At 51.6% G+C, this 64527-nt stretch overlaps 1 protein-coding gene across 1 annotated transcript; it reads left to right on the forward strand.

Moving 5' to 3' along the window:
- The first annotated feature begins 21243 nt into the window (after positions 1 to 21243).
- NFKBIE (NFKB inhibitor epsilon) lies at positions 21244 to 50051 on the forward strand. The gene is made up of 6 exons (XM_029586876.1): positions 21244 to 21266; positions 30270 to 30372; positions 43623 to 43842; positions 44152 to 44240; positions 46898 to 47146; positions 49714 to 50051. Exons 1-6 carry the CDS (start codon positions 21244 to 21246, stop codon positions 49822 to 49824), a joined length of 795 nt encoding a protein of 264 aa, XP_029442736.1. The 3' UTR covers positions 49825 to 50051.
- The last annotated feature ends 14476 nt before the right edge of the window (positions 50052 to 64527 follow it).

Below are 64527 nucleotides of genomic sequence, written 5' to 3' on the forward strand. Positions count from 1 at the left end.
CCTTAGCTGTGAGGGATGAGGGGTAAAGCCTGGGATAAGCACAGAGGATCCTTAGCTGTGGAGTGAGGGTAAGCCTGGATAAGCACAGAGGATCCTTAGGCTGTGAGGGAGTGAGGGGTAAAGCCTGGATAAGCACAGAGGATCCTTAGCTGTGGGAGGATGGGTAAAGCCTGGGATAAGCCAGCAGAGGATCCTTAGCTGTGGGGGAGTGAGAGTAAAGCCTGGGATAAGCACAGAGGATCCTTAGCTGTGGGGATGAGAGGTAAAGCCTGGGATAAGCACAGAGATATCTCTTAGCTGTGGGAGTGAGGGTAAAGCCTGGGATAAGCACAGAGGATCCTTAGCTGTGGGGGAGTGAGGGTAAAGCCTGGGATAAGCACAGAGGATCCTTAGCTGTGAGGAGTGAGGGTAAAGCCTGGGATAAGCCAGATTATCCTTAGCTGTGGGGGAGTGAGGGGTAAGCCTGGGATAAGCACAGAGGATCCTTAGCTGTGAGGGAGTGAGGGGTAAAGCCTGGGATAAGCACTGAGGATCCTTAGCTGTGAGGGTGAGGGTAAAGCCTGGGATAAGCACAGATGATCCTTAGCTGTGGGGGAGTGAGGGGTAAAGCCTGGTGATAAGCACAGAGGATCCTTAGCTGTGAGGGGTGAGGGGTAAGCCTGGGATAAGCACAGAGGATCCTTAGCGATGGGGGAGGGATAAAGCCTGGATAAGCACAAGGATCCTTAGCTGTGGGGAGTGAGGGGTAAGCCTGGGATAAGCACAGAGGATCCTTAGCTGTGGGGGAGTGAGGGGTAAGCCTGGGATAAGCACAGAGGATCCTTACTGTGAGGGAGGGGAGGGATAGAGCCTGGGATAAGCACAGAGGATCCTTAGCTGTGGGGGGAGTGAGGAGTAAAGCCTGGGATAAGCAACAAGGATCCTTAGCTGTGAGGGGAGTGAGGGTTAAAGCCTGGATAGAGCACAGAGGATCCTTAGCTAGGGAGGGATTAGGGGTAAAGCCTGGGATAAGCACAGAGGATCCTTAGCTGTTGGGGGAGTGAGGGTTAAGCCTGGGATAAGCACAGAGGATCCTTAGCTGTGAGGGGAGTGAGAGGTAAAGCCTGGGATAAGCACAGAGGATCCTTAGCTGTGAGGGAGTGAGGGGTAAAGCCTGGGATAAGCACAGAGGATCCTAGCTGTAGGGGAGGGAGGGGTAAAGCCTGGGATAAGCACAGAGGATCCTTAGCTGTGAGGGAGTGAGGGGTAAAGCCTGGGGTAAGCACAGAGGATCCTTAGCTGAAGGAGGGAGTGAGGGGTAAAGCCTGGGATAAGCACAGAGGATCCTTAGCTGTGAGGGAGGGAGGGAAGCACAGAGGATCCTTAGCTGTGGGGGAGTGAGAGGGTAAAGCCTGGGAATAAGCACAGAGGATCCTTAGCTGTGAGGGAGTGAGGGGTAAAGCCTGGGATAAGCCACAAGAGGATCCTTAGCTGTGAGGGAGTGAGGGGTAAAGCCTGGGATAAGCACAGAGGATCCTTAGCTGTGGGGGAGTGAGGGTTAAAGCCTGGGATAGCACAGAGGATCCTTAGCTGTGGGGAGTGAGGGGTAAAGCCTGGGATAAGCACAGAGGATCCTTAGCTGTGGGGGAGTGGAGGTAAAGCCTGGGATAAGCACAGAGGATCCTTAGCTGTGAGGGGAAGGAAAGCCTGGGATAGCACAGAGGATCCTTAGCTGTGGGGAGTGAGGGGTAAGCTGGGATAGCACAGAGGATCCTTAGCTGTGGGGGGAGTGAGGGTAAAGCCTGGGATAAGCACAGAGATCCTTAGCTGGTGGGGGGAGTGAAGGGGTAAAGCCCCTGGGGGATAAGCACAGAGATCCTTAGCTGAGGGAGGTGAGGGTAAAGCTGGGATAAGCACAGAGGATCCTTAGCTGTGGGGGAGTGAGGGGTAAAGCCTGGGATACAGCACAGAGGATCCTTAGCTGTGGGGGAGTGAGGGGTTCAAGCCTGGGATAAGCACAGAGGATCCTTACTGTGAGGGAGTGAGAGGTAAGCCTGGATAAGCCAGAGGATCCTTAGCTGTGTGGGGAGTGAGGGGTAAAGCCTGGGATAAGCACAGAGGAGCCTTAGCTGTGGGGGAGTGAGGGGTAAAGCCTGGGATAAGCACAGAGGATCCTTAGCTGTGGGGGAGTGAGAAGTAAGCCTGGGATAAGCACAGAGGATCCTTAGCTGTGGGGAGTGAGGGGGTAAAAGCCTGGGATAAGCACAGAGGATCCTTAGCTGTGGGGGAGAGAGGGGTAAAGCCTGGATAAGCACAGAGGAATCCTTAGCTGTGGGGGGAGTGAGGGGTAAAGCCCTGGGATAGCACAGAGGATCCTTAGCTGTGGGGGAGGTGAGGGGTAAAGACTTGGATAAGCACAGAGGGATCCTTAGCTGTGGGGGGAGTGAGGGGTAAAGCAGGGATAAGCACAGAGGATCCTTAGCTGTGGGGGGAGAGAGGGGTAAAGCCTGGGATAGATCACAGAGGATCCTTAGCTGTGGGGGGGAGTGAGGGGGTAAAGCCTGGGATAAGCACAGAGAGATCCTTAGCTGTGGGGGGAGTGAGGGGTTAAAGCCTGGGATAAGCACAGAGGATCCTTAGCTGTGGGGGAGTGAGGGGTAAGACCTGGGATAAGCACAGAGGATCCTTAGCTGTGAGGAGTTAGGGGTAAAGCCTGGGATAAGCACAGAGGATCCTTAGCTGTGGGGGGAGTGAGGGGTAAGCCTGGGATAGAGCACAGAGGATCCTTAGCTGTGGGGGAGTGAGTGGTAAAGCCTGGGAAAAGCACAGAGGATCCTTAGCTGTGAGGGAGTGAGGGGTAAAGCCTGGGATAAGCACAGAGATCCTTAGCTTTGGGGGAGTAGAGGGGTAAAGCCTGGATAGCACAGAGGATCCTTAGCTTGTGAGGGGGGAGTGAGGGGTAAAGCCTGGGAATAAGCACAAGAGATCCCTTAGCTGTGGGGAGAGAGGGGTAAAGCCTGGGATAAGCACAGAGGATCCTTAGCTGTGGGGGGAGTGAGGGGTAAAGCCTGGGATAAGCACAGAGGATCCTTAGCTGTGGGGGAGTGAGGGGTAAAGCCTGGGATAATGCACAGAGGATCCTTAGGCTGTGGGGGAGTGAGGGGAAAAGCCTGGGATAAGCCAGAGGATCCTTAGCTGTGAGTGGGTAAAGCCTGGGATAGCACCGAGGATCCTTAGCTGTGGGGGAGTGAGGGGTAACAGCCTGGGATAAGCACAGAGGATCCTTAGCTGTGAGGGAAGTGAGGGGTAAAGCCTGGGATAAGCACAGAGGATCCTTAGCTGTGAGGGAGTGAGGGGTAAAGCCTGGGATAAGCACAGAGGATCCTTAGCTGTGGGGGGAGTGAGGGGTAAAGCCTGGGATAAGCACAGAGGATCCTAGCAGTGGGAGGAGTGAGAGGTAAAGCCTGGGATAAGCACAGAGGATCCTTAGCTGTGGGGGGGTGGGGAGGAAAAGCCTGGGATAAGCACAGAGGATCCTTAGCTGTGGGGGAGTGAGAGGTAAAGCCTGGGATAAGCACAGAGGATCCTTAGCTGTGGGGGAGTGAGAGGTAAAGCCTGGGATAAGCACAGAGGATCCTTAGCTGTGAGGGAGTGAGGGGGAAAGCCTGGGATAGCCACAGAGGATCCTTAGCTGTGGGGGAGTGAGAGGTAAAGCCTGGGATAAGCACAGAGGGATCCTTAGCTGTGGGGGAGTGAGAGGTAAAGCCTGGGATAAGCACAGAGGATCCTTAGCTGGTGGGGGAGTGAGAGGTAAAGCCTGGGATAAGCACAGAGGATCCTTAGCTGTGAGGGAGTGAGGGGTAAAGCCTGGGATAACCACAGAGGATCCTTAGCTGTGAGGGAGTGAGGGTAAAGCCTGGGATAAGCACAGAGGATCCTTAGCTGTGGGGGAGTGAGAGGTAAAGCCTGGGATAAGTACAGAGAGATCCTTAGCTGTGGGGGAGTGAGGGGTAAAGCCTGGGATAAGCACAGAGGATCCTTAGCTGTGAGGGAGTGAGGGGTAAAGCCTGGGATAAGCACAGAGGATCCTTAGCTGTGAGGGAGTGAGAGGGGTAAAGCCTGGGATAAGCACAGAGGATCCTTAGCTGTGGAGGGAGTGAGGGGTAAAGCCTGGGATAAGCACAGAGGATCCTTAGCTTGTGAGGGAGTGAGAGGTAAAGCCTGGGATAAGCACAGAGGATCCTTAGCTGTGAGGGAGTGAGAGGGTAAAGCCTGGATAAGCACAGAGGATCCTTAGCTGTGGGGGAGTGAGGGGTAAAGCCTGGGATAAGCACAGAGGATCCTTAGCTGTAGGGGAGTGAGGGGTAAAGCCTGGGATAAGCACAGAGGATCCTTGCTGTGAGGGAGTGAGAGGGTAAAGCCTGGGATAAGCACAGAGGATCCTTAGCTGTGAGGGGAGTGAGGGGTAAAGCCTGGATAAGCACAGAGGGATCCTTAGCTGTGAGGGAGTGAGGGGTAAAGCCTGGGATAAGCACAGAGGATCCTTAGCTGTGAGGGAGTGAGGGGTAAGCCTGGGATAAGCACAGAGGATCCTTAGCTGTGGGGAGTGAGGGTAAAGCCTGGATAAGCACAGAGGATCCTTAGCTGTGAGGGAGTGAGAGTAAAGCGGGATAAGCACAGAGGATCCTTAGCTGTGGGGGAGTGAGGGGTAAAGCCTGGGATAAGCACAGAGGATCCTTAGCTGTGGGGGAGTGAGGGGTAAAGCCTGGGATGAGCACAGATGATCCTTAGCTGTGGGGGAGTGAGGGGTAAAGCCTGGGATAAGCACAGAGGATCCTTAGCTGTGAGGGAGTGAGGGGTAAAGCCTGGGATGAGCACAGATGATCCTTAGCTGTGGGGGAGTGAGGGGTAAAGCCTGGGATAAGCAGACGGGATCCTTAGCTGTGGAAGGGGGGAGTGAAGGGAAAGCCAGAGATGGACTGGTGTCTGTGGCATTACATCAGGCTGTAAGCTGGGTACATAAGAAATTGCCATGCTGGGTCAGACCAAGGGTCCATCAAGCCCAGCATCTTGTTTCCAACAGAGGCCAAAACTAGGCCACAAGAACCTGGCAATTACCCAAACACTAAGAAGATCCCATGCTACTGATGCAATTAATAGCAGTGGCTATTCCCTAAGTAAAATTGATTAATAGCCTTTAATGGACTTCTCCTCCAAGAACTTATCCAAACCTTTTTTGAACCCAGCTACACTAACTGCACTAACCACATCCTCTGGCAACAAATTCCAGAGCTTTATTGTGCATTGAGTGAAAAAGAATTTTCTCCGATTAGTCTTAAATGGTAGGCTAGCTGGTCCTGTGCTTGCCCTTCCTTGGCTGTACCCCTGTGCTGAGAGGCAGGTGTGTGCTGTTTCTGACTCCCATTTGTCCGATCGGGATCCTGACTCCCTGGGTTTGACTCCTGCCTCTGTTGTTTGCCTGCTGGAAGAGAGTGACAGGGGGTTTCCCAGCTTACTCTGCCTGCCACTTATCTGATAGATCGGTTCCTGATCTTTAGCTCAGGGCTCTGTCACAGGGGCAGCGAGGCTGATGGTACTTAAGGAAGTCACTGGCTTTGGGTTCTGGGCCTGCGTGGTTAGGAAGGGGAGGGTAACCTTTTGCCCCTGCTCTCTGGGATCTCTCTCTGTGCCACTTGCCTGAATCAGGGTCTTGCTGTTTGCTCTTCCTCCTCCCTACGCACGCCTCAACCCTTATAAAAACTCTGCACCTGCTCTTCTCGGTTTGCTAAGAAATAAAAAGGAAGTGCCTACAGAGAGAGGAGACTTGTGACCATGAGGCGTTCTCAGTTATTTCTTTAATCAGTCCTGATTTCCCGCATTGCCCAGAAACCACAAAAACATAACAGCAAATGCATTCAGCATAAAACCCACCCAGCCACATTCCCCCCACCACCGTAAGCCCAGACCCAACTAAAACATGAGCTGCAGTACCGGAACCACTTCTAACAGACATAATACTGTCCCATCATCCCAGCACCCCCTACCTCCCCAATACTGCCCCATCATCCCAGCATCCCCTACCTCCCCAATACTGTCCCCACCGTTCCTGCACCATCCCAGCACCCCCTACCTCCCCAATACTGTCCCCACCGTTCCTGCACCATCCCCCCAATACTGTCCCCACCGTTCCTGCGCTATCCCAGTACCCCCTACCTCCCCAGTACTGTCCCCACCGTTCCTGCACCATCCCAGCACCCCCTACCTCCCCAATACTGTCCCCACCGTTCCTGCACCATCCCCCCAATACTGTCCCCACCGTTCCTGCGCTATCCCAGTACCCCCTACCTCCCCAGTACTGTTCCCACCGTTCCTGCACCATCCCAGCAGCCCACCCAAATAGTACCCGTACTATTCATATCAAATTTGACTTAATAACTGGATGCTGGACTGCACTAAAGAAATATACTGCGACAGCATTTAACTTTCAAGAAAGTGACTGATAAAATAAGGAAAATGGTTAGGAAAAAACTTAAAGGAGCAACTGCAAAGGTTTAGCTCAGGCATGGATGTAGTTTAAAAATATCATCTTGGAAGTCCAGACCAAATGTATTCCACGCATTAGAAAAGGTTAAAGGATGGCTAAACGACTACCGGCATGATTAAAAAGAGAGGTGAGAGAGGCTATAATATCTTTCAAGAAATGGAAAAGGGCTCTGAATAAAGAGAACAGGAGACAACATAAACACTGGCAAGTCAGATGCAAAGCAAAGAGAGAATTTGAAAAGAAGCTTGCCATAGAAGCAAAAGCTTTTTCAGATGCAATTGAGGTAAAAAGCCTGTGAGGGAGCCAGTTGGACATTAGATGATCAAGGGGTAAAAGGAGCACTTAGGGATGACAGAGCCTTAGCAGAGAGACTAAATTAATTCTTTGCTTCAGTATTCACTGAGGAAGATTTAAGAGAGATACCCGTGCCAGAAATGATATTCAGAGGAACTGAAACAAATCTCAGTGAAGATGGAATAGGGCAAATTGACAAACTAAAGAGTAGCAAATCACCTGGACCAGCTGGTATAGATCCCAGAGTACTGAAAGAACTGGAAATGAAATTGCAGACCTGCTATTGGAAATTTGGAAATGTATAAACTATTAGTAACATCATCTATGGCACCTAAAGACTGAAGGGTTGTCTATGTAATGCAAATTTTTAAAAAGGGATCAAGGGGTGAACCAGTAATCTACAGACCAGCAAGTCTGACATCTGTGCCAGGCAAATTGGTATCTATCATAGTGGTTCCCAACCCTGTCCTGAGGACCCCCCCAGACAGTTGGGTTTTCAGGATATGCACAATGAATATGCATGAGAGAAAATTTGCATGTGCATTCAAATTGTTACAGGCCACAAGAACCTGGCAATTACCCAAACACTAAGAAGATCCCATGCTACTGATGCAATTAATAGCAGTGGCTATTCCCTAAGTAAACTTGATTAATAGCCATTAATGGACTTCTCCTCCAAGAACTTATCCAATCCTTTTTTGAAGATCCCTAACCTCTTTAGCCTTTCCTCATAGGGGAATTGCTCCACCCCCTTTATCATCTTGGTCGCCCTTCTCTGTACCTTTTCTAATTCTGCTATATCTTTCTTGAGATGTGGTGACCAGAACTGCACTCAGTGCTCAGGATAAGGTCGCACCATGGAGTGATACAGAGGCATTATGATATTCTCTGTTTTATTCTCCATCCCTTTCCTGATAATCCCCAGCTTTCTATTTGCTTTCCTGGCTGCTGCACTGAGCAGAAGGTGTCAATGTATTATCAATGATGACCCCTAGATCCTTTTCCTGAGTGGAGACTCCTAATGTGGAGCCTTACATTGTGCAGCTATAATTTGGGTTTCTCTTCCCTAAGTGCATCACTTTGTACTTCTCCACATTAAATTTCATTTGCCATTTGCATGCCTAATCTACCAATCTTGCAAGGACCTCTTGCAATTTCTCACAGTCCTCTTGTGATTTAACAGTTCTGTGTCATTGGCAAATTTGGTCACCTCACTTGTAGTTCCCATTGCCAGGTTGTTTATAAATATATTAAAAAGCATCGATCCCTGGGTCACTGCACTATTCACCTTTCTCCATTGGGAAAATTTACCATTTATCCCTGCTCTCTGCTTTCTATCCTTTAACCAGTCAGCAATCCTCAATCGGACACTGCCCCCTATCCCAGGACTTTCTAATTTCCTAAGAAGTCTCTCATGAAGGACTTTGTCAAATGCTGTCTGGAAACTTACTTATTTATTTTATGTAAAACTTTTATATACCGACATTCGTTTGCACATCACATTGGTTTACATAGAACGGGAATAAAATAACATTACAAGGTTACATAGAACAGGGAGTAAGAAACAACTCAAAGAGCCTTTACAGGGTGTAGCAACGTTAAAAAAAAAACATGAATAACTGGACATAGAGCGTAACTGTAAAATGGGAGAAGGGCGGGCCGGGGGGGGGGGGGAGTTGAAAAGATGACTTAGGGTTGATTCGGGGAGGGGGAATAGTAATGCACAGTGGGAGGGAGAAGGCATTATGTAAACGCCTGTTTGAATAGCCAGGTTTTTAGTTTTTTTCTTGAATGTTTGGTTACAGGGCTCTTGAGGAAATCCAGATACTCTGTACCAACTGGCTCACCCTTTATCCACACGTTTACTCACACCCTCAAAAAAAATGTAGCAGATTAATGAGGCAAGATGGTGGCTGTGTCCCATTAAACTATGCCTATCTACATGTTCAGCTATTTTGTTTTGTATGATAGTTCAGTGGTTCCCAACCCTGTCCTGGGGACCCCCCAGCCAGTCGGGTTTTCAGGAAACCCACACTGAATATGCATGTGGACAAGTGCAAGGTGATGCATATAGGGAAAAACAACTCATGCTATAGTTACACGATGTTAGGTTCCATATTAGGAGCTACCACCCAGGAAAAAGATCTAGGCGTCATAGTGGATAATACTTTAAAATCGTTGGCTCAGTGTGCAGCAGCAGTCAGAAAGCAAACAGAATGTTAGGAATTATTAGGGAGGGAATGGTGAATAAAATGGAAAATGTCATAATGCCTCTGTATCGCTCCATGGTGAGACCACACCTTGAATACTGTGTACAATTTATTTATTTATAAAATTTTATATTCCGTCATTTAGAAGGTTCCATCACAATGGTTTACATAGATCCAAGATAAAACAAATAAAATCAGTAATAAAAATAATAGGCTAATACATTATTCAGCAGTCTAAAATGCATCAAAACATTATAAGTAAAATTGAGCTTGCTATGTCATCTGGTTCCTCTCATCGTAGGCTTTGCAAAATAGCCAGGTTTTCAAATCTCTTTTAAAACTTTCCTGATTCTGTTGCATTCTTAAGGTTCTCAGGTAATGCATTCCAGATTTTCGCTCCCGCAAGAGAGATGGCCCTGTTTCTGCCCTGTCTTAGATGTGCTGATTTTACTGTCGGTATAGAAAGAAGACCCTTGTTGCTGGATCTAACGTTTCTTTGTGGAGTACGTAATCTTATAGATGCATTTAACCATTCTGTTCCTTCCCCAAAGATTGTCCTGTGTAGCATGCAGAGCGCTTTATATTCTACACGATATTTTATCGGGAGCCAGTGTAATGAAATCAAGACCGGTGTGATATGATGGTATTTTTTTGTGTTGGTCAATATCCGTGCTGCGGTCTTCTGAAGTACTTGTAAAGGTCGAATTGTCGATTGTGGAAGTCCTAGGAACAGTGCATTGGAATAATCCAGCCTTGAGAACAGTAAAACCTGAAGGACTGTTCTGAAGTTATTGTGGTCTAATAAGGGTTTTAAACGTTTCAGTGTTTGTAGTTTATTACAACCTTCTGTGAGTTTATTATTAATATGTTTATTTAAGCCAAGTTCAGAATCTGTTATCACGCAAGGTTTCCAATTACAAGACTGGTTTTGTTATCTTCTAGAGTCAGTCTCCGATCTAGTAATACGATTTCAGTTTTATCGGCATTTACAATCAGCTTCATATTTGTTAAAAGCTGTTTGATCGGGGATAAATTCATTGCTGTCAGCTTAAGTCTTTCATCTACTGAATTTTTAATCGGAATTAAAATTTGCACATCGTCAGCATAAACCCAGAGAGTGAGACAGAGTCCACTCAGAAAATGGCAGATGGGAATCATAGATGTTAAACAGGGTTGCTGATAATGAAGTTCCCTGTACGTACCAGGATCAGTCCAGAGACGGTGGGTTATGTCCCCCGTCCAGCAGATGGAGTCAGAGCAAACTTTGGAGGGTGCTAGCATATTAATCCGTGCACCCTCCCTACATCCTCAGTATCTCTCTGACTCCAGCAGATAGGAGTAGGGGAACCTGGTGCTTCCCTCACTGGTGGTTTCTTTCCACACTTAGTTTTTCTTTTCTTTTCCTAAGGATGGATCAAGGTGCTTAAAAAAAAAAAAAAAAAAAGAGGTTTTTCCGACTAATATCCCTGCGGGACTCCAGTATCAAGTTCAGTTTTATCCAGTATTGTGTTACTGATTTTTATTTGAAAAGATGATTTGTGATGTATGATTCGAATCACTTCAGAGTATTATCTGTCAGCCCAATTTCTCTATCTAAAAGGATGGAATGGTTGCCACATCTCAAAAAAGATATAATTGCGATGGAGAAGGTACAGAGAAGGGCAACCAAAATGATAAAGGGGATGGAACAGCTCCCCTATGAGGAAAGACTAAAGAGGTTAGGGCTGTTCAGCTTGGAGAAGAGACGACTGAGGGGGGATATCATAGAGGTTTATAAAATAATATGTGGAATGGAGTGAGTAAAAGCTAATCGGTTATTTACTCTTTTGAAAAGAACGAAGACCAGGGTACATACAATGAATTTAATAGGTAATACATTTAAAACTAATAAGAGAAAATACTTTTTTATTCAACACATAATTAAACTCTAGTATACATTGCTGGAGGATGTGATGAAAGCTGTTGGTGTAGCTGCGTTTAAAAAAAAAAAGATGGCACAAGTTCCTGGAGGAAAAGTCCATAAACCATTATTAAGGTGGAGTTGCAGAAATCCCCTGCTTATTCCTGGGATAAACAGCTTGGACTCTATCTGTCTCCTGGGATCCTGCCAGGTACTTGTGACCTGGATTGGCCACTGTTGGAGTCAGGATGCTGGGCTTGATGGACCTTTGGTTTGATCCAGTTTAGCAAGTGTTACATTTATCTAAAGTCCCTTACCCCAGAAATCCTGCACCCCTACCCTCCAATACTGTCCCCACTGTTCCTACCCATCATTAAGGCACCATCCCCCAATACTTGTATCCTTCCACCTTCTCTTATCCCTTCCCAGTCCTACACACATACACACACACAGCCCCCCCCCCATCCTTCTCTACCCTTCCCATGTCCTACAACACCATACACACACAAGCCCCCCCCCTCCTTCTACCCTCCCAGTCCTCCACACATACAAACACTAGCCCCCCCACCCCATCCTTCTACCTTCCCAGTCCTACACACATACACACACACCCCCCCCATCCTTCTACTCTTCCCAGTCCTACAGCACAGACACACACAGGCAGCCCCCCCCCATCCTTCTACTCTCCCAGGTCCTTACACAGCATACACACAACAGCCCCCCCCATCCTTCTACCTTCCCAGTCCTACACACATACACACACAGCCCCCCCATCCTTCTACCTTCCAGTCCTACACACATACACACACAGCCCCCCCCATCCTTCTACCTTCCCAGTCCTACACACATACACACACAGCCTCCCCCATCCTTCTACCTTCCCAGTCCTACACACATACACACACAGCCCCCCCCATCCTCCTACCTTCCCAGTCCTACACACATACACACACACAGCCCCCCCCCCATCCTTCTACCTTCCCAGTCCTACACACATACACACACAAGCCCCCCCCCATCCTTCTACCTTCCCAGTCCTACACACATACACACACAAGCCGCCCCCCCCATCCTTCTACCTTCCCAGTCCTACACACATACACACACAGCCCCCCCCCATCCTTCTACCTTCCCAGTCCTACACACATACACACACAGCCCCCCCCATCCTTCTACCTTCCCAGTCCTACACATACACACACAGCCCCCCCCATCCTTCTACCTTCCCAGTCCTACACACATTCACACACAGCCCCCCCCATCCTTCTACCTTCCCAGTCCTACACACATACACACACAGCCCCCCCATCCTTCTACCTTCCCAGTCCTACACACATACACACACAGCCCCCCTCATCCTTCTACCTTCCCAGTCCTACACACATACACACACAGCCCCCCCATCCTTCTACCTTCCCAGTCCTACACACATACACACACAGCCTTCCCAGTCCTACACACATACACACACAGCATCCCCATCCTTCTACCTTCCCAGTCCTACACACATACACACACAGCCCCCCCATCCTTCTACCTTCCCAGTCCTACACACATACACACACAGCATCCCCATCCTTCTACCTTCCCAGTCCTACACACATACACACACAGCCCCCCCCATCCTTCTACCTTCCCAGTCCTACACACATACACACACACACACACACACACACCCCATCCTTCTACCTTCCCAGTCCTACACACATCGCCCCCCCATCCTTCTACCTTCCCAGTCCTACACACAGAGCCCCCCCATCCTTCTACCTTCCCAGTCCTACACACATACACACACAGCCCCCCTCCCATCCTTCTACCTTCCCAGTCCTACGCACATACACACACAGCCCCCCTCCCATCCTTCTACCTTCCCAGTCCTACGCACATACACACACAGCCCCCCCATCCTTCTACCTTCCCAGTCCTACACACATACACACACAGCCCCCCCATCCTTCTACCTTCCCAATCCTACCCATATACACACACAGCCCCCCCATCCTTCTACCTTCCCAGTCCTACGCACATACACACACACACACACAGCCCCCCATCCTTCTACCTTCCCAATCCTACACATATACACACACAGCCCCCCATCCTTCTACCTTCCCAGTCCTACACACATACACACACAGCCCCCCCATCCTTTTACCTTCCCAGTCCTACACACATACACACACAGCCCCCCCATCCTTTTACCTTCCCAGTCCTACACACATACACACACAGCCCCCCCATCCTTTTACCTTCCCAGTCCTGCACACATACACACACAGCCCCCCCCATCCTTTTACCTTCCCAGTCCTGCACACATACACACACAGCCCCCCCATCCTTCTACCTTCCCAGTCCTACACACATACACACCCCATCCTTCTACCTTCCCAGTCCTACACACACACACACCCCATCCTTCTACTTTCCCAGTCCTACACACACACACACCCCATCCTTCTACTTTCCCAGTCCTACACACAGAGCCCCCCCATCCTTCTACCTTCCCAGTCCTACACACAGAGCCCCCCCATCCTTCTACCTTCCCAGTCCTACACACATACACACACAGCCCCCCTCCCATCCTTCTACCTTCCCAGTCCTACGCACATACACACAGAGCCCCCCCATCCTTCTACCTTCCCAGTCCTACGCACATACACACACAGCCCCCCCCCCATCCTTCTACCTTCCCAGTCCTACGCACATACACACACAGCATCCCCATCCTTCTACCTTCCCAGTCCTACACACATACACACACAGCCCCCCCCATCCTTCTACCTTCCCAGTCCTACACACATACACACACAGCCCCCCCCCATCCTTCTACCTTCCCAATCCTACACACATACACACACAGCCCCCCCCATCCTTCTACCTTCCCAGTCCTACACACATACACACACAGCCCCCCTCCCATCCTTCTACCTTCCCAGTCCTACACACATACACACACAGCCCCCCCCATCCTTCTACCTTCCCAGTCCTACACACATACACACACAGCCCCCCCATCATTCTACCTTCCCAGTCCTACACACATACACACACAGCCCCCCCCCATCCTTCTACCTTCCCAGTCCTACACACATACACACACAGCTCCCCTCCCATCCTTCTACCTTCCCAGTCCTACACACATACACACACAGCCCCCCCTCCCATCCTTCTACCTTCCCAGTCCTACACACATACACACACAGCCCCCCTCCCATCCTTCTACCTTCCCAGTCCTACACACATACACACACAGCCCCCCTCCCATCCTTCTACCTTTCCAGTCCTACGCACATACACACACAGCCCCCCCATCCTTCTACCTTCCCAGTCCTACGCACATACACACACAGCCCCCCCCATCCTTCTACCTTCCCAGTCCTACGCACATACACACACAGCCCCCCCCATCCTTCTACCTTCCCAGTCCTACGCACATACACACACAGCCCCCCCCATCCTTCTACCTTCCCAGTCCTACACACATACACACACAGCCCCCCCCATCCTTCTACCTTCCCAGTCCTACATACATACACACACAGCCCCCCCCATCCTTCTACCTTCCCAGTCCTACACACATACACACACAGCATCCCCATCCTTCTACCTTCCCAGTCCTACACACATACACACACAGCCCCCCCATCCTTCTACCTTCCCAGTCCTACACACATACACACACAGCCCCCCCCATCCTTCTACCTTCCCAGTCCTACACACATACACACACAGCCCCCCCATCCTTCTACCTTCCCAGTCCTACACACATACACACACAGCATCCCCATCCTTCTACCTTCCCAGTCCTACACACATACACACACAGCCCCCCCCATCCTTCTACCTTCCCAATCCTACACACATACACACACAGCCCCCCCTCCCATCCTTCTACCTTCCCAGTCCTACACACATACACACACAGCCCCCCTCCCATCCTTCTACCTTCCCAGTCCTACACACAGCCCCCCCATCCTTCTACCTTCCCAGCCCTACACACATACACACACAGCCCCCCTCCCATCCTTCTACCTTCCCAGTCCTACACACACAGCCCCCCCATCCTTCTACCTTCCCAGTCCTGCGCACATACACACAGAGCCCCCCCATCCTTCTACCTTCCCAGTCCTACACACAGAGCCCCCCATCCTTCTACCTTCCCAGTCCTACGCACATACACACAGAGCTCCCCCATCCTTCTACCTTCCCAGTCCTACACACAGAGCCCCCCATCCTTCTACCTTCCCAGTCCTACACACATACACCCCCCATCCTTCTACCTTCCCAGTCCTACACACATACACACACAGCCCCCCCCCATCCTTCTACCTTCCCAGTCCTACACACAGAGCCCCCCATCCTTCTACCTTCCCAGTCCTACACACATACACACAGAGCCCCCCTCCCATCCTTCTACCTTCCCAGTCCTACACACATACACACACAGCCCCCCCATCCTTCTACCTTCCCAGTCCTACACACACAGCCCCCCCATCCTTCTACCTTCCCAGTCCTACACACATACACACACAGCCCCCCCATCCTTCTACCTTCCCAGTCCTACACACATACACACACAGCCCCCCTCCCATCCTTCTACCTTCCCAGTCCTACACACAGCCCCCCCCATCCTTCTACCTTCCCAGTCCTACACACATACACACACAGCCCCCCTCCCATCCTTCTACCTTCCCAGTCCTACACACACAGCCCCCCCATCCTTCTACCTTCCCAGTCCTACACACATACACACACAGCCCCCCTCCCATCCTTCTACCTTCCCAGTCCTACACACAGCCCCCCCCCCATCCTTCTACCTTCCCAGTCCTACACACAGCCCCCCTCCCATCCTTCTACCTTCCCAGTCCTACACACAGCCCCCCTCCCATCCTTCTACCTTCCCAGTCCTACACACACAGCCCCCCCATCCTTCTACCTTCCCAGTCCTACACACAGAGCCCCCCCATCCTTCTACCTTCCCAGTCCTACACACATACACACAGCCCCCCTCCCATCCTTCTACCTTCCCAGTCCTACACACAGAGCCCCCCCATCCTTCTACCTTCCCAGTCATACACACACAGCCCCCCTCCCATCCTTCTACCTTCCCAGTCCTACACACAGAGCCCCCCATCCTTCTACCTTCCCAGTCATACACACACAGCCCCCCTCCCATCCTTCTACCTTCCCAGTCCTACACACATACACACACAGCCCCCCTCCCATCCTTCTACCTTCCCAGTCCTACACACACAGCCCCCCTCCCATCCTTCTACCTTCCCAGTCCTACACACATACACACACAGCCCCCCCATCCTTCTACCTTCCCAGTCCTACACACAGAGCCCCCCCATCCTTCTACCTTCCCAGTCATACACACACAGCCCCCCCTCCCATCCTTCTACCTTCCCAGTCCTACACACATACACACACAGCCCCCCCATCCTTCTACCTTCCCAGTCCTACACACAGAGCCCCCCCATCCTTCTACCTTCCCAGTCATACACACACAGCCCCCCTCCCATCCTTCTACCTTCCCAGTCCTACACACAGAGCCCCCCATCCTTCTACCTTCCCAGTCATACACACACAGCCCCCCCATCCTTCTACCTTCCCAGTCCTACACACAGAGCCCCCCCATCCTTCTACCTTCCCAGTCCTACACACAGAGCCCCCCCATCCTTCTACCTTCCCAGCCCTACACTGGTTCTCACAGCTCTCCAGGGGAAGCCTACGTTGCCAGGGCATATTTGTGGTACACGTAGGCTGGGGGTTTCCTACGTTTCTGGCCTGCTGGTGCACTGCATTGTAGTGGAGCAGGGGTGCTTTGTCTGTGTGTTTTGCTTTCTGTAGCTGGAAAGCAGAAGTGAAGGCGTGAAGAGATGTGGACTGGAATTTCCCTGCTCTGATCAGAATAGCAACAGCCTGTATGTCTCCGTGTTTGTATGCGGCGCCGGTGCAAGGCAAAGGTTCAGCTTTGGCCTCCTGCCCCCCCCCCCCCCCCCCCGACTTTTTTCTAATTAAATTCTTCACTTTTGATGACCACCTCCTCCCAGAGCAATGCTGCAAAAACATATAATTGCATGGAAGGAGTAAATTTTCAAGACATTTGCATGGGTACATAAGAAAGGAAAACTGGTCCTTACCTGCTAATTGTCGTTCCTGTTCGTACCCGGATGAGTCCAGACTCCTGGGTTTTGCCTCCCCTCCAGCAGATGGAGACAGAGAAAGTTTGAAGGGCAAATAACCGTGTAACTAGTTTAACCTCCCTCTACCCCCTGACCAAGCAGAGGATGAACAACCGAACTTCAAAATGAGAACCTTCTTGAAACAATATAATAGCCTGTGCCATTCTCCAGAAAAGGCTAGAAATAATAGAGCAGTTCCAGCTTGCTCTCCACACGCACCCCTAAACCCATCATTGGGCGGGCATCTGGACTGATCCATGGTATTACAGGAACGGAAATTAGCAGGTAAGAACCAATTTTCCTTTCCCTGTACATACCAGGATCAGTCCAGACAGCTGGGATGTACCAGAGCTTTCCTAAGTAGGGCGGGACTGCGAGAGCCCCACTCGAATGACACTGGCACTGAAATCACTGGCATCCGAAACCTGGACGTCCAAACGGTAGTGTCTAGAAAAGGTGTGTAGAGACTTCCAGGTAGCCGCCCTGCAGATCTCCTGCGGGGAAACCATTTGACATTTTGCCCATGAGGCCGCCTGCGCTCGGGTGGAGTGAGCCTTCAGTCCGTCCGGGACAGGTCGACCACGGCATATATACGCCGACGCAATAGCCTCTTCCAACTGACGAGCAATAGTAGTTTTGGACACCTTCTGACCTCTCTTTGCTCCGCACCACAGCACAAACAGGTGATCTGACAATCGGAAACCATTGGTAGCCTCCAGATAGAGCAACAAGGCTCGGCAAGCATCCAGCCGCCTCAACTCCTTCAAAGGAAGATCCTTCAGTTGTGCATCAGAACAGGCTGGAAGCTCCACAGATTGGTTCAGGTGAAAAGCTTTGACCACCTTAGGTAAAAATGATGGAACTGTGCATACTGGAACTCCAGAATCAGAGATGCGGAGAAAAGGCTCCCTGAAGGATAAAGCCTGAAGCTCAGACACCCTCCTGGCTGAATAAATGGCCACCAAAAAAAGCACTTTTAGCGTCAGGTCCTTCAAAGATGCATTCCTGAGTGGGTCAAAGGGGGCTTCGCACAATCTCCGGAGCACCAAGTTCAGATTCCAGAAGGGCAGAGACTGCAAGTCAGTGGGCGCACATGTTTCACACCCCGGAGAAAATGCATCACATCAGGTTGAGTCACTAGAGAAGAACCCTGGATAGGGCTCCTCAAACATCCCAGAGCTGCAACCTGAGCCTTCAGGGAATTGTAAGACAACCCTTTCTCGAGTCCATTCTGCAGAAAGGAAAGAACCAGAGTCACCGAAGCTCATCTAGGATCCACCCCCTAAGGTTGGCACCATGTCTCAAAAACCTTCCAGACACGAGCGTATGCCAATGACGTAGATGATTTCCAAGCCCACAGCAGGGTAGATATAACCGCCTCCGGGGTAGCCTTTCTTTCTCACCTGTCTCCTCTCAAAAGCCAGGCCACAAGACAAAAGCGATCCGCCTGATTGAAAAATATAGGGCCCTGGCGCAGGAGATTTGGAAGATGACCCAGCCGCAGGGGCCTGTCCAAGGCCAGATTCACGAGATACGCAAACCAAGGCCTTCGCAGCCAGTCAGGAGCCACGACAATCACTCGTCCCGAGTGAAGTTCTGTCCTCCTGATTATCTTGCCCAATAGCAGCCAAGGAGGGAACACATAGAGGAGAATGCCGATCGGCCAAGGTACTACCAGAGCATCGACTCTCTCCGCGCTGTAATCCCTTCTGCGACTGAAGAAGGGCAGAGCTTTGCGTGCGTCGCCATCAGGTCCACATGAGGTTGCCCCTTCTGCAACAGATCAGACGCATGACCATTTCGGACAGCTCCCATTCTCCAGGGTCTAGCTGCTGTCGGCTGAGGAAGTCCACTTTTGTATGATGGTTGATTCCGCTATGTGAGACACTGCCAACATCTCTAAATTTTGTTCTGCCCAGGACAATAGCGTCACCGCTTCGAGAGCTACAGGATGTTGTTTCCTCCTTGTCTGTTGATTATAGGCCACGGTCGTCGCATTGTCTGACAATACTCTGACCACCTGATTGCGCAGTAGGGGGAGGAAGCTCTCCAGAGCCCATCTAACAGTCCTTGTCTCTAGGTGATTGATCAAGCCGCCTCCATTGGTGACCACCCGCCCTGAACCACTCGGGACTGACACACTGCCCCCCAGCCAGACAGGCTGGCATCTGTCATCACCACCATCCACCGGAGTATCTCCAGATTCACCCTGCGCTCCAAATGGCTGTGGGCAAGCCACCACGAAAGACTGAACCTGGCAGTGGCTGTAAGTGGTAGCGGAAGGTGGAATTGCTCTGACAGCATGTTCAGCAACGCAGCTTGCAGAGGTCTCATATGCGCAAAGGCCCACAGGACTAGCTCTAAGGTAGATGCCGTGGAACCAAGAACCTGTAAATAATCCCAGACTCTGGGCACCAAGGCTTGCATCAAACTCCGAACTTGGCCCTGCAACTTGCGAATCCTGTTCTCTGAAAGAAAGACTTTCCCCACTTGGGTATAGAAGCGAGCTCCCAAAAATTCCAGGACCTGGGAGGGGACTAAACGGCTCTTGGCGAGGTTGACTATCCAGCCCAGAGACCTCAGGTGACATAAGACCACATCCACTGCCTGGGAGCATAGAACCTCCTACTTTGCTAGGATAAGTCAATCGTCCAGGTAGGGATGCACCAGAATCCCCTCCTTCCTGAGGGCCGCTACTATCATCACCATAACTTTGGTGAAGGTCCATGGTACACAGAACTGGAAGTGTTGCCCCAGGATCAAGAATCTGAGAAACCTCTCATTGTCGTGTCAGATCCCGATATGGAGATAGGCTTCCATCAGGTCCAGAGATGCTAGATATTTGCCCTTTTGTACCACTGCAATGACAGAGCGGAGCATCCCCATTCGGAAGCGTGGCACCTTGAGAGCCAAGTTCACCTTCTGTAAATCCAGGATAGGGCGAAAGGTTCCTTCCTTCTTTGGGACGCCAAAGTAAATGGAGTATCGCCCCTTCCCATGCTCTGATTGGGGGATGGGAACAATGATCCCCAGGGACCGGAGTCGATAGAGGGTCTGGCGAACTACGAATTCTTTTTCTGGAGACTCGTAAGGGGACACCAGAAATGGGTCTCATAGCAGACGAGCAAATTCTAATGCGTAGCCGTGTTCTATTACGCTGAGAACCCACTGGTCTGACGTAATCTTGACCCACTCCTGGAAAAAGAGGGTTAGACGGCCCCCTATGACGAGGTCTGCGGAGTGGGTCGGCCACAACTCATTGTGCGGACTTGGCACCGCTGGACCCTTGTCCTGTGCTGACCCGGGCCAACGTCCACAATATGACTGCGACCAAGGCTGGAACCTCCCTGAGGCTTGCCTCTGGCCTGAGTTCTGGGCCCTGCTCTGACGAAACTGCCTTTGGCCATGAAAACGGGCGAAGGAGAAGGGGCTCTGTCCTTTAGGCTTATCTTCTGGGAACTTATGGACCTTGTTCTCACCCAGATTCTTGATCAACTGCTCCAGGTCGTCTCCAAAAAGGAGTTTGCCCTTGAAGGGGAGTGCCCCCAGCTGAGCTTTGGATGAAACGTCTGCTGCCCAATTCCAGAGCCACAGCAGCCTGCGTGTGGAAACCGCAGAGACCATGGTACACGAGGAAGTGCGAAGCAAATCATAGAGGGCCTGTTTTGCCTCCGAGGGAGCAAGATCCTTGGCGCTTTGCAACTGCTGTACCCAGCGGAGGCCTGCCCAGAGCATGTAACTGCTACAAACCGCAGCACGAATGCCCAAGGCAGAAACTTCACATATCTTCTTGAGATAACCCTCCAGTTTGCAATCCTGTAGATCCTTCAAAGCCACTGCTCCTGCCACAGGAATAGTCGTGCGCTTGGTGACCGCCGTAACGGATGCATCCACTTTCGGGAGCCTCAGCAGCTCCAAGATATTCTCAGGCAAGGGATATAGTTTGTCCATTGCCCTGCTGACTTTGAGGCCTGGCTCTGGGGTATCCCACTCCGGAGCATCGTCTGTCAGAGCATGGCATGCAGAGGAAAGGTCATAGCGGGGCCCACGCAAGCCCGCGAGAACAGGATCCACCTTATCTGGACTCTGTTCCAATGGCGATTCCGCAATTCCGAGCTCCGCTAGGACATGCGGAATGAGGGTGCCAACTCGTCGAGCTGAAATAATTGCACCACCTTAGGGTCATCCCCCTCCACCGAGGGCAAACGATCAGGCCCGGTGTCAGGGGGGCGGAGTGGGGTCCACCGGCCCCTCCCCCAGATCCGAATCATCTGGGTGGCCCCCCCCCATGCCATGGGGGCCTGCACTTTTCGGATCCTGGTCGCCGTTGGCACGTCATCTGCCCTGGGAATCTTAGCAGGCGGACCCCAGGGGGTTTGGGGCTCCTTGCTTGGGAGCACCACTGGCCAAAAAGACCTGAAAGAAATAAACTCAGGCAAGAAAACCGCAGGACCCCCTAAATTCCCCTCCGGGGAAAAGGGGTCCTCCTCATGAAGCCCCCCCTACGGCCCCTCGGGCCTCCACAGGGCTGGCACTGGCTGGAGAAAGCACTGGAGAAAGATCCACGCCCCCCCCCCCCCCCAACAGTTCTCTCCTCCGCGGCGCGAAACGCACCCAAAATGGCCGCCGTTCCCGCGCTCAGGGGGAACAGATCGGCTGGCAGCTGTTGAGCAGCGAGCAAGCTCTCGGTGCTCGACTGCTGTGCTACTGCCCCCGAAAAAGCGCCCCAAGAGCCCCCCCCACCGGGGAGGCAATGATCGCAGCAGCCCAACGAGGCGCGGCTCGACAGCCGTTCCCTACAGTGCAAGCACCGGCTCGTGCGCGGCAGTCACGGGAGGGGGGGAGAACAAAAACTCTCGCGCCCACCGTCCCCCAGGTACCAGAAGCGCGATCAGACACCGCCGCACAGCCGCATCAGCTCTGCCGCCCGATTCCCTGCAAGCAGCCTGCCTAACTTTTTTTTTAAACGTCGACAGACAGGAGGGAAAGAAATAAGTAAAGGGATACTTCCCTCAAGAGCTGGCAGAGGCTGGAAGAGGGAGCTGGACCACCAGCGATCACCCCGCCGGCCTAATTCAGGAGCAGAATTTGGGGTTCCCAACCCCTGTTCATCCACCGCCTTCTACCAGGGAGGACGGTCCCATCAGGACCTAACCACTCCCTGGGAGGCTAAAAAACCTGAAATCCTTTTTTTTTTTTTTTTAAACTTAAAATTTAGCTTGGGATCAGAACCGCAGGTTTTGCACCACCTCCGTCTGCTGGAGACAGAGAAATACTGAGGAGATGCAGGTGTCACACCGGGTTAAGAGGCAGTGCCTGCAAAACTTTCTCTGTCTCCATCTGCTGGAAGGGAGGCAAAACCCAGCTATTTGGACTGATCCGGGTACGTACAGGGAACATAAGATATTGCATACCGGGTCAGACTAATGGTCCATCAAGCCCAGTATCTTGTTTCCAACAGTGGCCAATCCAAGTCACAAGTACCCAAACATTAAATAGATCTCAAACTACTATTGCTTATTAATTAATGGACTATTGCTTATTAGTTAATAGCAGTTTTATGGATTTTTCAGCTAGGAACTTATCCAAACCTTTTTTAAACACAGCTACACTAACTGCCATAACCACATCCTCTGGCAATGAATTCCAGAGCTTAACTGTGCGCTGAGTGAAAAAGAACTTTCTCCGATTAGTTTTAAATGTGCCCCATGCTAACTTCATGGAGTGCCCCCTAGTCTCTTTCTACTATCTGAAAGAGTAAATAACCGATTCACATCTACCCGTTCTAGACCTCTCATGATTTTAAACACCTCTATCATATCCCCCCTCAGTCGTCTCTTCTCCAAGCTGAAAAGTCCTAACCTCTTCAGCCTTTCCTCATAGGGGAGTTGTTCCATTCCCTTTCTCATTTTGGTTGCCCTTCTCTGTACCTTCTCCATCGCAATTATATCTTTTTTGAGATGCGGCGACCAGAATTGTACACAGTATTCAAGGTGCGGTCTCACCATGGAGCGATACAGAGGCATTATGACATTTTCCGTTTTATTCATCATTCCTTTTCTAATAATTCCCAACATTCTGTATGCTTTTTTGACTGCCGCAGCACACTGAGCCGACGATTTCAATGTGTTATCCACTATGACACCTAGATCTCTTTCTTGGGTGGAAAAGGAGGGATCTGGGGGGGGGGGGGAGAAGGAGAGTGAGGAGATGAAAGCAGCTTTTAAAGGGAAAAGAGAGGGTGGGTGGGGTGTGATGGGGAGAGCGCTGTGGCTTCCTTCCATCATCCCATCTCTGTTCCTCCTTCTTTCTTTCTTTTTCCACCCCTTCCCCAGTACGCCTTTCTTCTCCTCTCCTCCCTCTCCCTCTCTCCTCCTCTCTCCCCTGCCTCTCTACCTCTCCTGCCTAAGATTCCTTCATTCCCTCCTCCGCAATCTTCTCTCTTCCCATTCCCAGATTCCTTCCACGCCAGCCCCAATCCCCAAGATCTCTTACCTCTAATAAAGAGCCAAATTGACCCTGAGCTAAACATGAAACAACACATCTCACAGAAAATAAAAGAAGGTTATGCAAAACTAATGATCCTAAGAAGACTAAAACCTCTATTAACGATTAACAATTTTCGCACAGTTCTACAAGCAATGATATTCGCTAGCACAGATTATTGTAACTCCCTGCTGTTAGGACTACCTCAATCTACAATTCGGCCTCTGCAAATATTGCAAAATTCTGCTGCCAGAGTTTTGACAGGCAAAAAAAAGAGTGACCACATTACAGGAACACTTGCTGAACTCCACTGGCTTCCAATTGAACAAAGAATACAATATAAAGCACTTTGTATAATCCATAAACTAATCCACGATGATAAAGCCGACTGGCTTAACACGGCACTGCGCATGCACGTACCACAGAGAAACCTGAGATCTGCAAATAAAGCTCTACTATCTGTCCCCTCTGTCATATCAGCACATCTCACGCAAGTAAGGGAAAGAGCACTGTTACTGGCTGGTCCTGTACTCTGGAATACCATGCCCCTCGAAATAAGACTGCAGACAAATCTGAAATTATTCAAAACTAATCTGAAATGTGAAAACCTGGCTTTTTAAACAAGCATTTTATAAAGATAAAGAAAAGAAGAAAAATAGTTGAGCGATAAGGATGCACCAAGCTAGAAGTTTTTAGTAACCTACATAAGCACATTAATGTTAAAATCAAACTGCCTAATTTGTTCCTAACAATCAGGTTTAATTTACACACCTAGTTTATTATTTAACATTGTTACCGTACTATGATGGCACACGAGTAATTTGTAATCTATATCACCCATATTTCTCTTTATCGTGCCCTTCTGTAAACCGTTGTGATGGTATTTAACTTAACGACGGTATAGAAAAAATTTTAAACAAATAAACAAATACAGTACGTAGACATAGAAATGTCAGAAAATGACTTCATTTGAATCAAATATTCTTTAAATTCTTCAAATTGCAAATATATGCAAATTTGCCATCAAATCTTGAAAAATTTGCCATAGAGAAATGTGTAAAAGTAAAAACAGAGTGACACTGACTTTTTAAAATGAGTGCTCGGGCGCACATACGCAGGAATATTGCGTGAGCTTGATTTAAAATGCGCCTACCACGTGTACGTGTGCTCCTAATATAAGCACTTACTTCAGCAAATATATTTTGCATATTTTCCTTAGGTCTTTCTTGGCTTTAATGCCAACAGTTCTGGTCACCGCATCTCAAAAAAGATATAGTTGCGATGGAGAAGGTACAGAGAAGGGCAACCAAAATGATAAAGGGGATGGAACAGCTCCCCTATGAGGAAAGGCTGAAGAGGTTAGGGCTGTTCAGCTTGGAGAAGAGACGACTGAGGGGGGATATGATAGAGGTGTTTAAAATCATGAGAGGTCTAGAACGGGTAGATGTGAATCGGTTATTTACTCTTTCGGATAGTAGAAAGACTAGGGGGCACTCCATGAATTTAGCATGGGGCACATTTAAAACTAATCGGAGAAAGTTCTTTTTCACTCAACGCACAATTAAGCTCTGGAATTAGGGAAGTTAAGCATAGCTGGGTTTAAAAAAAAGTTTGGACAAGTTCCTGGAGGAGAAATCCATAAATTGTTGTTCAAGTTGACTTAAGGAATAGCCACTGCCTATGACTAGCATCAGTAGCATGGGATCTATTTTTCATTTGGGTACTTGCCAGGTTCTTATGGCCTGGATTGGCCACTGTTGGAAACAGGATGCTGGGCTTGATGGACCCTTGGTCTGACCCAGCATGGCAACTTATTATCGTCCCAATGTGTGCAATGGATTTTGAAACGTGCTCATGTGAATGATATTCCCAGTTTCTCCTGTCAGTCCATGAGTTTGCCCAGGCCGTCTCAAGGTCATCCAGACCCCCTGGGTTTTTAAGCCTGCACTCCTCCCAGTTGACCCAGATCCCTCCCCCAGTCAAGAGCAGAAGTAAACGTGCGTGGCTGCCGGATTTTAAAAACCCCGCCCCCCCCCCTTTTTTTTTAGCTCGCACATATAACGCTCGTAATTCTCTGCTCTTTAAATTCTCTTTGCTCATGTGCAATGTGTATACTTGTGTACTTAGGCCTTTTAACACAAGCAATGCTTTTAAAATGCATCCCAGTGTTGGTGAATGCTGAAAACAGACTGTCCACTCAGAAACAAATCTTATATAACTTGGCTCTTGCACCTAAAGGGTGTCCCAGGATGATCCAAGATCTTCATTCCTATAATTATCTGTTCTGGGGAACACAGCCGTGTTTCGGCGTGCTGCTGACACCTGATTCAGGGGCACCAGCTCCACTACGCGGCTTCAGATTCGGGCACAGATCACAGGAGCCGCTCTGCTGCATCTGAAAACATCAAGTGTTCAGCTACCAATTGGGGTTCATTCAAGTTTATCTGGATAAAATCTAAGGAATCAGATTTCAGCCCAGAAAACCTCAATCTTCTGGAAGCCGCAGTCCTCCCTAGTACTAAGGAAAATTCACACCTCGATTCCTGACATAGTGTCTGAGTACAAATCTGGAAAATCATAGACCAGGATAAATAACATTACACCCCTCAAATCTGAGAAATCAGGGACCGGGATAAAGGACGCTGCGCCCCTCCAATCTGAGAAATCACAGACAGGGATAAAAGACCACTGCGCCCCTCCAGTCTGAGAAATCACATACAGGGATAAAAGACCACTGGCCCCTCCAATCTGAGAAATCACAGACAGGGATAAAAGAACACTGCGCCCCTCCAATCTGAGAAATCACAGACAGGGATAAAAGAACACTGCGCCCCTCCAATCTGAGAAATCACAGACAGGGATAAAAGACCACTGCGCCCCTCCAATCTGAGAAATCACATACAGGGATAAAAGACCGCTGCGCCCCTCCAATCTGAGAAATCACAGACAGGGATAAAAGACCACTGCGCCCCCTCCAATCTGAGAAATCACAGACAGGGATAAAAGACCACTGCGCCCCTCCAATCTGAGAAATCACAGACATGGATAAAAGACCACTGCGCCCCCTCCAATCTGAGAAATCACAGACAGGGATAAAAGACCACTGCTCCCCCTCCAATCTGAGAAATCACATACAGGGATAAAAGATCACTGGCCCCTCCAATCTGAGAAATCACATACAAGGATAAAAGACCGCTGCGCCCCTCCGATCTGAGAAATCACATACAGGGATAAAAGACCACTGCGCCCCTCCAGTCTGAGAAATCACATACAGGGATAAAAGACCACTGGCCCCTCCAATCTGAGAAATCACAGACAGGGATAAAAGAACACTGCGCCCCTCCAATCTGAGAAATCACAGACAGGGATAAAAGACCGCTGCGCCCCTCCAATCTGAGAAATCACATACAGGGATAAAAGACCGCTGCGCCCCTCCAATCTGAGAAATCACATACAGGGATAAAAGAACACTGCGCCCCTCCTATCTGAGAAATCCCAGACAGGGATAAAAGACCACTGCGCCCCTCCAATCTGAGAAATCACAGACAGGGATAAAAGACCACTGCGCCCCTCCAATCTGAGAAATCACAGACAGGGATAAAAGACCACTGCGCCCCCTCCAATCTGAGAAATCACAGACAGGGATAAAAGACCACTGCGCCCCCTCCAATCTGAGAAATCACAGACAGGGATAAAAGACCACTGCGCCCCTCCGATCTGAGAAATCACATACAGGGATAAAAGACCACTGCGCCCCTCCGATCTGAGAAATCACATACAGGGATAAAAGACCACTGCGCCCCTCCGATCTGAGAAATCACATACAGGGATAAAAGACCACTGCGCCCCTCCGATCTGAGAAATCACATACAGGGATAAAAGACCACTGCGCCCCCTCCAATCTGAGAAATCACATACAGGGATAAAAGACCACTGGCCCCTCCAATCTGAGAAATCCCATACGGGATAAAAGACCACTGCGCCCCTCCAATCTGAGAAATCCCATACGGGATAAAAGACCACTGCGCCCCTCCAATCTGAGAAATCACAGACAGGGATAAAAGACCACTGCGCCCCTCCAATCTGAGAAATCACAGACATGGATAAAAGACCACTGCGCCCCCTCCAATCTGAGAAATCACAGACAGGGATAAAAGACCACTGCGCCCCTCCAATCTGAGAAATCACATACAGGGATAAAAGACCACTGCGCCCCTCCGATCTGAGAAATCACATACAGGGATAAAAGACCGCTGCGCCCCTCCGATCTGAGAAATCACATACAGGGATAAAAGACCACTGCGCCCCTCCGATCTGAGAAATCACATACAGGGATAAAAGACCACTGCGCCCCTCCGATCTGAGAAATCACATACAGGGATAAAAGACCACTGCGCCCCCTCCAATCTGAGAAATCACATACAGGGATAAAAGACCACTGGCCCCTCCAATCTGAGAAATCCCATACGGGATAAAAGACCACTGCGCCCCTCCAATCTGAGAAATCCCATACGGGATAAAAGACCACTGCGCCCCTCCAATCTGAGAAATCACAGACAGGGATAAAAGACCACTGCGCCCCTCCAATCTGAGAAATCACAGACATGGATAAAAGACCACTGCGCCCCCTCCAATCTGAGAAATCACAGACAGGGATAAAAGACCACTGCGCCCCTCCAATCTGAGAAATCACATACAGGGATAAGAGACCACTGCGCCCCTCCGATCTGAGAAATCACATACAGGGATAAAAGACCGCTGCGCCCCTCCGATCTGAGAAATCACAGACAGGGATAAAAGACCACTGCGCCCCCTCCAATCTGAGAAATCACAGACAGGGATAAAAGACCACTGCGCCCCCTCCAATCTGAGAAATCACAGACAGGGATAAAAGACCACTGCGCCCCCCCCAATCTGAGAAATCACAGACAGGGATAAAAGACCACTGCGCCCCCCCCAATCTGAGAAATCACAGACAGGGATAAAAGACCACTGCGCCCCCCCCAATCTGAGAAATCACAGACAGGGATAAAAGACCACTGCGCCCCTCCAATCTGAGAAATCACATACAGGGATAAAAGACCGCTGCGCCCCTCCGATCTGAGAAATCACATACAGGGATAAAAGACCGCTGCGCCCCCTCCAATCTGAGAAATCACAGACAGGGATAAAAGACCGCTGCGCCCCCTCCAATCTGAGAAATCACAGACAGGGATAAAAGACCGCTGCGCCCCCTCCAATCTGAGAAATCACAGACAGGGATAAAAGACCGCTGCGCCCCCTCCAATCTGAGAAATCACAGACAGGGATAAAAGACCACTGCGCCCCCTCCAATCTGAGAAATCACAGACAGGGATAAAAGACCTCTGCGCCCCTCCAATCTGAGAAATCACATACAGGGATAAAAGACCACTGTGCCCCTCCGATCTGAGAAATCACATACAGGGATAAAAGACCGCTGCGCCCCTCCGATCTGAGAAATCACATACAGGGATAAAAGACCGCTGCGCCCCTCCGATCTGAGAAATCACATACAAGGATAAAAGACCGCTGCGTCCCTCCGATCTGAGAAATCACATACAAGGATAAAAGACCGCTGCGCCCCTCCGATCTGAGAAATCACATACAGGGATAAAAGACCACTGCGCCCCCTCCGATCTGAGAAATCACTTACAGGGATAAAAGACCACTGCACCCTTCAAATCTGAGAAATCACATACAGGGATAAAAGACCACTGCGCCCCCTCCAATCTGAGAAATCACATACAGGGATAAAAGACCACTGCGCCCCTCCAATCTGAGAAATCACATACAGGGATAAAAGATCACTGCGCCCCTCAAATCTGAGAAATCACAGACAGGGATAAAAGACCACTGCGCCCCTCCAATCTGAGAAATCACATACAGGGATAAAAGATCACTGCACCCCTCCAATCTGAGAAATCACATACAGGGATAAAAGAACACTGCGCCCCTCCAATCTGAGAAATCACATACAGGGATAAAGAACACTGCACCCCTCAAATCTGAGAAATCACATACAGGGATAAAAGAACACTGCACCCCTCAAATCTGAGAAATCACATACAGGGATAAAAGAACACTGCACCCCTCAAATCTGAGAAATCACATACAGGGATAAAAGACCACTGCACCCCTCAAATCTGAGAAATCACATACAGGGATAAAAGACCACTGCACCCCTCAAATCTGAGAAATCACATACAGGGATAAAAGACCACTGCGCCCCTCCAATCTGAGAAATCACGTACAGGGATAAAAGACCACTGCGCCCCCTCCGATATGAGAAATCGGGGACCGGGATAAAGAACACTGCGCCCCTCCAGTCTGGATAGCATTCTGAAACGTGACTGCAGTACTTGCCAGATATGAATAGAACAGGTGTTACCTAATGATTTCTGAATGATTTATGTATGTTCTTGTAAATGTTTTATGTATGTAAATATTATTTAAATACATTGAAATGAGACTACCGTTACAGTATTGAGAGCTTCCCCTCCGCACACTTTTTTTCTATTGTAGTTCAGCTCTGCCTTGCTGCTGTTGGGGAGAAATTGGGTAAAGGCTTATTCGTGTGGGCAGGGAGGAGGGGGGAGCAGAGTGGTCCTGGAGCACTGGACATGACCTGCTGCTTTTTCTCCCCCTAGCTTCCTGCACCTGGCCATTATCCACAGCGTTCCCGATATTGCTCTTTACTTTATTTCCCTGGTCACCCCTGAAGTGCTGGAGATCCAGAATGACCTATACCAGGTAAGAATTGTGTGCCAAAATCAGTCTACCTACCCTGTATCCCAACACACCCCTGCCCATACCTCCTCGCAGAGAGACACACCTGCCCACCCTGTGTCACACTGTAACCCCTTCTAGGAAGGCATAGGAGCCGCCCTGTGTCACACTGTAACCCTGCCCCTAGCCCCTCACCCTCACTCATAGTGAGACCCCTTCTAGGAAGGCATAGGAGCCACCCTGTGTCACACTGTAACCCTGCCCCCAGCCTCTCACCCCGGCTCATAGTGAGACCCCTTCTAGGAAGGCATAGGAGCCACCCTGTGTCACACTGTAACCCTGCCCCTAGCCCCTCACCCTCACTCATAGTGAGACCCCTTCTAGGAAGGCATAGGAGCCACCCTGTGTCACACTGTAACCCTGCCCCTAGCCCCTCACCCTCACTCATAGTGAGACCCCTTCTAGGAAGGCATAGGAGCCACCCTGTGTCACACTGTAACCCTGCCCCTAGCCCCTCACCCCGGCTCATAGTGAGACCCCTTCTAGGAAGGCATAGGAGCCACCCTATGTCACACTGTAACCCTCCCCCTAGCCCCTCACCCCTGCTCATAGTGAGACCCCTTCTAGGAAGGCATAGGAGCCACCCTGTGTCACACTGTAACCCTGCCCCTAGCCCCTCACCCTCACTCATAGTGAGACCCCTTCTAGGAAGGCAGAGGAGCCACCCTGTGTCACACTGTAACCCTGCCCCTAGCCCCTCACCCTCACTCATAGTGAGACCCCTTCTAGGAAGTCATAGGAGCCACCCTGTGTCACACTGTAACCCTGCCCCTAGCCCCTCACCCCTACAGATGATACAAAATTATTCAGAGTAGTTAAATCACAAGCAGACTGTGATACATTACAGGAGGACCTTGCAAGACTGGAAGATTGGGCATCCAAATGGCAGATGAAATTTAATGTGGATAAGTGCAAGGTGATGCATATAGGGAAAAATAATCCTTGCTGTAGTTACTCGATGTTAGGTTCCATATTAGGAGCTACCACCCAAGAAAGAGATCTAGACATCATAGTGGATAACACATTGAAATCGTCAGCTCAGTGTCCTGTGGCAGTCAAAAAAGCAAAGAGAATGTTGGGAATTATTAGAAAGGGAATGTAGAATAAAACGGAAAATGTCATAATGCCTCTGTATCGCTCCATGGTGAGACTGCACCTTGAATACTGTGTACAACTCTGGCTGCCGCATCTCAAAAAAGATATATTTGCGATGGAGAAGGTACAGAGAAGGGTAACCAAAATGATAAAGGGGATGGAACAGCTCCCCTATGAGGAAAGACTGAAGAGGTTAGGGCTGTTCAGCTTGGAGAAGAGACGACTGAGGGGGGATATGATAGAGGTCTTTAAGATCATGAGAGGTCTTGAACGAGTAGATGTGAATCGATTATTTACACTTTCAAATAATAGAAGGACTAGGGGATATTCCTTGAAGTTAGCAAGTAGCACATTTAAGACTAATTGGAGAAAATTATTTTTCACTCAATAAAGCTCTGGAATTTGTTGCCAGAGGATGTGGTTAGTGCAGTTAGTGTAGCTGGGTTCAAAAAAGGTTTGGATAAGTTCTTGGAGGAGAAGTCCATTAATGGCTATTAATCAAGTTTACTTAGGGAATAGCCACTGCTATTAATTGCATCAGTAGCATGGGATCTTCTTAGTGTTTGGGTAATTGCCAGGTTCTTGTGGCCTGGATTGGCCACTGTTGGAAACAGGATGCTGGGCTTGATGGTCCCTTGGTCTGACCCAGCATGGCAATTTCTTATGTTCTTATCTTCCATCACTAGGTGTCACTGTAAGCTCAGGGTGTGTGTGCGTGTGTCTCTCCCTCCATCACTGGGTGTCACTGTGCGTCACTGTGCGCTCAGGTTGTGTGTGTGTGTGTGTGCGAGTCTCTCCCTCCATCACTAGGTGTCACTGTGAGCTCAGGGTGTGTGCGTGTGGGTCTCTCCCTCCATCACTAGGTGTCACTGTGAGCTCAGGGTGTGTGCGTGTGGGTCTCTCCCTCCATCACTGGGTGTCACTGTGATTTCAGGGTGTGTGTGTGTGTGTGTGTGTGTGTGTGTGTGCGAGTCTCTTCCTCCATCACTAGGTGTCACTGTGCGCTCAGGTTGTGTGTGTGTGTGTGCGAGTCTCTCCCTCCATCACTAGGTGTCACTGTGCGCTCAGGTTGTGTGTGTGTGTGTGCGAGTCTCTCCCTCCATCACTAGGTGTCACTGTGCGCTCAAGTTGTGTGTGTGTGTGCGAGTCTCTCCCTCCTTCACTAGGTGTCACTGTGAGCTCAGGGTGTGTGCGTGTGGATCTCTCCCTCCATCACTGGGTGTCACTGTGATTTCAGGGTGTGTGTGTGTGTGTGAGTCTCTCCCTCCATCACTAGGTGTCACTGTGAGCTCAGGGCGTGTGTGTGGGTTTCTCCCTCCATCACTAGGTGTCACTGTGAGCTCAGGGCGTGTGTGTGGGTTTCTCCGTCCATCACTGGGTGTCACTGTGAGCTCAGGGCGTGTGTGTGGGTCTCTCCCTCCATCACTAGGTGTCACTGTGAGCTCAGGGCGTGTGTGTGGGTTTCTCCGTCCATCACTGGGTGTCACTTTGAGCTCAGGGTGTGTGTGTGTGTGTGTGTGGGTCTCTCCCTCCATCACTAGGTGTCACTGTGAGCTCAGGGTGTGTGTGTGAGTCTCTCCCTCCATCACTAGATGTCACTGTGAGCTCAGGGTGTGTGTGCAAGTCTCTCCCTCCATCACTGGGTGTCACTGTGAGCTCAGGGTGTGTGTGTGTGTGTGCAAGTCTCTCCCTCCATCACTGGGTGTCACTGTGAGCTCAGGGTGTGTGTGTGTGTGTGCAAGTCTCTCCCTCCATCACTAGGTGTCACTGTGAGCTCAGGGTGTGTGTGTGTGGGTCTCTCCCTCCATCACTAGGTGTCACTGTGAGCTCAGGGCGTGTGTGTGGGTCTCTCCCTCCATCACTAGGTGTCACTGTGAGCTCAGGGCGTGTGTGTGGGTTTCTCCGTCCATCACTGGGTGTCACTTTGAGCTCAGGGTGTGTGTGTGTGGGTTTCTCCCTCCATCACTAGGTGTCACTGTGAGCTCAGGGCGTGTGTGTGGGTCTCTCCCTCCATCACTAGGTGTCACTGTGAGCTCAGGGCGTGTGTGTGGGTCTCTCCCTCCATCACTAGGTGTCACTGTGAGCTCAGGGCGTGTGTGTGGGTTTCTCCGTCCATCACTGGGTGTCACTTTGAGCTCAGGGTGTGTGTGTGTGTGTGTGGGTCTCTCCCTCCATCACTAGGTGTCACTGTGAGCTCAGGGTGTGTGTGTGTGTGTGTGTGTGAGTCTCTCCCTCCATCACTAGGTGTCACTGTGAGCTCAGGGTGTGTGTGCAAGTCTCTCCCTCCATCACTGGGTGTCACTGTGAGCTCAGGGTGTGTGTGTGTGTGTGCAAGTCTCTCCCTCCATCACTGGGTGTCACTGTGAGCTCAGGGTGTGTGTGTGTGTGTGTGCAAGTCTCTCCCTCCATCACTGGGTGTCACTGTGAGCTCAGGGTGTGTGTGTGAGTCTCTCCCTCCATCACTATGTGTCACTGTGAGCTCAGGGTGTGTGTGTGTGGGTCTCTCCCTCCATCACTAGGTGTCACTGTGAGCTCAGGGCGTGTGTGTGTGTGTGTGTGCGAGTCTCTCCCTCCATCACAGGGTGTCACTGTTAGCTCAGGGCGTGTGTGTGCGAGTCTCTCCCTCCATCACTGGGTGTCACTGTGAGCTCAGGGTGTGTGTGTGTGTGTGTGGGTCTCTCCCTCCATCACTGGGTGTCACTGTGAGCTCAGGGTGTGTGTGTGGATCTCTCCCTCCATCACTAGGTGTCACTGTGAGCTCAGGGTGTGTGTGTGTGGGTCTCTCCCTCCATCACTGGGTGTCACTGTGAGCTCAGGGTGTGTGTGTGCGAGTTTCTCCCTCATCACTGGGTGTCACTGTGAGCTCAGGGTGTGTGTGTGTGGGTCTCTCCCTCCATCACTGGGTGTCACTGTGAGCTCAGGGTGTGTGTGTGTGGGTCTCTCCCTCCATCACTGGGTGTCACTGTGAGCTCAGGGTGTGTGTGTGCGGGTCTCTCCCTCCATCACTAGGTGTCACTGTGAGCTCAGGGTGAGTGTGTGCGAGTCTCTCCCTCCATCACTAGGTGTCACTGTGAGCTCAGGGTGTGTGTGTGCGAGTCTTTCCCTCATCACTGGGTGTCGCTGTGAGCTCAGGGCGTGTGTGCGAGTCTCTCCCTCCGTCACTAGGTGTCACTGTGAGCTCAGGGTGTGTGCGTGTGGGTCTCTCCCTCCATCACTCGGTGTCACTGTGATTTCAGGGGGTGTGTGTGTGTGTGCGAGTCTCTCCCTCCATCACTAGGTGTTACTGTGCGCTCAGGTTGTGTGTGTGTGTGTGCGAGTCTCTCCCTCCTTCACTAGGTGTCACTGTGAGCTCAGGGTGTGTGCGTGTGGGTCTCTCCCTCCATCACTAGGTGTCACTGTGAGCTCAGGGTGTGTGCGTGTGGATCTCTCCCTCCATCACTGGGTGTCACTGTGATTTCAGGGTGTGTGTGTGTGTGTGTGTGTGTGTGCGAGTCTCTCCCTCCATCACTGGGTGTCACTGTGAGCTCAGGGCATGTGTATGGGTTTCTCCCTCCATCACTAGGTGTCACTGTGAGCTCAGGGCATGTGTGTGGGTTTCTCCCTCCATCACTGGGTGTCACTGTGAGCTCAGGGTGTGTGTGTGTGGGTCTCTCCCTCCATCACTGGGTGTCACTGTGAGCTCAGGGTGTGTGTGTGCGGGTCTCTCCCTCCATCACTAGGTGTCACTGTGAGCTCAGGGTGTGTGTGTGCGAGTCTCTCCCTCCATCACTAGGTGTCACTGTGAGCTCAGGGTGTGTGTGTGCGAGTCTCTCCCTCATCACTGGGTGTCGCTGTGAGCTCAGGGCGTGTGTGCGAGTCTCTCCCTCCATCACTAGGTGTCACTGTGAGCTCAGGGTGTGTGCGTGTGGGTCTCTCCCTCCATCACTCGGTGTCACTGTGATTTCAGGGGGTGTGTGTGTGTGTGCGAGTCTCTCCCTCCATCACTAGGTGTCACTGTGAGCTCAGGTTGTGTGCGTGTGGGTCTCTCCCTCCATCACTCGGTGTCACTGTGATTTCAGGGGGTGTGTGTGTGTGTGCGAGTCTCTCCCTCCATCACTAGGTGTTACTGTGCGCTCAGGTTGTGTGTGTGTGTGTGCGAGTCTCTCCCTCCTTCACTAGGTGTCACTGTGAGCTCAGGGTGTGTGCGTGTGGGTCTCTCCCTCCATCACTAGGTGTCACTGTGAGCTCAGGGTGTGTGCGTGTGGATCTCTCCCTCCATCACTGGGTGTCACTGTGATTTCAGGGTGTGTGTGTGTGTGTGTGTGTGTGCGAGTCTCTCCCTCCATCACTAGGTGTCACTGTGAGCTCAGGGCATGTGTATGGGTTTCTCCCTCCATCACTAGGTGTCACTGTGAGCTCAGGGCATGTGTGTGGGTTTCTCCCTCCATCACTAGGTGTCACTGTGAGCTCAGGGTGTGTGCGTGTGGATCTCTCCCTCCATCACTGGGTGTCACTGTGATTTCAGGGTGTGTGTGTGTGTGTGTGTGCGAGTCTCTCCCTCCATCACTAGGTGTCACTGTGAGCTCAGGGCATGTGTATGGGTTTCTCCCTCCATCACTAGGTGTCACTGTGAGCTCAGGGCATGTGTGTGGGTTTCTCCCTCCATCACTAGGTGTCACTGTGAGCTCAGGGTGTGTGCGTGTGGATCTCTCCCTCCATCACTGGGTGTCACTGTGATTTCAGGGTGTGTGTGTGTGTGTGCGAGTCTCTCCCTCCATCACTAGGTGTCACTGTGAGCTCAGGGCATGTGTGTGGGTTTCTCCCTCCATCACTAGGTGTCACTGTGAGCTCAGGGCATGTGTGTGGGTCTCTCCCTCCATCACTAGGTGTCACTGTGAGCTCAGGGCATGTGTGTGGGTTTCTCCGTCCATCACTGGGTGTCACTTTGAGCTCAGGGTGTGTGTGTGTGTGTGTGGGTCTCTCCCTCCATCACTAGGTGTCACTGTGAGCTCAGGGCGTGTGTGTGTGTGCGAGTCTCTCCCTCCATCACTAGGTGTCACTGTGAGCTCAGGGTGTGTGTGCAAGTCTCTCCCTCCATCACTGGGTGTCACTGTGAGCTCAGGGTGTGTGTGCGAGTCTCTCCCTCCATCACTGGGTGTCACTGTGAGCTCAGGGCGTGTGTGTGTGAGTCTCTCCCTCCATCACTGAGTGTCACTGTGAGCTCAGGGTGTGTGTGTGAGTCTCTCCCTCCATCACTAGGTGTCACTGTGAGCTCAGGGTGTGTGTGCGAGTCTCTCCCTCCATCACTGGGTGTCACTGTGAGCTCAGGGTGTGTGTGTGTGGGTCTCTCCCTCCATCACTAGGTGTCACTGTGAGCTCAGGGCGTGTGTGTGTGTGTGTGCGAGTCTCTCCCTCCATCACAGGGTGTCACTGTTAGCTCAGGGCGTGTGTGTGTGCGAGTCTCTCCCTCCATCACTGGGTGTCACTGTTAGCTCAGGGCGTGTGTGTGCGAGTCTCTCCCTCCATCACTGGGTGTCACTGTGAGCTCAGGGTGTGTGTGTGTGTGTGTGTGGGTCTCTCCCTCCATCACTGGGTGTCACTGTGAGCTCAGGGTGTGTGTGTGGGTCTCTCCCTCCATCACTAGGTGTCACTGTGAGCTCAGGGTGTGTGTGTGTGTGTCTCTCCCTCCATCACTGGGTGTCACTGTGAGCTCAGGGTGTGTGTGTGCGAGTCTCTCCCTCCATCACTGGGTGTCGCTGTGAGCTCAGGGCGTGTGTGTGTGTGGGTCTCTCCCTCCATCACTAGGTGTCACTGTGAGCTCAGGGTGTGTGTGTGCGAGTCTCTCCCTCCATCACTGGGTGTCACTGTTAGCTCAGGGTGTGTGTGTGCGAGTCTCTCCCTCCATCACTAGGTGTCACTGTGAGCTCAGGGTGTGTGTGCGAGTCTATCCCTCCATCACTGGGTGTCACTGTGAGCTCAGGGTGTGTGTGTGCGAGTCTCTCCCTCCATCACTGGGTGTCGCTGTGAGCTCAGGGCGTGTGTGTGTGTGCGAGTCTCTCCCTCCATCACTGGGTGTCACTGTTAGCTCAGGGTGTGTGTGTGCGAGTCTCTCCCTCCATCACTGGGTGTCACTGTTAGCTCAGGGTGTGTGTGTGCGAGTCTCTCCCTCCATCACTAGGTGTCACTGTGAGCTCAGGGTGTGTGTGCGAGTCTCTCCCTCCATCACTGGGTGTCACTGTGAGCTCAGGGCGTGTGTGTGTGAGTCTCTCCCTCCATCACTGGGTGTCACTGTGAGCTCAGGGCGTGTGTGTGTGTGGGTCTCTCCCTCCATCACTGGGTGTCACTGTGAGCTCAGGGCGTGTGTGTGAGTCTCTCCCTCCATCACTAGGTGTCACTGTGAGCTCAGGGTGTGTGTGCGAGTCTCTCCCTCCATCACTGGGTGTCACTGTGAGCTCAGGGCGTGTGTGTGTGAGTCTCTCCCTCCATCACTAGGTGTCACTGTGAGCTCAGGGCGTGTGTGTGTGTGGGTCTCTCCCTCCATCACTGGGTGTCACTGTGAGCTCAGGGCGTGTGTGTGTGAGTCTCTCCCTCCATCACTAGGTGTCACTGTGAGCTCAGGGCGTGTGTGTGTGGGTCTCTCCCTCCATCACTGGGTGTCACTGTGAGCTCAGGGTCTGTGTGTGGGTCTCTCCCTCCATCACTAGGTGTCACTGTGAGCTCAGGGTGTGTGTTTGTGGGTCTCTCCCTCCATCACTGGGTGTCACTGTGAGCTCAGGGCGTGTGTGTGTGAGTCTCTCCCTCCATCACTGGGTGTCACTGTGAGCTCAGGGTGTGTGTGTGAGTCTCTCCCTCCATCACTGGGTGTCACTGTGAGCTCAGGGTGTGTGTGTGAGTCTCTCCCTCCATCACTGGGTGTCACTGTGAGCTCAGGGCATGTGTGTGTGAGTCTCTCCCTCCATCACTGGGTGTCACTGTGAGCTCAGGGTGTGTGTGTGCGAGTCTCTCTCTCCATCACTGGGTGTCACTGTGAGCTCAGGGTGTGTGTGCGAGTCTCTCCCTCCATCACTGGGTGTCACTGTGAGCTCAGGGTGTGTGTGCGAGTCTCTCCCTCCATCACTGGGTGTCACTGTGAGCTCAGGGTGTGTGTGCGAGTCTCTCCCTCCATCACTGGGTGTCACTGTGAGCTCAGGGTGTGTGTGCGAGTCTCTCCCTCCATCACTGGGTGTCACTGTGAGCTCAGGGCGTGTGTGTGTGCGCGAGTCTCTCCCTCCATCACTGGGTGTCACTGTGAGCTCAGGGTGTGTGTGTGTGGGTCTCTCCCTCCATCACTGGGTGTCACTGTGAGCTCAGGGTGTGTGTGTGTGGGTCTCTCCCTCCATCACTGGGTGTCACTGTGAGCTCAGGGTGTGTGTGTGCGGGTCTCTCCCTCCATCACTAGGTGTCACTGTGAGCTCAGGGCATGTGTGTGGGTTTCTCCCTCCATCACTGGGTGTCACTGTGAGCTCAGGGTGTGTGTGTGTGGGTCTCTCCCTCCATCACTGGGTGTCACTGTGAGCTCAGGGTGTGTGTGTGTGGGTCTCTCCCTCCATCACTGGGTGTCACTGTGAGCTCAGGGTGTGTGTGCGAGTCTCTCCCTACATCACTAGGTGTCACTGTGAGCTCAGGGTGTGTGTGTGCGAGTCTCTCCCTCCATCACTAGGTGTCACTGTGAGCTCAGGGTGTGTGTGTGCGAGTCTCTCCCTCATCACTGGGTGTCGCTGTGAGCTCAGGGCGTGTGTGCGAGTCTCTCCCTCCATCACTAGGTGTCACTGTGAGCTCAGGGTGTGTGCGTGTGGGTCTCTCCCTCCATCACTCGGTGTCACTGTGATTTCAGGGGGTGTGTGTGTGTGTGTGCGAGTCTCTCCCTCCATCACTAGGTGTCACTGTGAGCTCAGGTTGTGTGCGTGTGGGTCTCTCCCTCCATCACTCGGTGTCACTGTGATTTCAGGGGGTGTGTGTGTGTGTGCGAGTCTCTCCCTCCATCACTAGGTGTTACTGTGCGCTCAGGTTGTGTGTGTGTGTGTGTGCGAGTCTCTCCCTCCTTCACTAGGTGTCACTGTGAGCTCAGGGTGTGTGCGTGTGGGTCTCTCCCTCCATCACTAGGTGTCACTGTGAGCTCAGGGTGTGTGCGTGTGGATCTCTCCCTCCATCACTGGGTGTCACTGTGATTTCAGGGTGTGTGTGTGTGTGTGTGTGTGTGCGAGTCTCTCCCTCCATCACTAGGTGTCACTGTGAGCTCAGGGCATGTGTATGGGTTTCTCCCTCCATCACTAGGTGTCACTGTGAGCTCAGGGCATGTGTGTGGGTTTCTCCCTCCATCACTAGGTGTCACTGTGAGCTCAGGGTGTGTGCGTGTGGATCTCTCCCTCCATCACTGGGTGTCACTGTGATTTCAGGGTGTGTGTGTGTGTGTGTGTGCGAGTCTCTCCCTCCATCACTAGGTGTCACTGTGAGCTCAGGGCATGTGTATGGGTTTCTCCCTCCATCACTAGGTGTCACTGTGAGCTCAGGGCATGTGTGTGGGTTTCTCCCTCCATCACTAGGTGTCACTGTGAGCTCAGGGTGTGTGCGTGTGGATCTCTCCCTCCATCACTGGGTGTCACTGTGATTTCAGGGTGTGTGTGTGTGTGTGTGTGTGTGTGCGAGTCTCTCCCTCCATCACTAGGTGTCACTGTGAGCTCAGGGCATGTGTGTGGGTTTCTCCCTCCATCACTAGGTGTCACTGTGAGCTCAGGGCATGTGTGTGGGTCTCTCCCTCCATCACTAGGTGTCACTGTGAGCTCAGGGCATGTGTGTGGGTTTCTCCGTCCATCACTGGGTGTCACTTTGAGCTCAGGGTGTGTGTGTGTGTGTGTGGGTCTCTCCCTCCATCACTAGGTGTCACTGTGAGCTCAGGGCGTGTGTGTGTGTGCGAGTCTCTCCCTCCATCACTAGGTGTCACTGTGAGCTCAGGGTGTGTGTGCAAGTCTCTCCCTCCATCACTGGGTGTCACTGTGAGCTCAGGGTGTGTGTGCGAGTCTCTCCCTCCATCACTGGGTGTCACTGTGAGCTCAGGGCATGTGTGTGTGAGTCTCTCCCTCCATCACTGGGTGTCACTGTGAGCTCAGGGTGTGTGTGTGAGTCTCTCCCTCCATCACTAGGTGTCACTGTGAGCTCAGGGTGTGTGTGCGAGTCTCTCCCTCCATCACTGGGTGTCACTGTGAGCTCAGGGTGTGTGTGTGTGGGTCTCTCCCTCCATCACTAGGTGTCACTGTGAGCTCAGGGCGTGTGTGTGTGTGTGTGCGAGTCTCTCCCTCCATCACAGGGTGTCACTGTTAGCTCAGGGCGTGTGTGTGTGCGAGTCTCTCCCTCCATCACTGGGTGTCACTGTTAGCTCAGGGCGTGTGTGTGCGAGTCTCTCCCTCCATCACTGGGTGTCACTGTGAGCTCAGGGTGTGTGTGTGTGTGTGTGTGGGTCTCTCCCTCCATCACTGGGTGTCACTGTGAGCTCAGGGTGTGTGTGTGGGTCTCTCCCTCCATCACTAGGTGTCACTGTGAGCTCAGGGTGTGTGTGTGTGGGTCTCTCCCTCCATCACTGGGTGTCACTGTGAGCTCAGGGTGTGTGTGTGTGTGTGTGTGGGTCTCTCCCTCCATCACTAGGTGTCACTGTGAGCTCAGGGTGTGTGTGTGCGAGTCTCTCCCTCCATCACTGGGTGTCACTGTTAGCTCAGGGTGTGTGTGTGCGAGTCTCTCCCTCCATCACTGGGTGTCACTGTGAGCTCAGGGTGTGTGTGCGAGTCTATCCCTCCATCACTGGGTGTCACTGTGAGCTCAGGGTGTGTGTGTGCGAGTCTCTCCCTCCATCACTGGGTGTCGCTGTGAGCTCAGGGCGTGTGTGTGTGTGCGAGTCTCTCCCTCCATCACTGGGTGTCACTGTTAGCTCAGGGTGTGTGTGTGCGAGTCTCTCCCTCCATCACTGGGTGTCACTGTGAGCTCAGGGTGTGTGTGTGCGAGTCTCTCCCTCCATCACTAGGTGTCACTGTGAGCTCAGGGTGTGTGTGCGAGTCTCTCCCTCCATCACTGGGTGTCACTGTGAGCTCAGGGCGTGTGTGTGTGAGTCTCTCCCTCCATCACTGGGTGTCACTGTGAGCTCAGGGCGTGTGTGTGTGTGGGTCTCTCCCTCCATCACTGGGTGTCACTGTGAGCTCAGGGCGTGTGTGTGAGTCTCTCCCTCCATCACTAGGTGTCACTGTGAGCTCAGGGTGTGTGTGCGAGTCTCTCCCTCCATCACTGGGTGTCACTGTGAGCTCAGGGCGTGTGTGTGTGAGTCTCTCCCTCCATCACTAGGTGTCACTGTGAGCTCAGGGCGTGTGTGTGTGTGGGTCTCTCCCTCCATCACTGGGTGTCACTGTGAGCTCAGGGCGTGTGTGTGTGAGTCTCTCCCTCCATCACTGGGTGTCACTGTGAGCTCAGGGTCTGTGTGTGGGTCTCTCCCTCCATCACTAGGTGTCACTGTGAGCTCAGGGTGTGTGTTTGTGGGTCTCTCCCTCCATCACTGGGTGTCACTGTGAGCTCAGGGCGTGTGTGTGTGAGTCTCTCCCTCCATCACTGGGTGTCACTGTGAGCTCAGGGTGTGTGTGTGAGTCTCTCCCTCCATCACTGGGTGTCACTGTGAGCTCAGGGTGTGTGTGTGAGTCTCTCCCTCCATCACTGGGTGTCACTGTGAGCTCAGGGTGTGTGTGTGAGTCTCTCCCTCCATCACTGGGTGTCAATGTGAGCTCAGGGCATGTGTGTGTGAGTCTCTCCCTCCATCACTGGGTGTCACTGTGAGCTCAGGGTGTGTGTGTGCGAGTCTCTCTCTCCATCACTGGGTGTCACTGTGAGCTCAGGGTGTGTGTGCGAGTCTCTCCCTCCATCACTGGGTGTCACTGTGAGCTCAGGGTGTGTGTGCGAGTCTCTCCCTCCATCACTGGGTGTCACTGTGAGCTCAGGGTGTGTGTGCGAGTCTCTCCCTCCATCACTGGGTGTCACTGTGAGCTCAGGGTGTGTGTGCGAGTCTCTCCCTCCATCACTGGGTGTCACTGTGAGCTCAGAGCGTGTGTGTGTGTGAGTCTCTCCCTCCATCACTAGGTGTCACTGTGAGCTCAGGGTGTGTGTGTGCGAGTCTCTCTCTCCATCACTGGGTGTCACTGTGAGCTCAGGGTGTGTGTGCGAGTCTCTCCCTCCATCACTGGGTGTCACTGTGAGCTCAGGGTGTGTGTGCGAGTCTCTCCCTCCATCACTAGGTGTCACTGTGAGCTCAGGGCGTGTGTGTGCGAGTCTCTCCCTCCATCACTGGGTGTCACTGTGAGCTCAGGGCGTGTGTGTGCGAGTCTCTCCCTCCATCACTGGGTGTCACTGTGAGCTCAGGGCGTGTGTGTGTGTGAGTCTCTCCCTCCATCACTGGGTGTGACTGTGAGCTCAGGGAGTGTGTGTGCGAGTCTCTCCCTCCATCACTGGGTGTCACTGTGAGCTCAGGGTGTGTGTGTGTGCGAGTCTCTCCCTCCATCACTAGGTGTCACTGTGAGCTCAGGGTGTGTGTGTGTGTGTGAGTCTGTCCCTCCATCACTGGGTGTCACTGTGAGCTCAGGGGGTGTGTGTGCGAGTCTCTCCCTCCATCACTGGGTGTCACTGTGAGCTCAGGGTGTGTGTGTGTGAGTCTGTCCCTCCATCACTGGGTGTCACTGTGAGCTCAGGGTGTGTGTGTGTGCGAGTCTCTCCCTCCATCACTAGGTGTCACTGTGAGCTCAGGGTGTGTGTGCGAGTCTCTCCCTCCATCACTGGGTGTCACTGTGAGCTCAGGGTGTGTGTGTGTGAGTCTGTCCCTCCATCACTGGGTGTCACTGTGAGCTCAGGGTGTGTGTGTGTGCGAGTCTCTCCCTCCATCACTAGGTGTCACTGTGAGCTCAGGGTGTGTGTGCGAGTCTCTCCCTACATCACTGGGTGTCTCTATGGGCTTGCCTCTTGGCTTGATAAGGTCTTCATGTCTTGCCAGGGAGAAAATAGGAAAGAATTGCAAAGTAGGAAAGAGATGGAAGAAGCCGGCTGCCCGTGTGTTGCTGCTCTGCTTGTTCCCCGTGCAGGCTCCTCTCCACCTGGCGGTGTACCTGGATCAGCTGGACGTAGTGCGGGCCCTGGTGCGGAAAGGCGTGAACCTTGAACTGCAGGACCAGAATGGAAACACCGCCCTGCACTTAGCCTGTGAGTGGGATCACGTGGGCTGTGCCCGGATACTGCTGCAGGAGGACCAGCCCGAGGACGGCTCCCAGGCCCGGCCGAACCTGCAGCTGCAGAACTGGAAAGGTGAGGAGGAGGGGGCAAAACCAGGGGGGGAAGGCTCTCTGGACAGGACAGCAGCTGGAGGGGGGGAGGGGTCCCTTCCCCCGGGGGGGGGGAGGAAAGGGGTCCCCCCTGGAGACGACAGCAGCAGGATTCGGCTGCAGAAGGGAGGGTCTCCGGTGATAACAGACGTGGGGGCAGGAGCTGGAATAGGACTGTGCTGACCCTGCCCCCCACCACCCTGTCTCGCCCGTGTTAAAGCTCCCAGCTTGGCTGATCCCGGGGAGCCGCAGGGGGATGCCTGATTTCCTCTCTCTCTCTCTCTCCTTCCAGGTTTAGCTTGCCTGCACATTGCTACCCTGAAGCGGAGCTGCTCCCTCATCTCCCTGCTGCTCCGGGGAGGCGCCGACATTAATGCGCAGGTAGGACCGGGAATGCCAGGGCCCTCTGACGAGGAACAAAGTGACAGGACCTGGCCAGCTCCCCTGGGGGGGAGGGCACATCAGACATCTCCTTCCTCCCTTCTGGGGCCTTGCAGCCCTGATCCCGTCCCCGCTCTGCAGCCTGTGGTCCTGCCTCCTACCCCGCTTACTACTGGGGGGGATTCTCCGCAGAGCACCAGAGGCTCTGAAGACGCCGCCGCAAAATGAGTTACAGGCGTTGTGAGAAATCCCTCGCAGCTGCTGTGCGTGGTTCGGGGGGGGGGTGGGGAAACCATTTCCGCAGGCGCGGTGAGTTCTCCAGAGTTACCCGCAGGCGTGTTGCGTGAATGCACCTGTGCACGTCGGCCCTCGTTCCCCGCACTCCCAGACGTTTTCAGAATGAGCTGAGGTGCATGAGAGACCAGATTGGAAAATCTGCCCTAAAGTCTGAGGCTACTTTATGCACACAAAGAGCAGTCCTACCTGCGCAGGCTGCTGAAACTTACCCTACATCTGGCCAAACAGCCCAGTATAGTCACTGTATGAGTAATGATTCATATAAAATGCAGGCCAGAGAGAAAGGATTACTCATACAGCCTGAATTTTACATTTTTTTTTTTTTTTTTTTGTGGAGAATTCCCCCATCTTTAAAGCCCAGCCCTCGCTCTTCAGCTTCTCAGGGCTTGGTGCGGGCTCTTTGAAGGTAATCCCCAGGCAGCAGCAGCAGTGCAGGGGCTTCTGCCTGACTGGCCACCTCCCCACTTTGGGTTGAGCCTGCAGGCCTTCGCTGGCGGAGCCCCTGGGGAAGTGATTCAAGCGGAAATGAGGCAGGCTGAGGTCAGGGCTGGCAGCACGTGAGGCAGCGTCACAGGTCAGGAGGGGTTCAGCAACGAAAAGTCTTTCCAGGGCGTAGGAAACGGGGGAAAAATAAGCACAGAGCAAAGACAGGGAAACACTGGAACTGGGTGCAAGGCAGGAATCATACAAACAAGGACAGAAAACAGGCAGGAGGGCAGCTGGAAATCCCCACAGGAAGCGGGGAGAAGGAACAGGCGGGAGAGGGCCACTGGAAAACCCCACAGGACGCGGGGAGAAGGGACAGGCGGGAGAGGGCCGCTGGCAAACCCCACAGGACGCGGGGAGAAGGGACAGGCGGGAGAGGGCCGCTGGAAATCCCCACAGGAAGCGGGGAGAAGGAGCAGGCACGAGAGGGCTGCTGGAAGGGCCCCACAGGAAGCGGGGAGAAGGAACAGGCGGGAGAGGGCCGCTGGAAGGCCCCATAGGAAGCGGGGAGAAGGAGCAGGCGGGAGAGGGCCCCTGGAAGGCCCCACAGGAAGCAGGGAGAAGGAACAGGCGGGAGAGGGCCTCTGGAAGGCCCCACAGGAAGCGGGGAGAAGGAGCAGGCGGAAGAGGGCCCCTGGAAGGCCCCACAGGACGCGGGGAGAAGGAGCAGGTACGAGAGGGCCCCTGGAAGGCCCCACAGGAAGCGGGGAGAAGGAGCAGGCGGGAGGGCTGCTGGGAGTTCATATTGGAGACAGGGAAAGAAACAGAAACTTAGACAAGCACAGAAAAGTGCAGGGGTGGTCACAGCAGGGAGTAAGGAAGATTGGATGAGGAGGCAGTGGGCTGTGAATGAGGCTTCAAGGCGTGGCAGCACTGCCTCATGTGCCTTCCAAACAGGCCTGTGCAGCTTGGTCTTTGGCCCACTGAGGGCCCCTGCAGGCAGGAGGACCACACAGCAGCCAGAATTCTCACACATCTTTCTCCATGCCTTGCCTTGCCTGTATCCCCTCCTCAGGCACCCTTTCATCTCTCTGGCCCCCCTCCCCACACTATCCAGCTTTTGCTCTTTTTCTCACTCTTTCCCCCCCCCCCCCAAAAAAATGTCTCTCTCTGCACCAACTTTCTTTTTATCTCTCCCTCACCCCTAGCAAGATCCTTACCCCTCCCTCAGCATTCTCTCTCTCGCTCTCCGCTTCATCCCAGGCCTCCGTTCTCTCTCTGGGCCTCCTGAAGTTCATTCTCTCTCTGTGTATACGTCCGTCCCACCCTAAATTCTCTCCACAATTTCTTTTAATTTCTGTCTCTCTGTCCCCAGTCCTAGTTTTCTCTCTCCGTTTCCCTCCCCGTTATCTCTCTATTAGGCTTCCCCACACGTTCTCTGTCTTTCTATGCTTCCCTCCACAGCTCGCTCATTCCATCCCGGCCGATGCCACTGCCTTTTCTGTCATCTGAGCTACTAACGCTGCCTTCATCTTTTGGGCTCTGCAGTCCCTTGGCCTCCATTAACACTGACTCAGTCTTCCCCGAGTGCTGCCCCTCCTCCATTTTCAGGACTCTTCAGGTGAGGCTACGGCACGCACCGGGCGCCTGCTCTCCGGGGCCAGATTCTCCAGCCTTCCCTTTCTGCCCTCGTGCGTCCTGGAGCTCGGTGCACGGTCTCTTACATTTTGCCCCGTGTCATTCCCTCCCCTGACCGAGCAGCCGGGACGATGGCCCCGTGTGGGTTCCTGATAAAGGACGGGCAGCTGCCTGCTGCGGTTTTGCCCACCAGCGAGGGCGCTGTATCCCAACGTGAGAGGGCAGTGCCCGCTGTGAGCCCCTGCCGTCACCTCCGTGTGGTCCCTGATCCCTCCTGCCTCCCGCTTCCCTTCCAGGAGGGAACCAGCGGGAAGACCCCCCTGCACCTGGCGGTGGAGACGCACGACCGCAGCGTGGCGGGATACCTGCTGAGGAAGGGCGCGCTGGTGGACGCGCTGATGTTTAACGGCTGCACGCCGCTGCACCTGGCCGTGGGCAGGAGGGACGCTGGCATGGCCGGCCTCTTGTGCCATTCAGGAGCCGACACCCTGCTGAGGAACGTGGAGGACGAGACCGCACAGGACCTGGCAGACGGCAACGAGGACGTAAGAGATTTCCCCTTCCTGTTCTCTTTCTTCTTACTGCAATGGGAATCGGGGTTAAAAAAACGAACTGGCTGTGGGGAGGGGAGGGGGGGGGGCCAGCCCTGAGGGTCAGGGGCCACACTGCCATGTGGAAGGTCTCTGGGTCTGAGTCCTGACGCTGCACTGAGCAGACTGGGTGTGTCACAGGAGCTATAAAGCAGGGGGAAGAATCCTGGGGTGGTTCCCAAAGAAAGCTCCTGCTTCTTAACGAGATGGAAACTGCCTTGCCAGGAAAGAAAACCTGCCCATGCTGGGAACTGCAGTTGGTAAGGCATGCCCTCTTCTGACCTGCATTAGCTATGACTATCAGTAGTGAAAAGGGCAGCTGTACCCATGCTCAGGGCAGGAAGCTGGGGAAGTCATCACAGGTCCTGCAGTCCCAGCCTCTCCCAGCAGGAGGCGCTGTAGGGAATGCTGCAGGACTGTTGGGTGTGGGGAAGTCATCACAGGTCCTGCAGTCCCAGCCTCTCCCAGCAGGAGGCGCTGTAGGGAATGCTGCAGGACTGTTGGGTGTGGGGGAGCTCGCAGGCCCTGCAGTCCCAGCCTCTCCCAGCAGGAGGCGCTGTAGGGAATGGTGCAGGACTGTTGGGTGTGGGGAGCTCACAGGTCCTGCAGTCCCAGCCTCTCCCAGCAGGAGGCGCCGTAGGGAATGGTGCAGGACTGTTGGGTGTGAGGGAGCTCACAGGTCCTGCAGTCCCAGCCTCTCCCAGCAGGAGACGCCGTAGGGAATGGTGCAGGACTGTTGGGGGTGTGGGGGAGCTCACAGGTCCTGCAGTCCCAGCCTCTCCCAGCAGGAGGTGCTGTAGGGAATGGTGCAGGACTGTTGGGTGTGCGGGAGCTCACAGGTCCTGCAGTCCCAGCCTCTCCCAGCAGGAGGCGCCGTAGGGAATGGTGCAGGACTGTTGGGTGTGAGGGAGCTCACAGGTCCTGCAGTCCCAGCCTCTCCCAGCAGGAGACGCCGTAGGGAATGGTGCAGGACTGTTGGGTATGGGGAGCTCACAGGCCCTGCAGTCCCAGCCTCTCCCAGCAGGAGGCGCTGTAGGGCATGGGTGTGGGGGAGCTCACAGGTCCTGCAGTCCCAGCCTCTACCAGCAGGGGGAGCTGTAGGGAATGGTGCAGGACTGTTGGGTGTGGGGGGAGATCACAGGTCCTGCAGTCCCAGCCTCTCCCAGCAGGAGGCGCTGTAGGGAATGGTACAGGACTGTTGGGTGTGGGGGGAGATCACAGGTCCTGCAGTCCCAGCCTCTCCCAGCAGGAGGCGCTGTAGGGAATGGTGAGAAGGAGCTCCCCCATCCTGCAGTCCCAGCCTCTCCCAGCAGGAGGCGCTGTAGGGAATGGTGCAGAACTGTTGGGTGTGGGGGGAGATCACAGGTCCTGCAGTCCCAGCCTCTCCCAGCAGGAGGCGCTGTAGGGAATGGTACAGGACTGTTGGGTGTGGGGGGAGATCACAGGTCCTGCAGTCCTAGCCTCTCCCAGCAGGAGGCGCTGTAGGGAATGGTGCAGGACTGTTGGGTGTGGGGGAGCTCACAGGTCCTGCAGTCCCAGCCTCTCACAGCAGGAGGCGCTGTAGGGAATGGTGCAGAACTGTTGGGTGTGGGGGAGCTCCCAGGTCCTGCAGTCCCAGCCTCTCCCAGCAGGAGGTGCCTTAGGGCAGAGTTTCTCAGTCACTGCTCTGTGGACTGGCAGCATCCCTGCACAGAGTTTTTGCTGCTGGGTGGAGTGTCAGACATTGCAGCCATCCTCTGTGGCCACACAGGAAGCAGATCCCGCCCAGTCGCCCAGAGTCACAAGTGGGTCATTTTCACCTGCCCTTATTCTGAGTGGCTTCAGGCTGGGCCCCATAGCACTGCACATTGCTGCCACTTCCAGATGTGGGCATAGACTGCTGCATTTTCCAGCTCTTCACCACCCCTGGCACCAAACAGCTGCCAGAACATGAACATTGGTTTCAGCCGCGTCCCACCCTGCCCCTCCCCAGTTCTGTAAATAAACCAAATCCACTGGGTTGCTGGCTATGGAGCCACAAAGGCTGATGCAAGCCCCGGGGCCCCTTAAAAGGCTTAGCATCTACCCCCACCGTCACCAGTATATTTTTAGCCCCTGGCTAAGCAACCCCCGCTGTAGGAGAAGACCTGACTTGTGTTTTTTCTCCTCTCCTGCTTTGGGTGCAGGAAGCACAAGTCCTTTGTCATAATTCTTGTAATGAAAACATTAGGGGGTGGCTGTGCTGAGACTGAAGGCGACTCCTGAAGGGGAGGCCTGTAACCCCCCACCACACACACACTCACTCTTTATCCACTTAGGGGACCCCTGTGCTCTTTAGATGTCTTCCTGCCGTAAATGGTGCAGGAGGTACTGAGTGGGAGAGCTGGCTGCGTGCTGCAGGCTCGGGCTCTCCCAGCAGGCGGCGCTGTAGGCGATGCCTCTTTAGCCTTGGTAGGATGGACGTGTGCAGGTCGAGCAGGGCATCTGCTGTACGTTCATGCATGTGCTCCCAGCCCCTGAATTCTCTCTCTCTCCTCTCTCAGCTTCTTGCCCTTCTACCCTTTGATGACCTGAAGATTTCGGGGAAGCCGGTGGTGTGCGGGGAGGGACCCCGCAGGCGTCCGTACAACTCCAAGAGAGGAAAGGAGGGCTAAAGGCCTCCCGCCCCTGACCAAGAGACTGGCTGCTGCATGCCCGGGACCTCTGCCAGCACACGGACTGGGACTGGACCTCGTCTGCTGCTGCTGCTGCGAGGGCAGAGGCGGTGCAAGGGGGCCCTGAGGGCTTTTCACGCCGGCGTCGCTCGCTGCTCCCCGCCTCTCTGCCGCTGGCAGGTTCCCCCTGAGCCCCCGACTTGTGTAAATAAAGATTGCAACAGAAAGCGGTGTCCGCCTCCAGTGCAAACCGCGGGGCTGCGCGCAGGCTGCAGGGCTGGGCTTTTGCCAGCAGAGGGGGCGCTTCTCCCCGGCTCCCAGACCCGCAATCGGCCCTGACGTATTGCTTCATGAGCCGAGCAGCTGTAACGGCGCCGGCACTCACAAAGCACCCAGCTGACATTTGCACCCGGCTTGTAAGGACTTTTTTTTTTGCATTTAAATAAGTGGCAGTGGGAAACGTTCTGCCAGCTTGCGCTTTCTTGCAGCTCGGGCCCCCCTGTCTTTGCTGTTGCTGTATTTTTACGGCTGCATCCCACTTCCTCAGAAACCTACTGAAAAGGTATCATTTGTGAGGAAGCAGGGGATGTTCAGCTGGCACTCCCTCCCCTCCGCCTTGGCATCTATACAGTCAGCCTGGCAGCTGGGGGTTTACAACCTTTTCCACTATTAGGAAGGCAACGGAGAATGCAACAGAGAAAGTCATGATGCTTCTGCATTGCTCTGTGGAGTTCTGTGTGCAATTCTGGTCGCCCCCATCTCAACATATAGCTCAACTCAAAAAGGTACAGAGAAGGGCGACCAGAATGATAAAGGGGTTGGAACCGTTTCCTTTTGAGGAAAGGCTACAGCGATTAGGACTGTTCAGCTTGGAGAAGAGAAGGCTGAGGTGGGATATGATCCAGGTCTATAACATCATGAGCAGAAGAAAATGGGTAAATTTGAATTGGTTATTTACTCTAAAAAAAACACAAAGCCTAGGGGACACTTTTAAAACAAATCAGAGAAAATTTTCTCACCAACACAATTAAGATCAGAGATTCATTGCCTGAGGATGTGATGAAGGCAATTAGTGTAGCTGGGTTTAAAAAAGGTTTGGCCAAGTTCCTGGAGAAATCCATAAACTGTTATTAACCAGATAGAGGTGGGAAAAGCCACTCTTATCAGTCAGCAAAAGCAATATGGAATGTATTTAGTGTTTGGGATCCTGCCAGATACTTGTGACTTGGATTGGCCACCGTCAGAAACTGGGCTTGATGGATCCCCAGTCTGATCCAGTATGTCAGTTCTTATGTTCATGTCTTGCATTAAAGAAATACATACATTTAAAAACACCTACAAATGACCATTGCCTAGGTGCTTGCTAGGAAGTTTAATATGTCTTTTATTATGCAAGAGCCCCCTTACATGCAAGTCTGACTGCCAGAACCTTGTCAAATGTGCTCCCGGTGCTGCTCTTATATGATAAGAGGGCGTCAGCAGCATTTACATTGCTGGATAAGAGAGAGTCGCTATAAGAGCCAGACGGAAGGAATTTGAGTAGAGGTGACCCTTTTCAATTTTTTTTCCCTGCTTCTTAACAGGTCGATACAGTACAGTGTGCTCCGTCGGAGCGCACTGTCAGCCTGCTCTGGACGTGTGTTTTCCCTTACCCCTTATTCAGTAAGGGGAGGAAAACATGCGGCCCACCCGCGGCACCTAATAGCGCTCTCAACATGCAAATGCATGTTGATGGCCCTATTAGGTATGCGCGCGGGATCCAGTAAGTAAAATGTGCAGCCAAGCCGCACATTTTACTCTAAGAAATTAGCGCCAACCCAAAGGTCAGCGCTAATTTCTTCCGGCACCAGGAAAGTGCACAGAAAAGCAGTAAAAACTGCTTTTCTGTGCACCCTCCGACTTAATATCATGGCGATATTAAGTCGGAGGTCCCCAAAAGTAAAAAAATAAAAATAAAAAAATTTGAATTCGGCCCGCGGCTGTCGGGCCGAAAACCGGACGCTCAATTTTGCCGGCGTCCGGTTTCCGAGCCCGTGGCTGTCAGCGGGCTCGAGAACCGACGCCGGCAAAATTGAGCGTCGGCTGTCAAACCCGCTGACAGCCGCTGCTCCTGACAAAAAGGAGGCACTAGGGACGCGCTAGTGTCCCTAGTGCCTCCTTTTCCCCGTTTTTCCCGCGTCACCTCATTTAAATACTGAATCGCCCGCACCGGCGAGGGGCCGGTGCGCGCGCCGGGAGAGCGGGCGTTCGTCCGCTCTCCCGCGGTCTTACAGATCAACCTGTAAGGAAGGTAGAGCTCACAGATTGCGGGTGTCCCATGCATTCCCCTGCCACATCTGCATCACTGTAGGGTTAATTCAGTGTGCATTCAGAACAGGGACCTCTGATACAGGAAGGAAGGCCTTCTCCTGCCTTCCCAGTCCTTGCAAAGTCAGCTCTGATAACAGGATTAGGACAGACCCTGCCAAATGTGTTAATAAGGAGGTGTGAAAGGATTATCCCCTGGCACCTGGGTCTTAGGAAGAAGGGCTGGAGGCCTGTAGTCAGATCGGAATGGGGAAAAGCCTTTGTGTTAGTGAATCAGAAAATATTGCCCGTAAATTGAGAGCTTGAGTGACAGACTGACTATAGGGAGCAAGGGGAGTGTCTATGAGGTTCACTGCAACAGTGAACCCAGGAAGGAGCATCTCATCTGTACTTCAGATATGTATCTAAACTGAAAGGAGACCTAAGAATAAGACCACCAGAGGCCAAAAACAAATCAGTGGCTACTCTGAGATTCTTTGTTGAATTTCTGAATCTGTGAAACCGGAGGGTGGGATGTTGTATCAGAGGGGAGTGCTTCCCTCTAGCAGCTCTGACTGAGTGTGCCAGGACCACCTGAAGCACTGTGGGGAATACTGGGGGAGCTTCAGCTGCCCTGCCTCTGGAGGACAGGGAGGGGTTCTCTGTGCAAAGCAGGCCCCTCTATTGGCTGGTAGGGAACACTACTCGAGATGTGGTCTCCCCATGGAGCGCTACAGAGACATTATGACATTTGTTGTTTTATTCTCCATTCCCTCCATTCTTCTCTATTTGCTTTTTTGACCACTGCCACACCCCGGGCTGAGGATTTCAATGTACTGTCCACAATGACTCCAGGGGGGTGAGTGCTGATTCAGAACTGGGCATTGTGTACCTGCATTTTTCCCCTAGGTGCATTGCTTTGCACTTTTCTGCATTACATTTCATCTGCCATTTAGATGTCCAGTTTCCTAGTCTCACAAAGTCTTCCTGCAGTTTCTTAGTCTGTTTATGTCAGTAATTTTGTGTCATCTGCAAAGTGGATCACTCCCTTTTTCAGGTTATTATGCTTTCAGTGCAGATCCCTAGGGCACTCCTCTTATTTACATTTGTCCATTGGGAACACTGACCATTCGGTCCTCCCTGCTTCTTAACCAGTTACCAGTCGATCCCATGACGCTTTAGGGGTGCCTGTGTGTTTGTTCCCTTTACACTTTTTAAAAGGCTGGACCTAAGTTTGCCAAACTTGGAGGTCGGTCCTTGTTGGGGGGGGGGGGGGGGAGACTTCAGACTTTAGTGAGGGTCTCCTTTTTCCCCTCTCAAAGTTGCCATTTTTCCCATGAGAAATGCATTGGGGGGGGGCTTGACCCAAGGTTATTAGAATACTTAACTTGCTCTGGTTAATTTTATCTGGCGTCTCTTAAAGAAAAGCTTTCTCAAAGGCCTTCTGAAAACATCCAGTGGGAGCTGTGCGGGGGGTGTGTGTGTGGGGGTGTGTGTGTGTGATCCGGAGCTGTGCAGAGAGAGAGAGAGAGAGAGAGTGTGTGTGTGTGTGTGTGTGTGCGTGTGTGTGTGTGGGGGGTGATCCGGAGCTGTGCATAGTGAGAGAGAGAGTGTGCGTGCGCGCGCAGGGGATCCGGAGCTGTGCAGAGAGTGGGGGGGGGGGGGGGGGGGGGTTTGGTAATCCGGAGGTGTGCATTGTGTGTGTGTCTGTGCGCGCGCAGTGAGAAAGAGAGAGTGTGTGTGTGTGCGTGCGATCCGAAGATGTGCAGAGAGAGAGTGTGTGTGTGTGTGTGTGTGTGTGTGGGGGGGGGGTAATCCGGAGGTGTGCAGTGTGTGTGTGCGTGCAGTGAGAAAGAGAGAGAGTGTGTGTGTGTGTGTGTGGGGGGGGGGGTAATCCGGAGGTGTGCAGTGTGTGTGTGCGTGCGCGCAGTGAGAAAGAGAGAGTGTGTGTGTGTGCGTGCGATCCGAAGATGTGCAGAGAGAGAGAGTGTGTGTGTGTGTGTGTGTGGGGGGGGGGGGGTAATCCGGAGGTGTGCAGTGTGTGTGTGCGTGCGCGCAGTGAGAAAGAGAGAGTGTGTGTGTGTGCGTGCGATCCGAAGATGTGCAGAGAGAGAGAGTGTGTGTGGGTGTGTGGGGGGGGGGGGGGTAATCCGGAGGTGTGCATAGTGAGAGAGACTGTGTGTGTGTGTGTGTGTGTATTAGGAGGGGTGATCCGGGGCTGTGCAGTGTGTGCGTGCGTGGGGGATCCGGAGCTGGGCAGAGTGTGTGTGTGTTAGGGGGGTGATCCGGGGCTGTGCAGAGTGTGTGTGTGTGTGTAATCCGGAGGTGTGCATAGTGAGAGTGAGTGTGTGTGTGTTAGGGGGGTGATCCGGGGCTGTGCAGTGAGTGTGTACGCGCGCGGGGGAGCCGGAGCCTGGCCTGCAGTGCGTCCCCCGCGCCGCTAGGTGTCGCGCGCGGCTCGCGGCGGGTCTATGGCGGAGCGGCCTCTTCCTCTGTCTCAGCTCCGGTTCGGCGCTGCCGGTGTCGGCTCTCGGGCTCTCTCCCCCGGCCGATGAGTCCCTGAGGAGAGCAGCATGGAGCAGCGGGGGTGCAGGTGGGTAGATGTTTCTTTTCCATAGCAGAGCTGCCCCGAGTCTCCGCTCACTCCCGGGGGTGGGGGGGGGGGGAGTGAGGATGTAGCAGGTCCCAGGCTCGGTGGGGGGGAGGGCAGGGGCAGGTTTGAAGCTTTTTTTTAGGGGAAGAGCAGGGGCTTGGGGAGGAGAGAGGAATGAAAAGGCTGCGCAGGGCTTTGGAGGACAGTGTGGGAGTGTTAGGGGGTGGGGAGAGGTGCTGGGAATACCCGGGACTGGATGATGAAGGACGCAGTGTTGTGGAGGGGGTAGCGGGCAGGATGGTGTAAGGAAGGGGAAGGGAGAGGGTGTTCAGACGTGGCCCCTGCGAGGGAAAGTTGCTGCTCTGAGAGCTGTCGCCTGCCCTCCCCCCTGTACACAAGGGCTGGGCTGGCATTGCCATGGGCCGCGCGTTTCATTTCTATTCCGCTTTCTGGCACTGTGGGCATTGCCTTGTTCCCAGAGGGCTCACAATCCAAGTTTGTACTAAAATGTGCTTGCTCTTCATAGTCATGCATTATGTATGTGCCCGTGTGTGTACCCAGGGCTGCAGCTTTGCATACACTCCTTATCCTTACTGTGTGTGTATGTGCACTGTCCCAGGGCTGCCTATACCCCTTCTCCTTACCGTGTGCATATCTATGTAAGAGTGTGTGTGTATGTGTACTGTCCCAGGACTGCAGGTCTGCATATACCCCTTATCCTTACTGTGTGTGTACTGTCCCAGGGCTGCAGGTCTGCGTGTACCGCTTATACGTAATGTGTGCATATCTATGTAAGAGTGTGTGTGTTCTGTCCCAGGGCTGCAGCTTTGCATACACTCCTTATCCTTACTGTGTGTGTATGTGTGTACTGTCCCAGGGCTGTAGCTTTGCATACACTCCGTATCCTTACTGTGTGTGTATGTGTGTACTGTCCCAGGGCTGCAGCTTTGCTATCCCCCTTCTCCTTAACATGTGCATATCTATGTAAGTGTGTGTGTGTGTACTGTCCCAGGGCTGCAGGTCTGCGTATACCCCTTATCCTTACCGTGTGCATATCTATGTAAGTGGTGTATGTGTATACTGTCCCAGGGCTGCAGCTTTGCATATACCCCTTCTTACCGTGTGCATATCTATGTAAGTGTGTGTATGTGTGTACTGTCCCAGGGCTGCAGCTTTGCATATACCCCTTCTCCTTACCGTGTGCATATCTATGTAAGTGTGTGTATGCGTGTACTGTCCCAGGGCTGCAGGTCTGCGTATACCCCTTATCCTTACTGTGTGCATATCTATGTAAGAGTGTGTGTGTGTGTATGTGTGTACTGTCCCAGGGCTGCAGCTTTGCATATACTCCTTATCCTTACTGTGTGCATATCTATGTAAGTGTGTGTATGCGTGTACTGTCCCAGGGCTGCAGCTTTGCATATACCCCTTATCCTTACCGTGTGCATATCTATGTAAGAGTGTGTGTGTACTATCCCAGGGCTGCAGGTCTGCGTATACCCCTTATCCTTACTGTGTGCATATCTATGTAAGAGTGTGTGTGTACTGTCCCAGGGCTGCAGGTCTGCATATACCCCTTATCCTTACCATGTGCATATCGATGTAAGAGTGTTGTGTATGTGTGTACTGTCCCAGGGCTGCAGCTTTGCATATACCCCTTCTCCTTAACATGTGCATATCTATGTAAGTGTGTGTGTGTGTACTGTCCCAGGGCTGCAGGTCTGCGTATACCCCTTATCCTTACCGTGTGCATATCTATGTAAGTGGTGTATGTGTATACTGTCCCAGGGCTGCAGCTTTGCATATACCCCTTCTTACCGTGTGCATATCTATGTAAGTGTGTGTATGTGTGTACTGTCCCAGGGCTGCAGCTTTGCATATACCCCTTCTCCTTACCGTGTGCATATCTATGTAAGTGTGTGTATGCGTGTACTGTCCCAGGGCTGCAGGTCTGCGTATACCCCTTATCCTTACTGTGTGCATATCTATGTAAGAGTGTGTGTGTGTGTATGTGTGTACTGTCCCAGGGCTGCAGCTTTGCATATACTCCTTATCCTTACTGTGTGCATATCTATGTAAGTGTGTGTATGCGTGTACTGTCCCAGGGCTGCAGCTTTGCATATACCCCTTATCCTTACCGTGTGCATATCTATGTAAGAGTGTGTGTGTACTATCCCAGGGCTGCAGGTCTGCGTATACCCCTTATCCTTACTGTGTGCATATCTATGTAAGAGTGTGTGTGTACTGTCCCAGGGCTGCAGGTCTGCATATACCCCTTATCCTTACCATGTGCATATCTATGTAAGAGTGTGTGTATGTGTGTACTGTCCCAGGGCTGCAGCTTTGCATATACCCCTTCTCCTTACCGTGTCCATATCTATGTAAGAGTGTGTGTGTGTGTGTGTACTGTCCCAGGGCTGCAGCTTTTCATATACCCCTTATCCTTACTGTGTGCATATCTATGTAAGAGTGTGTGTGTATGTGTGTACTGTCCTAGGGCTGCAGCTTTCCATATACTCCTTATCCTTACCGTGTGCATATCTATGTAAGAGTGTGTGTGTGTGTATGTGTGTACTGTCCCAGGACTGCAGCTTTGCATATACTCCTTATCCTTACCGTGTGCATATCTATGTAAGAGTGTGTGTGTACTGTCCCAGGGCTGCAGCTTTGCATATACCCCTTATCCTTACCGTGTGCATATCTATGTAAGAGTGTGTGTGTACTGTCCCAGGGCTGCAGGTCTGCGTATTCCTCTTATCCTTACCGTGTGCATATCTATGTAAGTGTGTGTATGCGTGTACTGTCCCAGGGCTGCAGGTCTGCGTGTACCGCTTATACGTAATGTGTGCATATCTATGTAAGAGTGTGTGTGTTCTGTCCCAGGGCTGCAGCTTTGCATACACTCCTTATCCTTACTGTGTGTGTATGTGTGTACTGTCCCAGGGCTGTAGCTTTGCATACACTCCGTATCCTTACTGTGTGTGTATGTGTGTACTGTCCCAGGGCTGCAGCTTTGCATATACCCCTTCTCCTTAACATGTGCATATCTATGTAAGTGTGTGTGTGTGTACTGTCCCAGGGCTGCAGGTCTGCGTATACCCCTTATCCTTACCGTGTGCATATCTATGTAAGTGGTGTATGTGTATACTGTCCCAGGGCTGCAGCTTTGCATATACCCCTTCTTACCGTGTGCATATCTATGTAAGTGTGTGTATGTGTGTACTGTCCCAGGGCTGCAGCTTTGCATATACCCCTTCTCCTTACCGTGTGCATATCTATGTAAGTGTGTGTATGCGTGTACTGTCCCAGGGCTGCAGGTCTGCGTATACCCCTTATCCTTACTGTGTGCATATCTATGTAAGAGTGTGTGTGTGTGTATGTGTGTACTGTCCCAGGGCTGCAGCTTTGCATATACTCCTTATCCTTACTGTGTGCATATCTATGTAAGTGTGTGTATGCGTGTACTGTCCCAGGGCTGCAGCTTTGCATATACCCCTTATCCTTACCGTGTGCATATCTATGTAAGAGTGTGTGTGTACTATCCCAGGGCTGCAGGTCTGCGTATACCCCTTATCCTTACTGTGTGCATATCTATGTAAGAGTGTGTGTGTACTGTCCCAGGGCTGCAGGTCTGCATATACCCCTTATCCTTACCATGTGCATATCGATGTAAGAGTGTGTGTATGTGTGTACTGTCCCAGGGCTGCAGCTTTGCATATACCCCTTCTCCTTAACATGTGCATATCTATGTAAGTGTGTGTGTGTGTACTGTCCCAGGGCTGCAGGTCTGCGTATACCCCTTATCCTTACCGTGTGCATATCTATGTAAGTGGTGTATGTGTATACTGTCCCAGGGCTGCAGCTTTGCATATACCCCTTCTTACCGTGTGCATATCTATGTAAGTGTGTGTATGTGTGTACTGTCCCAGGGCTGCAGCTTTGCATATACCCCTTCTCCTTACCGTGTGCATATCTATGTAAGTGTGTGTATGCGTGTACTGTCCCAGGGCTGCAGGTCTGCGTATACCCCTTATCCTTACTGTGTGCATATCTATGTAAGAGTGTGTGTGTGTGTATGTGTGTACTGTCCCAGGGCTGCAGCTTTGCATATACTCCTTATCCTTACTGTGTGCATATCTATGTAAGTGTGTGTATGCGTGTACTGTCCCAGGGCTGCAGCTTTGCATATACCCCTTATCCTTACCGTGTGCATATCTATGTAAGAGTGTGTGTGTACTATCCCAGGGCTGCAGGTCTGCGTATACCCCTTATCCTTACTGTGTGCATATCTATGTAAGAGTGTGTGTGTACTGTCCCAGGGCTGCAGGTCTGCATATACCCCTTATCCTTACCATGTGCATATCTATGTAAGAGTGTGTGTATGTGTGTACTGTCCCAGGGCTGCAGCTTTGCATATACCCCTTCTCCTTACCGTGTCCATATCTATGTAAGAGTGTGTGTGTGTGTGTGTACTGTCCCAGGGCTGCAGCTTTTCATATACCCCTTATCCTTACTGTGTGCATATCTATGTAAGAGTGTGTGTGTATGTGTGTACTGTCCTAGGGCTGCAGCTTTCCATATACTCCTTATCCTTACCGTGTGCATATCTATGTAAGAGTGTGTGTGTGTGTATGTGTGTACTGTCCCAGGACTGCAGCTTTGCATATACTCCTTATCCTTACCGTGTGCATATCTATGTAAGAGTGTGTGTGTACTGTCCCAGGGCTGCAGCTTTGCATATACCCCTTATCCTTACCGTGTGCATATCTATGTAAGAGTGTGTGTGTACTGTCCCAGGGCTGCAGGTCTGCGTATTCCTCTTATCCTTACCGTGTGCATATCTATGTAAGTGTGTGTATGCGTGTACTGTCCCAGGGCTGCAGGTCTGCGAATACCCTTTATCCTTACCATGTGCATATCTATGTAAGAGTGTGTGTGTACTGTCCCAGGGCTGCAGCTTTGCATATACTCCTTATCCTTACTGTGTGTGTATGTGTACTGTCCCAGGGCTGCAGGGCTGCGTATACCCCTTATCCTTACTGTGTGCATATCTCTGTAAGTGTGTGTATGTGTACTGTCCCAGGGCTGCAGGTCTGTGTATAAGCCTTATTCTTACTGTGTGCATATCTATGTAAGTGTGTGTATGTGTACTGTCCCAGGGCTGCAGGTCTGCGTATACCCCTTATCCTTACTGTGTGCATATCTCTGTAAGTGTGTGTATGTGTACTGTCCCAGGGTTGCAGCTTTGCATATACTCCTTATCCTTACTGTGTGTGTATGTGTACTGTCCCAGGGCTGCAGGGCTGCGTATACCCCTTATCCTTACTGTGTGCATATCTCCGTAAGTGTGTGTATGTGTACTATCCCAGGGCTGCAGCTTTGCATATACTCCTTATCCTTACTGTGTGCATATCTATGTAAGTGTGTGTATGTGTACTGTCCCAGGTCTGCGTATACCCCTTATCCTTACTGTGTGCATATCTATGTAAGTGTGTGTATGTGTACTATCCCAGGGCTGCAGCTTTGCATATACTCCTTATCCTTACTGTGTGCATATCTATGTAAGTGTGTGTATGTGTACTGTCCCAGGTCTGCGTATACCCCTTATCCTTACTGTGTGCATATCTATGTAAGAGTGTGTGTGTGTACTGTCCCAGGGCTGCAGGTCTGCGTATACCCCTTATCCTTACCATGTGCATATCTATGTAAGTGTGTGTATGTGTACTGTCCCAGGGCTGCAGGTCTGCGAATACTCCTTATCCTTACTGTGTGCATATCTGTGTGTGTGTACTTTCCTAGGGCTGCAGCTTTGCATATACTCCTTATCCTTACCGTGTGCATATCTATGTAAGAGTGTGTGTGTATGTGTGTACTGTCTTAGGACTGCAGTTTTGCATATACCCCCTATCCTTACTGTCGGGCTGATACAGTAAAAGTCGCGGGAGAGCAGGCAAGCGCCCGCTCTCCCGGCGCGTGCACAGGCCACTCTCCTGTGTACGCGATTCAGTAAAAATAAAAATATTCAAATTAGGGCCCGCCGCGGCTGTCAGCGAGTTTTGACAGCTGACGCTCAATTTTGCCAGCGTCGGTTCTCAAACCCGCTGATAGCCACGGGTTCTGAAAATGGACGCCGGCAAAATTGAGCATCCGGTTTTTCAACCCACGTGCCCATTTTACATTTTTTTAAATTTTTAATTATTTTTAACTTTTGGGACCTCCGACTTAATATTGCCATGATATTAAGTCGGAGGGTGTACAGAAAAGCAGTTTTACTGCTTTTCTGTGCACGTCCCTAGCGCCAGCAGAAATTAACGCCTGCCTTTGGCTGCACATTTTACTTACTGAATCGCGCAGGAATAACTAATAGGGCCATGAACAAGTGCGCACAAATGTACCCTGCACACGCAAAATTTAAAATCGGGTCCCTAAATGAATTCTTTGCTTCAGTATTCACTGAGGAAGATGTAAGAGCGATACCCATAATCTTCCAAAGAATGAACTTGTTTTATAAGAAATTTTACGTGATAAACTTCTGTTAACTTATGATGGGACTGACGGTGTCAGAAATAATCGTGCAACAATTATAATCTGCTGTCTCTCGCCTGCAATGGGCCTCAGGCAGTATCAGCGTTTCTTGCACTCTAGATTTAAATCATTTACTGTCAACCTCCAGCAAGCCAGTTGTTCCAGTATACTAAATGTTATTACTTCCAGAATCCACCCAAGTGGTACCATAAAGTCCAAACATTATAATCTATAATACATTGTGCGTTCTAGCAAATAACAGCATGCTTTGCTTATTCTGTATTAGGCGTCTCTGCAAACAGTGAGCATGCATACATACCCCTGAGGAAGGCAGTAATCGCCAAAACGAGCTCCATGTTGGGTGGATTTTGCGAGTGGCCATGAATGCCTGTACAGCTAAGTATTTTGTGGATTGACTTTATGGTACCACTTGGGTGGATTCTGGAAGTAATAACATTTAGTATACTGGAACCAACTGGCTTGCCTGGAGGTTGACGGTAAATGATTTAAATCTAGAGTGCAAGAAACGCTGATACTGCCTGAGGCCCATTGCGGGCGAGAGACAAATTATAATTGTTGCACGATTATTTCTGATATCATCAGTCCCTTCATAAGTTAATAGAAGTAAAATTTCTTATAAAATAAGTTCCTTTTTTTTTTTTGGAAGATTTTGGTTTTCCCTCTCAATTTTGTTTTTGGTAATTTTAGAGAGGTGTTGCTCTGTACTATGACTGAGAGATATACCCATGCCAGAAATGATATTCAAAGGTGATGATTCAGAGGAACTGAAAATAAATCTCAGTGAACTTGGAAGATGTACTAGGGCAAACTAAAGAGTAGCAAATCACCTGGACCAGATGGTATACATCCTAGAGTGCTGAAAGGACTGAGAAATGAAATTGTGAACCTACTATTGGAAGCTTGTAAACTACTATATATGGTACCTGAAGACTGGAAGATTGGCAATCTAACACCAATTTTAAAAAATGGATCAAGGGGTGATCCTGGAAATTACAGACCAATGAGTCTGATGTCTATGCTAGGCAAAATGGCAGAAACTATCATAAAGAACAAAATTGCTGAACATATAGATAAGCATAGTTTAATGGGACAAAGCCAGCATGGATTTACCCAGGGAAGTCTTGCCTCACCAATCTGCTACATTTTATTGAGAGCGTAAATAAACCTGTGGATAAAGGTGAGCCAGTTGATACAGAGTATCTGGATTTCCAGAAAGCATTTGCCAAAGTCCCTCATGAGACTTTTTAGGAAATTAGAAAGTCCTGGGATAGGGGGCAGTGTCCTATTGAGGATTGCTGACTGGTTAAAAGGTAGAAAACAGAGAGCAGGGCTAAATGGTAAATTTTCCCAATGGAGAAAGGTGAATAGTGGAGTGACCCAGGGATCTGTTCTGCGACCGATGCTTTTTAATATATTTATAAACGACCTGGCAATGGGAACAAATTTTCCAATATCACAAAATTCTTAAATCACAAGAGGACTGTGAGAAATTGCAAGAGGTCATTGCAAGATTGGTAGATTAGGCATGCAAATGAAATTTAATGTGGACAAGTGCACAGTGATGCACTTAGGGAAGAGAAACCCAAATTATAGCTGCACAATGCAAGGCTCCACATTAGGAGTCTCCACTCAGGAAAAGGATCTAGGGGTCATCATTGATAATACATTGACACCTTCTGCTCAGTGCAGCAGCCAGGAAAGCAAATAGAAAGCTGGGGATTATTAGGACAAGAATGGAGAATAAAACAGAGAATATCATAATGCCTCTGTATCACTCCGTGGTGCGACCTCATCCTGAGCACTGAGTGCAGTTCTGGTCACTGCATCTCAAGAAAGATATAGCAGAATTAGAAAAGATACTGAGAAGGGCAACCAAGATGATAAAGGGGATGGAGCAATTCCCCTATGAGGAAAGGCTGAAGAGGTTAGGGATCTTCAGCTTGGAGAAGAGGCAGCTGAGGGGAGATATGATAGAGATCTATAAAATAATGAGTGGAATGGAACAAGTAAATGTTAATCAGTTGTTTACTCTTTTGAAAAGTACAAAGACCAGGGGACACACAATGAAATTACTGGGTAATACATTTAAAACTAATAAGAGAAAATATTTTTATACTCCAGGCATAATTAAGCTCTGGGTTTCGTTGCCAGAGGATGTGGTGAAAGCTGTTGGTGTAGCTGCATTTAAAAATGGTCTGGACAAGTTCCTGGAGGAAAAGTCCATTAACCATTATTAAGGTGGAGTTGGGGAAATCCCCTGCTTATCCCTGGGATAAGCAGCTTTGACTCTATCTACCCCTTAGGATCCTGTCAGGTACTTGTGACCTGAATTGGCCGCTGCTGGACACAGGATACTGAGCTTGATGGACCCAGTACAGCAATCTTATGTTCTTGTTTCTGGATATAATCAGTGGTATAGCTGTTCCGCTGAATATCTTGGTTGAGTTAGTCAGATAAGTCTTATCCGGCTAAGTCAGCTGGATTTTTCTCAATATCTACCTCTAATAACTCAGGTCAAAGGGAGAATATGTGGAGGCAATAAGTGACAATAAACATTTTGTTCAAGTATATGACATGTAAGGGAGTGAGTTGGACTATTAGATGATGGGGGTAAAAGGGGCACTGCAGGAGGATAGGGCCATAGATAAAGAAAATGAATTCTTTATTTAGTCTTCACTGCAGAGGATATTGGGGGAGACACCTGTGCCAAAATTGTTCTTTGTAGGTGAGGACGTAGAGGAATTAAAACAAGCCATTGTGAATCTGGTAGAGCAAAGCAACAAACTGAAGAGTAGCAAATCGCCAGGACCTGACGATATTCTGCCCAGACTTCTGAAGCAACACAAACCTCCAATTTTTAGGAAGTGCTTCAGAGGCAGTGCAGACCAGTGAGCCTGACACTGGCACTGGAAAAAAATGGAAGGGTGATTGTGAGGGAAATGCCAAAATCAACTGAGGTCTCTGACATTTCAGCAGGGATGAAACTGAGAGGCTAGCTGCGCCATAGTGACATAGAAAAGGAGCAAAATGGCTCCTGCAGTCTCTCCAGCTAAGGCAGATTATAAATGGAAAAGTAAATGCATAAATTCCAGCAGCAAAACCTTCCTCCCCCATGTCTTTTATCTGACCTCGCTGTCGAACATAAGAAAATGCCATACTGGGTCAGACCAAGGGTCCATCCAGCCCAGCATCCTGTCTCCAACAGTGGCCAATCCAGGCCATAAGAACCTGGCAGGATCCCAGGGGGCAGATAGAGTCCCAAGGAATAAGCAGGGGAT

Source organism: Rhinatrema bivittatum, unplaced genomic scaffold, assembly GCF_901001135.1.
Source record: "Rhinatrema bivittatum unplaced genomic scaffold, aRhiBiv1.1, whole genome shotgun sequence".
Taxonomy (NCBI): domain Eukaryota; kingdom Metazoa; phylum Chordata; class Amphibia; order Gymnophiona; family Rhinatrematidae; genus Rhinatrema; species Rhinatrema bivittatum.

Bases quoted from the DNA above. Each gene is read 5' to 3' on its own strand.
- NFKBIE (XM_029586876.1), top strand. From the start codon at position 21,244: ATGCGGAATGAGGGTGCCAACTC. The intron at 44,241-46,897 runs GTAGGACCGGGA...CTTCCCTTCCAG, and splicing joins GCGCCGACATTAATGCGCAG to GAGGGAACCAGCGGGAAGAC. The intron at 47,147-49,713 runs GTAAGAGATTTC...CTCCTCTCTCAG, and splicing joins TGGCAGACGGCAACGAGGAC to CTTCTTGCCCTTCTACCCTT.